The following is a 63,647-nucleotide window of genomic DNA, read 5'->3' on the forward strand; positions in this document are numbered from 1 at the left end:
GCAAATCTGCCATGGCTCACAACAAGAGTTTAAATGTTCTTAATGATGGAATTGAGAATCAGAAACTCACTGCCAAGCTACCTGACTGGCTTAGCTCCAGATGGAACCGAAAGGCTACTCAATATCAGCTGGAACACAGAAGATTCCCAAGCTTTGATTATTTTGTGACTTTCCTAAGCATGGAAGCTAGTATTGCATGTAACCCCATAACCTCTTACCATGCTTTACAGCAGAGTGACTCTGACAAATCAAAGGTTAAGACCCAAACCACAGGGGTTTACAAGAACAGAACTATTGGTGCAAAGATCCTCACGACTAACACTAGTGAGAAGAGCATAGCTACATGTGTGTTTTGTCAGAAAATAGGACACAGTTTATACAAGTGTAGAAGATTCATTGAAAGGCCAGTTGCTGATAGAGTAAAGTTTATTCAAGTAGAGAAACTGTGCTTTGGGTGCTTAAGTCCTGGCCATCAATCCAAAGGCTGCAATAAGCGAATGGTGTGTGACACCTGTTCAAAACGTCACCCCACATGTCTTCATGAAGATCGTCTAAAACAAGAAACAAAGAGAGAACATTCTGAAGACATAAGTAACACTAAGGAAAGAAAACCACAGTTGACACAGTCACAAAGTGTAACCAAAGAAATCACATCAAACAGAGTTGTACAAGACAGTAATAACAGCCAGACATCAACAATTATGCCTGTTTATGTGTCAGCTCCAAGTGATTCAAGCAAGGAAGTTCTTGTCTATGCTCTGCTCGATTCACAGAGTGATTCATCATTCATTCTCGAGGACGTAGCAGACGTTTTGGATATGGACACAGAGCAAGTGAAACTGAGACTCTCTACTATGACCTCAAAGAAAACTCTCGTAACCTGTAAAAGGCTGAAAGACCTACAGATAAGAGGACTATTCTCTTCTAAGAAGATCACAGTGCCAAAAACATACACTCGTGAATTCATTCCTGCTAATCGCACACACATTCCAACGCCAGAAACTGCCAAGGCATGGCCTCATCTGAAGCATTTAGCAGAGCACATCGCTCCACAAATGGAATGTGAGATTGGTTTACTTATCGGTTACAACTGCCCACAAGCTTTAATGCCCAGAGAAGTTGTAATTGGGGAAGAGAACCAACCCTTTGCTCAGAAAACTGATTTAGGTTGGAGCATAGTGAGTTATGGTGAACCAAATGAGAATGAAGGTGATGCAATTGGTGTAAGTCACCGCATCATTGTAAAACAGGTAACACCAGTACACAAGCCAACAGTTAAACTTAAGAGTGAAGTTCACTATGTCAGTAACACTCACATTAAAGAAGTGGTTACTCCAGATGATGTAATCAGGGTGCTGGAATCAGACTTCAGCGAACGAGTCGGAGAAGAAACAGTTATCTCTCAGGAAGATCTTCAGTTCTTGAACAAGCTGAAATGTGGAATCAAACACAAACAAGATGGTCATTATGAAATGCCCTTACCATTCAAACAAGACAAGCCAGACTTACCCAACAACATGTCATGTGCTGTTCAGCGTCTGAAGTGTCTGGAACGAAGGCTCAAGAGAGACAAACAATACTGTACAGATTACATTAACTTCATGCAAGACATCATCACACGTGGTGATGCAGAGAAAGTCCCAGAAGAGGAACTCAACAATCACCCAGCCTGGTATATCCCACACCACGGGGTATATCACCCTCAAAAGCCTGGGAAAATACGTGTAGTCTTTGATTGCTCAGCGAGGTTCCAAGACACATCGTTAAATGATCACCTTCTTACTGGACCAGATCTCACAAACAGCCTGGTGGGTGTTCTTTGCAGATTCCGCAAAGGCCCTGTTGCTGTCATATGCGATGTGGAAAGAATGTTTCATCAGTTCCATGTAAGGCCTGAGGATCAAGACTACTTGAGGTTCTTATGGTGGGAGAATGGTGATTTTGAGTCTCCGCCATCAGTTTTTAGGATGAGAGTTCATCTTTTTGGGGCAGCTTCCTCACCTGGCTGTGCCAATTTTGGTCTCAAACACATAGCTGTCGAAGGTCAAGGTCAGGTTAACCAAGACACTGTGAAGTTTGTACAACAGAATTTTTATGTAGATGATGGGCTCGTTAGTGTAATGTCTGACTCTGAAGCAATCCAGCTCGTCGAAGAAGCCAGAAAGCTCTGTAGTGTAGGCAAGTTGAGGCTACACAAGTTCATCTCCAACAGCGACAAAGTATTGAAAGCAATACCCAAGGAAGAGTGTGCACAAAGTGTGAAAGACCTGGATATGGCTTTGGGAGAGTCACTGATGGAACGTGCACTCGGCGTTCAGTGGTGCGTCTTCTCTGATGACTTTCAGTTCAGAGTTACTGTCAAGGAACGCCCACTAACCAGAAGAGGAGTGTTATCCACTGTAGCTTCTATCTATGACCCACTGGGGTTTGTCGCACCATTCATCCTCCGGGGAAAACTGCTTTTACAACAGATGTGTCGTGATAAAGTTGACTGGAATGAGCCACTCCCTGAAGAGCTCAGAACACAATGGGAGTTATGGCTACAAGATCTTCAGAACCTATCTAATGTAAAGATCAAGAGATGTTACATTCCAGAAAGGTTCACAGATGTTAAGAAGTACGAACTACATCACTTTTCAGACGCCAGCGTCACTGGTTATGGTGAGTGTAGTTATCTCAGAGCAGTCAGCGCTTGCAGAGAAGTCCATTGCTCGTTAGTGATGGGAAAAGCACGTGTTGCGCCGAGCAAGGTAACTACAATACCACGCCTTGAGCTGTCTGCAGCTGTGGTAGCAGCAAGAACTAGTGTCATGCTCAGAAAAGAACTTGAGATAGACGGTTTGCAAGAATATTTTTGGACAGACTCTAAGGTCGTTCTTGGATATTTAAACAATGATGCCAAGCGGTTTCATGTGTTTGTAGCAAACCGAATCCAAAGAATTAAGTCCACAACAGATCCTGATCAATGGCAGCATGTGAAATCTGAAGATAACCCAGCGGATCACGCTTCAAGGGGCCTGATGGCACATCAGCTCGTCAGTTCAAATTGGTTCACTGGGCCAGATTTCTTATGGGAACAGGACCTACCTGCAGGAAATGTTACGGTGGGAGAAGTCAGTGATGACGATCCAGAACTACGTAAAGCGCAGGTTCTTAACACCAAAGCAAAGGAAGAGAGGACTTTGCTAGATCGCCTTTCTAAGTTTTCCGACTGGAAAAGAGCTGTCAAAGCCATTGCTTTTCTCAAGCGCCATGTAAAGCAAAGAAAGGGTCTTAAATCTAAGACAAGTGAGACTACAAGTGTTGAGGAAAGACAAGAAGCAGAGCTTTTCATCATCAAACTGGTTCAAGGGGAAGCATTCAGCTGTGAGATCAAGATGTTAAAGCAATGCAAAGAAATTAAAGCTAAAGACAAAACAAACAAGCTACACAAGCTAAATCCATTCATTGATAAATGTGATGTACTCAGGGTTGGAGGACGTTTGGCAAGATCTAGTCTTCACCCACATGTCAAGCATCCTGCCATTCTGCCCAAGACAAGTCATGTGTCTTCTTTAATCATCAAGCATTACCACCAGAAGGTGCATCATCAAGGAAGAGGCATAACTGTAAATGAAATAAGGGCCAATGGAATATGGATCACAGGCTGTAGCAGTGCAGTTGCCTCACACATCTACAAGTGCATGATGTGCAGAAAGTACAGAAGAAGTACACAAGATCCAAAGATGGCGGATTTGCCAGAGGACAGGATGGAAAGTACGCCTCCATTTACATATTGTGGCATAGATTGCTTCGGACCATTCTATGTGAAGGAAGCAAGAAAGGAAATGAAAAAGTATGGTCTTCTTTTTACATGCATGTGTTCAAGAGCCGTACATATAGAAATGTTAGATGATCTCACCACTGATGCTTTCATAAATGCATTGCGCACATTCATAGCAATCCGTGGGAATGTAAGACAGCTGAGATGTGATCAAGGTACCAACTTTGTCGGTGCAAAAGGAGAGTTCATGAATGCAATGAAGGATCTGGACCATGAACAAATGAAGGAATATGGATGTGAGTTCATAATGAACACCCCATCATCGAGCCATATGGGAGGTGTGTGGGAAAGACAAATAAAAACAATCAGAAGTGTTCTCACAGCAATCCTAGATCAGTCTGCTAAAAGACTTGACACTGCTTCACTTCGCACGTTTTTGTATGAGGTGATGGCTATTATAAACAGCAGACCGTTGACAATCGAACACTTAAATGATCCCACAAGTCTGGAACCTCTGACTCCCAACCACATTCTCATGATGAAGTCCAGCATAATAGCTCCCCCTCCTGGTCAGTTTGTGAAGCAGGATCTGTATTTGCGCAAAAGGTGGCGACAGGTTCAGTTTCTATCAAATGACTTCTGGGCCAGGTGGAAGAAGGAATATCTCCTTAATCTTCAACAGAGACAAATCTGGCAAACAGATAAGAGAGATACAAAAGTTAATGACATAGTTATCATTTGTGATGACAGTTATCCACGAAGTCAGTGGAAATTAGCAAGAGTGACAGAAGTATATCCCAGTGCTGACGGTAAAGTCAGAAAGGTGAAACTATTAGTTAGTGACTCAACCTTAGACAAACAAGGGAAGCGTACTACTAAGCCAGTGTATCTTGATCGGCCTGTGCAAAAAACAGTTGTACTGCTTGAAGCAGAATAAGTGTACAGTAGTAGTTCACTTCAGAGATGTGAAGTTCAGTATGTAAGGTTGAAACAAAGATGTTAAATGAAAGTGTAAATTGAGATCACAATAACTGTGATCTGGTGGGAGTTTAACTGCCATAAATACCATTTATGTTGTGATTTTATTTTCATATAATATTTTCTTTAAAGTCTTAATTTTTTTTTATACATATTTAAGTTCTTTGTAATACATCAGCCTAAAGGAACTATTTATTTTGTTTGTTTAATAATGGACTTGGTTGATGTGGCACTTAAGTCCACGGAAGTATTTTGTTGTTACACTAAACAAGACGAAGAAGAAAAAGAAGCTTGGCCTCATGGTGGACTAAAGTCATTCCCTCAGGGGTGCAGCCAGCGAGGTATTTAGTTTACTTATTGTGTTATGCATCCGTGTATGTGAAATATTTTATGTTAATTATGTGTTGTATGTATTTTAGTTCGACGATGCGAACGATGTGATGATGATGACGGTGGTGGTCGTGGTTGAATAAAGCATCTGTAAAAACCCAAGAGCTGTGTGGTCCGTGCCCTCCTGACGGGAGTGATACAGAGGCCTTATCAGCCGTAGCCAAGCCTTACTTCTCTACATGCTGAAGTGATGTCCATAGGACTCCCTTAAGAGCACTCCATGCCAAATCCAAGTATGTTTTCCCATAATAAGTATCCACTCAGGGTTATGTTACAGTGAATAACATTTCAATTGCATTTTTATTTAAAACAATACTGGAGCTAACAGGCTCAAGAACAAAGCTGCTCCTCACTCGTATGTCCTCCAGGCTGCATGGATCATCAGAGGATGCTGACTTCTTACCTGGACGTACAAAAGCCTCAGTCTCAGGTTTGGTCTCGATTGTGTGCACATTTAAGCCTCCTTTTCCAGGTTCTCACTTTAAATCAGCTTTAAAAAGTCAAGTATAGACAAAGCTTTGAACCAACAGAGTTATCATTAGATAATTAGCTAAGGCTAGCTAACTACATCTCATTTAATCTGCTTGTATTGGTCCTCGCTGCAGCTATCAAACTCAACAGGCTAGAACTGATAAGCCTGCTTTTGTTTACCTCTGTATCTAATCAAAGACCCGTTGTTTCTGCTAATTACTGCAAACCACGAGCGATAAATCGGCCACCATTAACTTGCAAATGTACCGAGGTAGCATGTAAAGCTCGGTGATCATCAGAGGGTGGTGCTTAGCAAACAGTCAATTCTCATTACTTTTAACAAATCTGCATACATGCAATGACTCATTTTGACCGAAAACACAACAAGCATGTAACTGCCTGGACGAGTTTATCTGTATGCAAGTTATTGATACTGAAATAAAAGAAGCAGCACAGAGGAAGGTAGAATAGCATGAACTAGACCTGACAGAACATTTAAACTAAAAAAAAAACAATATTTCAGACGTTTAATGTGAAGCGATCAGTTCCACTTCCCTTAAAACTATTATTGTCATGAAGTTTTAAGATACATGACAGTAACAGCCTCAGACACCTCATTAATCTCACTATCGTACCCACAGGGAAATCAACACCATCAGTACTGTATTCATAAATCTGACCTCTTTCCAAAATTCTTTAGAAGTTTTACTTTGCAGCGCTTTTTCTGGCAGGCATATCAGCCCTTACACCGCTCTCATTTCATGTAATGAAGTTGGGATCATATTTAAATCTTGCACTGGCTCATTTTTAAGCCTACAAAAGAGCTTTTACTTAAGTTTTCCAGCCTCAACCCACCGCTCAAAGGCCTCTCGTGTTGTCAGTTCCAGCCAGGATTAATATTAGATACTGTGTTTTTACATTTAGAATGGGCTCACCCACCAGATGCTTCACAGTAGTGTCACGGTAGCACTGCCAAGCAAGTCTGTGCGATTCAACAGTCGCTCAGCTTTCATAATGCAGGTATGGTCTCAGGATTAAAATCATAGGAGCAGGCAGATATCTATTGTAATCAGAGAAAAAGGCTGAATTACTGCGTGAAAGGTCCTCATGACATAAACACATCTCTCTTTTTCTGATTAGTGCTCTTTGTGGAATTTGCCTGCAATCTGGCACCTGATCATTATAACAAACAAGCAAGCAAAAAAAAAGAAAGACTGAACCATCCTCCCCGCCAATCCTGCAGAACATATCCTGTATGTCCTGCAGACAGCAAACAACCACATACTGTATTTAACACACAGTTAGTACATTTAGCATTTAATCCAGGCTAACAGCGAGTCTGTGTTCCTGTCTTTAATAAGACTTTGATAAGACTTTAATAAGACATACAGTGCTGTGCAAAGGTTTTAGGCAGGTGTGATAAAATACTGTAAACTAAGAAGAGAAATCTAAATCAAATCAATATTTGGTGTGACCACCCTTTGCCTTCAAAACAGCATCAGTTCTTCCAGGTTTACCTGCACAGTTTTTGAAGGAACTCGGCTGATGGATTGCTCCAAACATCTTGGAGAACTAACCACAGATCTTCTGTGGATGTGGGCTTCTTCAGATCCTTCTGTCTCTTCATGTAATCCCGGACAGACTCGATGATGTTGAGATCAGGGCTCTGTGGGGGCCACACAATCACTTCAGGGCTTCTTGTTCCTCTCTAAGCTGAAGATGGTTCTTAATGACATTGGCCTCATGTTTGGGGTCGTCGTCCTGCTGCAGAATACATTTGGGGCCAATCACACGCCATTGGACACCATTGATCTTGACCAAATCTCCAAATCCATCTGCAGCAAATGCAGCCCCAAGGAAGCTCCACCGAGCTTCACTGTTGCCTCAAGACACTCATTATTGTACCGCTCTCCAGCCCTTCGGCGAACAAACTGCCCTCTGCTACAAATATTACAAATTCTGACTCATCGGTCCAGAGCACTCGCCGCCATTTTTCTGCACCCCAGCTCCTGTGTTTTCGTGCACAGCTGAGTGGCTTGGTCTTGTTTCCATGGCGGAGGTATGGCTTTTTGGCTGCAACTCTTCCATGAAGACCAGGCTTCTCCGGACAGTAGATGTGTGCATGTTGCTCCCATGCATCTACTGTCCGTTTTTCATCTGCTGCACTGAGTTTCCTTGGCCGAACGCTGCGTCTACGATCCTCAATGTTGCCGGTTTCTTTGTACTTGTTCAAAAGAGCTTGAACATCTTTGTCTGGGAGAGACCTTGCTGATGCAGTGTAACTACCTTGTATGTTGTTGCTGTGCTCAGTCTCACCATGCTGTATGACCTGTGACAGAAACTGTCCTCCACAGCCTCAGCTGGGTAGCAGAGTTTGGCTGTTCCTCACCCGGTTTTACACCTCCTGCACAGCTGTTGCTGTGTCAGTTCATTAATGTGTTCAAACCTACCTGTGAAATTGATGATCATTAGCACGTGCGTGGTACAATTGGTTGATCATACACCTGACTATAATCCTACAAAATTCCTGACTGTGTGCAAGTATACCTGTAAGAATTGATACTGTTTTATTCTTTTGTTCGCTCACTTTGCATTTTGTAAATAAATACAAATAAACATTAATAAAATTTTTGAAAGCATTCTTAGTTTCTTAGTTTACAGCATTTTTCACACCTGCCTAATTGAGTCTTAAATTGACAAGAAAATCATACTTTTTTATGATTTAGGCACAAATATTTTCGTTTTTAGCAAAAAACTTCAGATTTGAAACAAAATTTTCGGGGCCTTGTAGACATTCATCCACAATCAAAATTAATAAAAACATAACTATCAACTTCCTGTTGATCTCAGGACCAATGCCCCAGCCAACAATCTCACATCATTAATTATTATTATTTTAATTGGTTCGAAATGTTGATACTCAAGTATTTGACCAAAGAGCCACTCATTCAGTAAACATGATGTTGCTTTGCTGACTGTGTCGAAAACACAAGATATCCCAGAAAGCTCTGCAGGCACAAGCGTCCGATACATGCAGGGGGTGTGCGTGTGCGTGTGTGTGTGGACTGGGTTGTTTTTGTTTTCAGCCGTTGAGATCTAACTAATTATACCACTTACTATGAGGCTAGACTAAAATGTGCTGCAATATCATGTTTTCCCCTGCATCCCTTTTTGATGGTATTCTCCTCTGAGCTGCTCGAGTGGCCTAATTGAAAGTATTCAATAGACAATTCATTGGCAGGATGACATTTGCTTACTGGCACACGTCAAAGTCACATTTGCCAGTTGGAGCCGACTGATGCGTTGAAACCAAAAGTGAGGTGAAAAACACGGCGCAGCACCCACTGAGGTGTTAATAGAAGACGCTGAGCAGCAGAATCAAGGTGAACAACACCCACAGACATCACACTGTCACAGCATCTCACATGAATGAGGATTTATAATGGAATTCAGAAACACAGATGAATGCAGCGCTGTGACTTGATGAACCTTTTAAAGCTCGTCCGCAGATGCAGAAGCTGATTTTGTTTGTGCTTCAGTTTGGTCCGCAATTGACCAATTAGCGCTAATTGCATGAAAAAGAGACAAGTCATAATTCATCCTTGTTTTCCTCCTTCTATCCCCCCCCCCCCCCCCCCCCCCACACACACACACACACACTTCATTAATTAAGCTATGTCTATGTTTTAAGAACACGGGAGGACATTAACATCAGAGTTATTACAGAATTCACAGAATGACAGAAATGTCACCATAAAGGGCGACTATATGGAAGCATCTTCTGTGCTGTTCTTTGCTGTTCTTGGACCATAAATTGAAGCTAATTGGGTGACAGCAGCAGCTGAGTCGGTGCAACGCTAATATGACTGAAGGATCATTGGTTTAAATCTCTACTTGGGGAAAATCCTGCTGGCGTGAATGTGAGGCATTCATCCTTCTTCAGGAAATGCCATTAGAGTCTAATGTGGTGCAATGCGCAGAACTTTGGATTGGCTTTCTCAAGCTGCCCAGCAGTCATCAGCTCAGCAGGCGTAGTTGGACTGGACCACCAGGACTGTGGTGCCCTGAGGTATGCATGCTCACAAATAACACTCCCTTACTGGGGGAACTGAAATATGACTTTAACGCCTTATTTGTAACAAAGCAAAGAGTCTGTGAGGCTGCACTGAGGCACAAAGGTGGTTTGAGCTATATTCTAACATCAGAATGCTGATTTTTAGCAGTGTCCACATGTTAGTTTAGCATGTTTGCATGCTAAGATTTGTTAGTTAAAGCAAATGGATGCCATTAGATTTGAAGGTATGCAGCCATGAACCAAAATTTTGTGCAATTTGAAATGTTGCTCAACGACTGCAGAGGGAGATTAGCTAGTAGGTAAATCTGGTACATCTCTTCCTCTACGATGCTACATGAAAAGTCAAGGGATTACCAAATGACAATGACAGTTTTCCAAGGGGGGCATTAATGCATGCACCAGATGTCATAGCAATTCATCCAAAAGCTGTTGGGATATTTAACTCAGGACCAAATAATGTCCCGTCATAGAGGAAAAGTCGGGATCACCAAAGTCACAAGGATTCGTCGTCTGGGGATCCCGAAAGTCTGCACCAAATGTCCTCAAAACTGAATATGTCAACCTCACGGTGGCATTAATTAATGTCATTAGGTTTAATCCTCTGGGGAACGTGATCACATGACCAATTCATGCAACAGTTTGGACTAAAGTGGTGGACTGACGGACCAGCGTCCCTTAGGCCGCACAGCTAGTTCGGCTAAACCGGCTAAAACAAACTCGCCAGAGTGGAAATGTAGCGGTTGCATAAACTCGCCAACCACTGGAAAGACTTCAGCTGTCCATCACTTCTTAACAGCAATTTATTCAAACGTCTCCCACCAGCTTGGATGTGTCAGTTTCTTCAAGGTCTTTGCAATGTAGCTGACATAAATTTAGGCTTTGGTAATGATATTCATTGAAATATTTGGAAGGCTTCTACGATCTTTCATATGGTAAGTTATTTGGCCTATTGTTCCATGGTGGATATGGAAATGCCTTTCTGAAGTAATATTCTCTGCATATTAGGGCCGACTGATTAAAGCAGATAACTGATGGAAACGTACAAGCTTCGAGTCCCACACGATTTTAGGCATTCTAGACGAGACGGTACAAGAGCGAAAGTTTTAATTTCCAATTTAGCGATTCATAAATGAAAGATAAACAAATCTTTAAATAAACCACTGGATGGGACAGCAATTTGTTTTCACAGCACTCAGAAGGCCTGATTGCTGCACTGATGCAACACACACACCTACACACACACAGAGAGATGCTCACAGAGGGATCAGTCCACACAAAGACTCGTCTTCATCATTCAGATGATTCATGCGCTGCCGCAGTGGAATTGTGCCTTTATTGTCTTGGCTGATCAGCTTGACAGACAGTAATGAAATGAATGACAGACGATATCCCGGCGCAGCGATCAGCCTCCACGCATAAATCCACAGTCCCTGTCCACAGGAAGTGAGGGAACGGAATTCATTAGCAACGAATTCATTAGTCTCGAGAGTCTCGCAGCGTTGTTGTTGCTTTGTGTTGTCGCTGCCACCGACACGTGGTCTTTCCACGGCGCCCGGCCTCGCTCGGAGCTTCGTAGGCTCCTCTTCTTCACCCCTACGATACAGCTTGCTTGACACTCGCTCTAATGTGTTGCACTACAGCTGTCGAGGCTGGGGATCTTCAGATCCTGTCCCGTCACTCAGAAATTCAGTTTTCAAGTGCATCCTGTCGGCCCCGCGGTCTTATCATCGCCATCGATCAATCTGCTGATAAACTGTTCGATTAATCGGTTCGTTTGGTCAATAAAATGTCACAAAATCGTTAAAAATCACCATGATCGTTTGATGTGATCAAATGTTTTGTCCAACCAACTGTCCAAAGCCCAAAATATTACATTTATAACGATAATGATAATGACTATGAGAATAATTGCTGATTAACTTCCAGCTGCTCAATTAGCTGCTAAATCGTTTCAGCTCGATCAAAGACGCCACAATCGACCCCGATTCCAAAAAAGTTTCAAACTAGAAACAGAGTGTGATAGTTTGCTAATTCTTTTTTTTCCCATAAACTCAACTGAAAACAGCACAAAGTCAATATATGTAATGTTCGACCTCATCGGCTTCATTGAACAAGTCGGGTTAGGAGCAACAAAAGACTGGGAAAGATGTGGAGCGCTCCAAAAACACCTGTTTGGATCATTCCACAGGTGAACAGGTTGATTGGTAACAGGTGATAGTGTCATGATTGAAAGGCTCAGTGGTTCACAGCGAGGATGGAGCGAGGTTCACCACTTTGTGAACACATGACTGGATAAAGGAGATTAATACTTGGACTCAGGATTATTTATGTTTTAACTTCTTTGGAATCTGGGTTGTTATTCGCTGTTCATATCTGACTTTGCTCTGAGGTGTTTAATGAAGACAGACAATACCATGAAAATGTCCCTAGCTTCCTAAAAGACCAACCCTCCATGCTGATGCCTAAAATGAAAAAAAAAAACTGTGCAAGGGTTTTTTTTTCTGCAAACTGAAGTATTACTGACCACACTGCGAGCTGTGTGGCCTCCAGGTGGCGTGCTGTGCCGTGAGATTGCCCCTCGCTTGTAATGAATACAATCTGGCTGAGACAGATCAGCTGTGAGTCATGGCCGTGGCTGCGATGGATTTTTCAAGCCGTCCGGGTTGCCTCTCCTGGCATTTAAGCTAACACGCAGAGACAGTGAGCAAACACAATTTTTCACTGTAGCAGCGGCGCAGGAAGTGATGAAGTGTGCACGAACTCTTTGTGGGAGACGTCGGCTGCCGGCACACCCTGCACCCACTGCTGAACTTTATTGTGAAAGTAGAGGCAGGCGTGATCAAACGGTGGTAGCGTGCCTCACTTTGTGCCCAAATCATGAGCTCTGAGTGAAGCATGACACTTCATTTAAAAAGCTTCCTCCAGTTATTCCCCTGCATGTTTCTATCATTTCCTCTACATCTCATTTCTAATTCTCCTTCAGGAGCCATGACGCCAGCATGTTTGATGTATCTCTCAGATATTTACAGTCCAATAAACTCAAAGAGCTCATCTGGACACTAGTTTGATTTCACAGTGGAATTACTGGGCAGACAGAGACACCCTCTGGTCTGTTTCTGCACTTACTGCTGCAGCCTGAACGTCACATGACTCTGCTTCATTTCCAGACACAAATTCAGATTGTGCTCCTGTCATATTTTCGCCTAATTAGTCAAACTCCTACAGCTGTAATGGAAGGAAAACACAGATCAATAAGTCGTCACATTCTGGCAGACTGCATCCAAGCATATTAGACAATGTAGTGATAGCATGCTAATAATGTTGACGGCAGCTGCACAGCTGATAAATATCCACATCTGTATCGTTAGAGAGGAAGCAGGGGAGCGAGAGGACTGATAGAAATGAACAGATAAAGAGATAGAGGGGGGGGGGGGGGGGGGGGGGGGGGCGAGAGTAAACAAGGCCATCAGGGAAATAAGTCCAGTCATTTCCACGTGTGCGCCTCTGAGCCGGGCTTTAACAAGCTGTGCATAAAGACGAGCCTGCGTGGGTGGAGCTCCTCTTAATCATAGCTCTGAACGTTCTGCAGGAAACCTTCCGGGAGGAGAAAACTTGTTAATTGAGATCTTGATCCTCCAGAGGTGTCTGCTGTAACTTCCAGCTCCCCGTTTCTCTTTTTCAGATATTTTATTAGCTCACGCGGGCCACACTCGAGGGCACAATTTAATGAGGTCTGTGCATTGTTGATATTTGGGCGAGCCACCAAGCATCCGGCGCGTTTTGAGAATGATCGGGAAAATACGAAGCAGCAAAATCCAGATTTCACCTCAATTCATTATTATAATCGTTTACTTTAGGGGCACTTGTTTTGATTCATGGATTGATTTGCTGAATTGCTGCAACAGTAATTGTGCTCATAAAATATCCATATTTTTAATCTATCTGACACCTGTATGGTTTTTCTCCACTCTCTATCGTGCACACACATCTGTCGTTCCTGCATCAGATCATATTGCAACAGTCTTCTCCTATCACAAACCTTATTTTATGGACCAAACTGCTTGAATGCTGTATTTTGTTGCTGCCTCTTGCTTTGTGTCTGACATTTGCATCACATTGCTACTACACATAAATGTCTAAATAAACTTCTTGGTTGTTGTTTTCCTATATTTACCTCTATGCTATACCATTTTCAGAATTATTTTTTGTCAGTTGTTTTATTTGAAACTCATTTTAAAGCGTTTTATTTATCTTTTTCTCCATTAATGTGTGTTTTAATGTTTTACTCGTGCTGATAAATCACTAACATTCACGAGCTGTATGTATTAACATTATGTGTAGGATCCAGGTCCTGATCGTTTCCCATCTAACGTGCGCACAGGAAGTGGTTTCCCACCGTTTACCTTTAAAGACACCTGTGATGTGCGGACTCCTCCAATCATCACTTTATCTCAGCCCTGTGGGGTTTTTTGTTTACTGGGTGATAATCTGTCACAGTCTGAGCTGTGTGGGGAAAACCTGCAGGAAGTGAACTGCTGATTTGTTTGCACACTTTCAGGTACAGGTGATCTTCTTCTTCTTCTTGAAATTAGTGTCTGAAATAAGTCACATTATTCAATATTTCACAAATAACATAAGGAGAAAAAACTACGGATTTGTGCAACAGAACTTTGTATTTTTTACTTCCTGTCTCATTAATCATCTCATGACCCCTCAGATTTATCTCGCGACCCCTCGGAGGGGCCTGACCCTTAGGTTAGGAACCTCTGGGCTAAAACACCCACCTGTGTGTAAAGTGTTTAAAACGATATGATCTCTGTGAATCATACCTCAAGCTAGAAATAATACAAATTTACAGTTAATAACAATATAAAGGTAGGAAAATCATGTTAGTGATAGTGTGTATTACTATTAACATTATTACACTGTAGCAGCACTTTGTGCAGGGTGTTAAATACAGAAATAATCATATTTTATGTGCTGAGGATTTTGTTTTCTTTTTAACGTTTCATCAAAAAATCGTCGAGTGTCTGTTTTTATACTTGTATTGTTTAAAATTCTCACGGCGTGGCATTAATGTAAAGTCATAAAAAGTTGCTCCACTTCACATTGACAAGTTTATTAATACATAATAACATCAAGAGTGGTTTCTTTCTGCAGAACAAGTACTGTTGAGACTTTAAAGACATTTTTATGGGAGTAGAATTTCTTATTTGTAATGGAGTATTTCTACATTGTGGTATTGGTGCTTTTAAGTAAAGCATTTGAATTCTTCTTCCACCGCTGTTGAAAATCAGTGTCTTGATACAGACCGAAATCTTTCTTCAACGTGTCTGAGCAGATTATCAGTTTGACTTCAATTCTGCTTCATAACAAAAGAGCAGACTTGTTTGTCTCAGTCTCTCAGTCTGAGATCTGTCAAGCCTCTAAACATCTTTCTCAGCTCCGTTTCTGAGAGTTTTCATTTTCAAAAACAAAAAAACCACGTGGATCAGTAACAGATGGGACGAATTTAATCAACCTGACTCGACGTGGAAACACCACAAAACTCTGAATTAAGGTCAAGACTTTCACATTTCAGTCGTTAAAGAAGAGAGAGCTCAGCGCACACACGTGTCAAAGAGACATTTAGTAAATTCCATCCGACCCAGAGGGCAGTCGGGCAGCTGTCAATGTCCATTTCACCGCTCAGCTTTCTTCTGCCTCCAGGTTAATGTTGTCACCAAACTTGGCATAGAGCTGGATCTTCAGATCACCCAACGTTTGCTGTATCGCTGACACTCGTTCCTCAAGGCCTCTGACCTCCTGCTCCAGCGCTTCCTGATTACAGAACATGGAAACTCCAATTACATGACAGCTCTACGATTTCCCAACAAGGCTAGCAACAAAGTGGTTTTAATGCATTGCTCCTGCTAGTTGACTCAGTCACAGCACATTCTGATTGCTGGACGAAATAAACACGTAAAATTAGCATGTATAGAAAATTGCACTCAACTATAAGAGTCTAAGGTGAGCTGTTCAACATATTTGTCATTCGGTGTGTGGAGCCTTCTGCTGCACAATCAATCGCTGGGTGCTTTGTTGTGTGATGAAACGGCAGCAAACACAGGGACAAACAGGAAGATCCTGGATCCTTTAGCTGCTGTGAAGGCCTGATTCTGCCCAGCTCTTCTCCCAAAGGGCCACCAAGGAGGATCTCAAGCTCCCCTTTGTGGCAAAATGCTATCTGGCTAACCAAAGCGGGCTGACACAGCCGCCTGAGCCAGGCGGAGGGAGTGGTGTCGCCGTTTGTTTTGTTGATGTTGACCAACTATCGATGCACATTCATTTAAAGGAAGAGTTCTACATTTTGTGAAATACGCTTCGACATCACTCTGGCATCAGGAGTCCAGTTGCCATGGAGACTCCATGAAGTCATTACATCTGGAGGAGAGATAGTCCAGCACACAACCCTCTGTCGAAAAAGCATCTTTTTATATTTAGTTTTTCGGATAATTAAACAAATAAGATAGAACATGTGAATTAGTGAGCTTCAGGGGTGCTGGTGGACAGAGCCAGGATGACTGACCGCCCCTCCAGCTGCTGAACGCCTCCTTAAAAATTTACATCTGCATCTGACATGGAGCCAATTTGGGCTCAAAACCTTCCCTAAAGTAATAAAATTTAAATTTCGACAGTGTTCTGCGTCCTTGGCATAAATTACACTGGCAGGTTTTTGGACTGAGCACCAGGATGAGGGAGATTATTATTTTTTATCTGGCAATGGAAGAAATGCTACAATAAGATGGATTCGTGACATGGAAGCATATGTACTGAGCTGTGAACTCATTACAAAACTGCACAAATATGTAATTCAATCCATGAAGATGAAAATTGAGAAAGTGTGTAAAAACATTTTCTCATTTGTGATGCTTTTATTCGTCAAAATCGCGATTTCCAAATATGAATACATTTTTGGAACTGATTGCATTTGATTGTACTGAGAAAAAAAAATGTGTTTTTCAGTTGCTGACATTTACAAAATCTATTACATGTTTTCATTCAACACACTGCAGCATGTTTTCCTGCAGGAAAAGTAAATGCAACAACAACAACTCACGGCCTCTGTGATTTACAGCAGCGAGTCTAAATGAAGGGGCAGGGAGCAGAATCTGTCCTGGCACCAAAACCAATTATCAGCTACACTACATCCACATCTGTCAATGGGCGAGTTTGGACAGGTCGAGTTTTTTGTGCATTTTAACCATTTTATTTCCAACTTATTTTGGACCACTATGACGGCTCCCTCTATCAAAGCCAAAGCAGGCCACATAGATTTTAATATGGCGTTTGAACGGGCGCATGAAGCATGTGGAAATCTTTACTTTCAGAATCTTCTTTTCTGAACAAACTGATTTTTAATGGAATCCATTTCTTCTGCTTTAAAATAAATGTGACAGGGACAAATTTATTTAATTTAAACACGATTCTGCTGCAAGAACAAAACATGAATATTTATTGATAACGCTAAAGGCTTCACTTACACTGAGACATGACTTGTTTTACAACCGAGATGTTATTATAATGTTTCTAATCAGCAGCTACTTACTGATCTCAAACACAGTCTAATGGGGCAAACATAGAGGCTTTCAAAATGTGAGTAAATCCCATTTTTGAAGACAGGAAGCTCAAAGGATAGTCAAACAGGTCTGTGTGTTTCACTGATAAATGAGAGCCACAAACCCTGTTTTCTATCAGGTTTCATGTGCTCACTAACTTCATGGAAAGCTTTTGGTCTGGCCCTTTTTTTCAATCCAACTCTGTTAGGAAATGAGCATTATTTACATGTTTATCAAGTACAGCTTGTTGTTAAAAAAATAATAGACTAAAATGTTTACAACAAGGCAATGCTTCGTTTTTCATTCCATGTCAGTAATACATATACAAACTGTCCTGGTCAGGATGGGACAGAAAACAGTTTGTGATCTCACATTTTGTTGTTTTCAATAAGTGTAAACTTTTTTTTTTAATAAGAACAAAGCAGGTATTTTCCCACAGGGCTAACTGCTCATCAAATTACCTTCTATATCTGCCAATATATGTTAAATTCTCCTCCATAGTCTTTTACCTTGATGACTCTGGATTAATGAGGGTCTTTCACAGGTGATTGGAAGTCTGAAGAGTATGAAAAGGGATGACGAAAACCTACCTTTGCACTTTGCAGCATCTCTTGTGTTTCTTCCTGGGTGTGACTGACGAAGACGTCGCCAATTTGATAAGGGATCAATAGAGAGTCGTCGTCCAACATCATGAGGTCATCGCTGGCATCCTGTAAGTTCTGCAGCGATTTCTGCACGGAGACAATGACAATTACAGAGTCTCAATTGGGGCAATTAACAAATCAGCATGAGAGCAATCAAGCAGCTGGAGTTTCAGTGGAATCAGTAAGGGCTGATTCAAGTATACAGTCATCTCCTGGCTCCAAGGAACTGTATCATGATCAACTAAGAGGTGAAAGTAGGTGGGTGTAACTAAATATTAGAAACACCTCCTTATACTACATGACAATCAAACGCACCACAAAATTCAGCCTGCAAAATTACGATGAAATCAACATCTCTTAAAAAACAGTTAAACAAAAGCAGAACAATCCTCACGAAGGTGACGGACTGTATATGTGATATTTGTGATTTGGCTGTATTCACAACACACAGCGCTTACTTTCTTTGCTTCGATTTCCTTTTTTAGCTCCGTCATCCGACTCGTGTTCCTGGCGAATTTATTGATCTTCAGCTGGTCTTCAAACGTGACGTTCACGTCTTCAACCGCCTGCAAACAAGAGGAAATCAGTTAAAGCTAAACTGGGCAGTGCACACCTTGTTAGCTCATTAACTATGAATGGTCCAGTTAGCTAACGCTAGCTAGCAAGCTAGAGGCGACTGTTTGAGTGATTAATGTCATGTCACACGTTGTTAACGATCACGGCTCTCGTTTAGTTAATTGTCATAATTATCACTACTATCGTCATTGGGCAGATAGACTCTCTGCCACAGAATCGCTGCTAAATGCCTTAGCTAGCTAGCTCATGCTTCACTTTAGCTAACGTTAGCTAGCTGCTATCATTGAAGCTACACGAGGGTGTGACCAAGATTATAAATATCACAGACGCCGGTAATTGTGGGGTTTTGTTTCCACAAGCGTCTCAGCTGATTTCATTTGCAACTCCAGATGAAACGGCAACAGAGTGTCTCAAAAAACCAAATCGAATTTCTTTTAATTTAAACTTACTACAGGTCCCTTCATGGTGGCTGCCATCTTGGCTTCCTCGACTGCACAAAGACAGCGGGACTCAACACAGCAATATAACTATACCGCCACCTAGTGGGACGGCAATCATAGACAGTGAAAGACGACTGTAAAATGCTTAATTTTGTCACTTTTGACCATTTCATATCAGATTCCGGTGGTTCCTCGATCACTCACCTGCTTTTAAAGCAAACCAGGTAATGAAATGTGGCATCAAACATGGCCCTTAACTGGACCCTTCACTTCTACACTGAGCCAACATATTTTATCAATTTCACTATAAGTGCAAATTAAGCCAGATTAATTAAATATCTCAAGAAATGTGCAGACTTGCTTACAATATGTCAAACAAGTTATTATATAAATCCGGATCTGCTGCTCCGTAAATATTTCTACAGCAAACAGTACTGCACCCAAGTTCAAATATTTACAGAATTCATCTGCAAAGCTCTAACACTATTAATCCAATGCAGGCTTACTGCAGAACACATACACATGTACCACATCAAAGATAAAGTGGCTAAGTACTGTTGCACAGTATTAACAAGTGGACAGGGCCTTCAAAAATCTAATTGTTTTGACCTGAGTTAAATAACTCTTGATTGTCATTTCTTCCAGCTGGTCTTAAAGTCAGCGGCCTGTTTGTAAGGGTTGTAATAAAAGCGGTGGGTTTCCATGCGTTGGTGCATCATAAAGAGTTTGCTTGAGGTCGCTCAGCTGCAGGCCTTGCATGAAGTCAGAAGTGCACAATCCGAACAGGGGAATCCAACTCCCACCTCAATGTGCAGGCTATAGGCTACAATTGGGACATTGTGTTCATGGATTCCAAGCCTTGTTATGATAAATTCAATAAATACTGCACATTTGAAGTTTCTGAACACATTCAGATACTTTGTGCTTTGGTTGATTTGCATAAAGAGGCTTGAATTCCTGGCGGTTGCAAAGAACAAAAGAAAGTAAGCGTTAATGAGCTTTTGTCAGTATGGTCACATTCACACACAAAAGCACCAAATTAAAGGGAATAATAAAAGATGATGAAGTGAGGTCAGTTTGTCTTTGATCCCTGAACGTCTCTCAGATAGGCACGTTTGTATTCCTGCATTGACAGGCCCTCAAAGACATTCAAACATGACTGTGGAAGTCTTTAACGACAGATGATTTCATTACAGAGTTCTTTGTGTGTCTTGATAAAATGTGATGATAAAGCAGATGTTTGTTTTTTGCAACTCAAAAAAGTTCATATTTCAAGGTGCATCAGCTAGACTTTTTTTTAATTTTGTTATTATCAATAAACTCTGAATCTGACAGTCCCATTATAACATTATAATAGCATGATGCCTTCATAGTTCCTAAGCTATGCTGGTGGTGTGTTAGCTCCCTCTCAGTGGTTCCTCTCTTTCATTTACCCTCGAGAATCAAGTGCAACGTAACTTTGGGAATTTCTGTTGTTTCTGGTCTGAGCACGTGTCTAATCCAGGTCCACAGACAGCATTAAATGTTATATTTATTTTGTCTGAGAAGGTTGTTGTTGGAGATGAAGTTTGCATGACTTTCTGCAGGTTTGATGTTTGGAAGATGGATAATTTATGGGTGTCCTGCTCAGGTCTGCTCCACACAGTTGTGTTGACATTACACAGCTTTGGTTTCTTCTGGTCTCAGAGCTGGTTGGTTGATTGGTTAAATTTACAGATTTTTAGTCTGGTGCATGTGCTTTATTTATCCTTTTGCGAATGTCTTGGCTGGTACCCCCTATTGTGCACTTCCTGGGTACAATCTTTTAAAGAATCACAATGAAAATGAGCTTTGACACATTTTGTGGCTTCAGATAAAAGCGTCAGCTCTATAAATGTCATGTAATGCTTCAAGTTTTTCCAGGTTAATATGGCTTTAAGTGCAGACATACGTATTTTTGTTTTGACAGTGTGGGAGTTTGCCACGCCAACATCCTCCACGCATCCTGGTGCTTCCCAGCTACGTCTGTCAACAGAAGAGCGCCACATTGTCTTATCACAGTGTGATTGAGTGTGATCTCGCTCTGATGTCGTCGGGCATGTTCAGAGATTTCAAAGAAAGATTACGCTGAGCTAATCATGCGCCTTTATTAAAGAGCGGCAGCACTGCTGGGCATGGCAGGCTTTTCACTGGAGGAAATCCAATTGATAACTCAGAAACAGCCCCACCCATTTTAAAGCACACATAAAATAGCCTGTCAACAACAGCTTGTACATGCAGTTGGGCCGGACCATCAGACCCATCTCTCAGACACAGTCTCTGACACTTTCTGTATTTTTGATTCAGGAGGATATCACTCGCTTGACCTGCAGAGGTGTGACGAGGTAAGATGTTTGAATGATGCTGAAGTTGAGATTTATAATACTTTAAAGAAGTTAGTCATTATCTGCAGAGTAACTTTGTCAATTTAATGTAATTAAAACCCAACAATGTTTCTGTTTCTATTTGATTTCTTTTAGTTGAATCTGAGCCTAAAAGCTTGTGTCTGTTGGTCCCGAAAACTGGGAAAAATGGGAAACGAGCACTCCAAGAACAAAGAGCTAACCCAGGTAAAATGAAACAAACTGCACCCTGTCATGTCACACCTGTAGAATCTATACCTGCAGTGTCTGAGTCGGTGATGAGACGCACACAGAAAAGTCGCTGTTATTTGCTTCGTGGAGTTCTGGATTGTTCAGGCGTCTGTTTGCAGTCAAAACCCACATTTCTGTCGAGATATAACCCACTTGTGAACTCTGGAGCCAACACAGACAAATACTATTTTATACATTATCTCTTATAGAATCGGAAAATTCCGGAGAAGCATGAGAATGGATCAGTGAACGGCGTCTCTGTAAATATCACGTCGAGTGGACTGGAGATTGAAGGTGAGTGAGATTTTTTTCATGAATTCCTGTGGGGATAAATACCAGAGAGCCGACACATGATCATGTTAACTAAAGTCTGGACTCTCTGAGCTTTGACCACCGTTCTTTATTTAGTTTCATCGTATGTTTCTTTGTGGTGGAGTACAGTTTATCAGTGTCTGACAGACAAAACCAGCTGATCTTTACATGTCTATGTTGGAACAGTCCTTTGGACTCTATAAAGCTCTGTAAACACACTGTCTCCCAGCTGGACTATGTCTCGACTCTTCCAATGTAAACCATAGGCGTAGTCTCAGACACAAGAAGCAACAATTTAACCTGTCATGGTTTGTTTCTCTGCAGTCATGTTGGTCATGTAGTAGGTGTCTAGTTAAGTTTGTTTAAGTGCTAATGTTGAAACCGGAGATAGCATCATTTTCACGCATTCACTAGCCTGTGTGTACTTCATGGAGCATTGCACAAGTAGATATCATGCATCAACTACGTTAGCTCATGCTAGTTACAAGCATTAAGGGATTAAGGGAGCCAGTAGACAAATCTGAGTAAGTTATAATATCTGATTAAGATAATTAAGGACATTAAAGAAGTTCTAACATTAAACCTGTCTGATATATTAAACAACAAGCACATATTGCCTTGATTTAAGATGTTTTATACATGAGTATAAATGAAAACCTGGCAATTCATCGTTGTGTCTCATGCTAGTTTGTTGTCTGTCAGTTTGGTGATGGCACATTTCAGTCTTATATTCAGATTTTCTTTCTCTTTTTTCCAGTTAATCGTGACACTGCAGTCCAGCAAAATGGAGGGACCCACTCTTCAAACCTTACAGAATCAACTGAGCCTGACTTTGTGGTGGTCGAATCAGACTGTGAGCATGCTGATACTCCGGTTATTTCCGAAACCCTGGAAGCCCCCATCCAGAAGGACGAGGCCAAGAAAAACAAAGAGGAGAAAGTTCACATTTTTGGCAAAATGTTCAAAAAGAAGGCCGAACCTCCAGCTGATGTCAAGAGTGTTCAAGAAAACGAAGATCGAACGGATGTAAGTCTCCCTGCCGCTGATCCACAGCCGGTGAGTGAAAACAATGATATATGTTTTGATAATATATAATATAATAACTTATGTATAATGTCGAATATAATAATTTTTACATATATGGAGCAGAAAACACCTACAAGATAATAGATTCCAGTACAACACCACAAGCTACAGCCTGCATAACTAACACAGAGTTGTCAGCACCTCTGCAACACAGTCTCAACACCTATTAAAACCTAAGTATTAACTGTAGGACTGTGTATTATATTGCATTACAATGTTTATTTTTCTGCTGAATCAGCCACTGTGTGATCGAGCGCGTGGTTGTCATGTGTGTCCTGGAAACATGTTTTAATCTAAACATGAATGTTGATTTTCCTGATCAAGGAGTCAGGAGGAGACGAAGCTGCCGCCAAGATCATCGCTGAGCACAAAGAGGACTTTGAATGTCTGCACCAAAAAGCTGAGACGTCAACGCAAACAGACAGGAAAACCGAAGCAGATATTTCAACGCAAACCGGTGCAGACGACGATGATGATTATACGACCACAAAGACTGAGGGCCCAGTGGAGGAGGTGATCACGATGGAGACCGCAAGAACCGGAGAAGCTGAGGAAACTGCTGATGAGACTGCACATCAGGAACCCTTTGACAACCAGACGGCTGGGATGATCATTGAAGAAAGGGTCATCATTGGGAACAATGAGTATGAGAATATAGTGTTCAGAGCGGAGCAGGTGGAGGTAACCGACAATTTTGAAGTCAACCACATCAAAAACTGTGATCCTGAGGAGGAGAGTGTGAATGAAACTGAGCCAGAAGCTGCTGCAGAATCAGAATCTACCCCGAACAAAGACGTTATTGAAGGTGAAACGGTTGCGGAGGAAAACAATGCTGAGGAAACCGTGCCATTGGAGATCTCTTCCAGCCTTCCGAAAGTGGTGGCAGATTGTATTGAGGTGGTTTTTGCTGATGTTTCTGAAGACACCGAAGTTGCTGCTGCAAACACACCAGAGCCAGATGTAGAAGAAGCAATTACTGAAGACAATGGTGAAGGAGCCAGAGACATACCGGCTGATGCAGAGCTGATTGAAACCGTTGAACCTGAGTCTAATGCTGTCGCTCCTGAGGCCGAGGAAATAAATGGCGTCTCCTCCCCAGACGAAGAGCCAGTGAACACGGTGATGGAAACAATCTTGGAGGTTGTTTGCGAGAAGCCAGAAGCTGCGCCTGAAAACCAACATGTACCTGCAGAAGAACTGCCCGTCCCTCTTTTGACAGAAATTCTAGTTAAGGTGGAATCTGCCCTTGAAGAGGTCACCGCTGATGATGCCGTTGCAGTCACGGATGCACCGGGAATAAGTGAAGAATTTATCACTGTGGAGGTTCCTTCCAACGAGCTTACCACCATTGAAGAACTTCCTGAAGAGGCTTTAAATTCTCCTGAAGATGAAGTCAACCTTGAATCTATTCCTGAAGTTATTACCACAAATGAGAGTGCTGAGGTTACTGAAGATCTGATAGCTGATGTGGCACCAGAAGCGGTTGCAGAAGAAAACAGTGTTGAGGAAACTGTGCCATTGGAGAGCTTCTTCGGACTTCCGAAAGTGGTGGCAGATTGTGTAGAGGCCGTTCTCGCTGCTGTTCCTCCCTTAGACGAAGAGCCAGTGACTACAGTGATAGAAACTGAGTGTGAGGAGCCGAATCCTGTACTTGCAAACCAAGGCATGTCTGCGGAAGAACTTTCTGTCCCTGTTAAAATGGAATCTGCACATGAAGAGGCCACTGCTGATGATGCTGTTGCAGTCAAGGATATGGGACCAGAAAGAGCTGAGGAAGCAGAACCAAGTCCTGTAACTGTCGAAGACGATGCTGAGGTGATACCAGATGCAGCAATTGATGCCCTCTCTCTTGAATTTGAACTCCGTCCCATCAGTCCTCCTGAGCCAGCAATGGATAATGGCATCCCCGCGGAAGAAGAGGTCATCTCTGCAACAGCTTTTGTGCTTCCTTCAGGAGAACAGGAAGCAAACCTTCCCATTCCAGAAGAGCCAAGCAAGAGAGCTGCTGAGGATGAGGATGAAGAAGCTATGGAGGCTTTGTCAAATGAATGTGAAGCAGTGCCAGAAAGAGTTGAGGAAGACGCCACTGTTCAAGAGTCATCTACTGGAGGACAAGTCACCGGGGATGCCAGTTCTGAAGAACCTGTAGAAGAGAGTCCAAACCCATGTGATGAAGATGAAACCACTGAGATGTTGGAGAACACACTTGAATCAGTTGTTGAAGCTGTTTTAGAGAAGCTTGAGGTGATTGAAAACATAGAGAAACCTGCAGATGTGCCGCTGATGGACACCTTAGAAGAGCCTGAGCCTTGTCTTTCAGTCCAAGAGGAACTCATTGAGGAGGACATTGCCCCATCTGTGGTTGCTGCAGATGAACCAACCGATTCCAGTCCCGTCGTCTCCGAGGAGGCTGTGGAGATGGCGAGAAGTCTTGAGACACAAGTGTCGACTGTAATCCTCGAGGCAACTGAAGACGAGGTTCCAGATGAGAGAGCACATGAAACAGGTGATTGTGGGGATGTTTTAGCCGTCATTGACGAGCAGCCCGAAGATTCTCACATCGCCGCCTCAGACGAGGCTCCAGCAGAGTGTGTCGAGGCTGTTCTTGAGACCCCTGCAGCAGAAGTCATTACAGAAGATGTTGCCACTGAGTGTGATCTCGTGACTTGTGAGGAGGTAGCACCAGACACAGAGTCAACACAAAGTGCAGAAATGATTGTAGATACCTCTGTCACAACCACAGACATGGAAGCTTTCCTTGTTAGGCTGCAGTCAGCTTGTACATCAACTGTTGAAGAATCAGCATTTAGGCTTGAGGGTTTAAAGATGTCCTCAGTGGGATACAGTATTACTGTTACCATTGATGTGACTCCAAAGGAAGAACAGCAATAAATTATGAAGGACTGAACATTGTTTTTGTTTCTACAAATATTAGTCTACCTCTTTAGGATATCATGTGTTTAATGATATTTGGTAAGAAGCTGGATTGTAAAATGATGTGGTTTTTAATAACTCAAAGTGCCTGTGCTTGTATATATCATCAACACAATAATCACACTGTAAAGTACTGAAACATTTTCCAATAAAATGAAAACACTGAATTTAAGAGCTTGAAAGATGTCATTCATGATTTTGGTCATAATTTATTTGCACTCTTATGGTCAGTGTTTAGTGGCAAATAATACAACCCTGATTAATCTCCCTTATCCAATCATGTGTTGACAAAGTGTTGAACCTCGCTCCATCCTCGCTCTGAACCACGGAGCCTTTCAATCATGATGCTATCACCTGTTACCAGTCAACCTGTTCACCTGTGGAATGATCCAAACAGGTGTGTTTGGAGTATTCCACTATTTCCCCAGTCTTTAGTTGCTCCTGTCCCAACTTGTTTTAAATGTGTTGCTGCATCAAATTCAGAATAAGCAGATATTTACAACAATCAATGAAGCCGATGAGCTCAAACATTAAATATATTGTCTTTGGACTGTTCTCCATTGAGTATGTGGAAAAAATACAAGTTATCACATTCTGTGTTATTTATATTTTACACAGCATCCCAACTTTTTTGAAATCAGGATTGTGCATTATTTTAGAAAAGGATGAGAATAGGAGTGACTTGCTTTAAAAAGGAACATGAAACTTTAATCAGGCCACGCTGAATGAAAATCAAACAGATTCACTAAAATGATCTTAAAATGAGGGTTGGTCAGTTTAAAGATAACCACCATCAGGACACAGCAAGGTATTTGAGTTTCCTGACATTTCTCAGGGCATAACTCTCACACATTGTTGAATATCAATGAGTGAGGGGTGGGACACACACATTAATAAAAGGGTGATTGTTGACAATGCCCCGAGTAGGCAGAGGCATGGTTGGAATTGTGCGCTCCCCTCTCAATGCTGCGATTAAGACACTCGCTGCTTGCATATCAGCTCTGCTGCTCTAACATCTTTTTCTCAAAGGCTAATTCTTTGTGATGGTGTATAGGAGACAGCTAACCTAAAGCAAGAGTCAGAACCATTAAGGGAGACCAAGACTGCGACTCCAGACCCGAGGCCAGAGGAAGAAAAAGCTCCGGAAACTGACAACGGAAACAGTCAACCAGTGGAAAACCAAGAGGACAGCAACCCAGAAGAGAATCCAGTTATGAACTTCTTCAAAACACTAGTAAGTGACACAATTTGAGAAACTAAATGTGGTCGACGTGCACTTGATATTTCTAATCGCTCCTCTTGTGAAATTAGGCTGCTTGGGTAAAATTAATTGAAGAATTGTTGTAATTAAAAGTGGCAGAAACCAGTTAATGTGCTCTCATTTTTACTCAAAGCCTCACTGAAGCCAAGACATTTGATAATTTGCCAGAACAAATGAAAGATATTGTGTTTAAATTTGATTTTTGTGATTACTCTTATTCTACGTTGAGGCTCGTAGAAAGGCAGTTTTATGGCAGTAACGGTATCCATAACCTAAATCTGCCATTATGACAGAGCCTGATGGAAAACCTACAACAAGCAGCTATTGTATTTCCTCTTCATCGTGCTGTCTTTTGGATTCATGCCGTTTTAAAGAGTTACCATTGCCCTAGCTCCATGCTAATCAAGTCTTTGAACATGCGGGAATGTGGTGGCCTATTGTTCAACCCATAGTGTGAGCTCACAAGGGAGGCCTGTGCAGTTGGAAGTTGAGATTTGTGAAGATAGAGCGAGGGCAGGCCTACGCCATCTCCGGAGCACAATGGCTGTCACAATGACAGCGCATGTACTGTATGTGCTCTGTCAGGGACCTCAGTGTGCACTCTGTGCCACCGATAGCTCACCATAAAGGCCTATGTCTGCACTCATGAAAGGCTTCTGTTTTAGCGAAATAATTCATTTTCTGTTGCTGTTACATCAGCTTCTGATCGTGTTACACTGCCCCATCATTGCCAGCTACGTGACATAACATCATGCATTTAACATCTGAGGGGCAGGCGTTTTGTTTTTCCTCTTGATGAAGAAAAGTGAATTTTCCTTCCCTTGTTGCGCAGGTGACTTCCACTAAAACAGCCAAAAAGGAAACAGCTACTCCCGATGCCACAAAAGATCAGGTGAACAGATGTCCATGAAGCATGACATCATATTTAACTGAAGATTAACTGACTGTGACAGTATCACTGTGGGGTTATTTTTTAAAGGTTTTCATGCTCTTGTTTGATTTTCTATTATGCGTACAGTCGCATCAGACAACTCAGCAATGTTAGGGGGACGATTATTTCACCAGGCAATTATTACATACTGAAGTCCAGGGTCACCGGTTCAGTGGTGGAATGTAACTCACTACATTTACTCATCATACTTAAGTACAAATCTAAGGTATTTGTACTTGCTACTTGCTCATTCTACTTTCTAGTCTTACTCCAGGACATTTCAGAGGGAAATATTGTACTTTTTAACTCTAGTTAAAGTTATTTGACAGCCTATTACTTAACAAATTATTAAATTCAATTATAAAATGTGCTTCATGATAAATTAAACAACTGTACCAACATGTACAAGTACAGCAGATAAAATAACTTATTATTTTCATGCTTTGCTGCTTCTCCTCATAATTATTTTAATAATTGTATTTTTTTATGAGTTTCAGTTTTGGACTATTAGTTGGACAAACGTTGTGAAAGTTTCACTATTTTCTGACATTTTACAAACCAAACAATTAAATCTGTCACTGAAGAAAATAATCAGGAGATTGATTCATAAGGAAAATAATTACTGTAATAAACAGTAAAATGCTGCATGAGTAAGAATAATCTAATGAAATCAAACATAATAGTATAACTGGATTGAGTACTTTTACTATAAATACTTTAAGAACATTTTTCTGATTATACTTACATACTTTTACTACAGTGACATTTTCAATGCAATACTTTTTACAGCGTGTTACAGCGTTTCTCCAAAGCATTTATAGGACATGCACTCAAGTTTTTTGCAGTCATTTGTTTGCTTCAGTTTAACTTTATTTCTCTAACTGCTTCCTTTTTCTGTTGCCAAATAGTCCCAGAAGGAGAGCCAACCAGCGGCAACCACTACTGTGAGCACATTGCCCATAAAGTCTTTTAATTTGTACAACACGTCTTGCACTTCCTGTTCAGTTAACTTTCGAAATACCATTCAATGCTAATGTTGAATTTCACAAACTAATTCCATTTTAATAGTTTATGTTCCCTTGGTGTTATCATACCTCACCTCATATTGTCATTGAGTGTCTTAAAATGTATTTGCTGTTGAAGAAGACAGTGTGGACAGTTTCCTCTGGTTTTCCATAGCAACGCATTATTTTAACACAAGCTCTTTTGAATAGGTTGCACAAGTATGTGAGCCGCCTGCGGCACCCAAAGGAATGTCTATCCCGCCGCCACCTCCTCCAGAGCCACCGAAAATGGAAATGAAAGGAGAGCCAGCTGCCAAACCTGCAAAACCCACACCAAAAGAAGAACCAAAAGCTGCTGCCAAGGAACCCGAGTCCTCAAAAGGAAAATCAGCCAAAGATACTCTGAGCAAGTTCTTCCGTCCAAAGGTAACTAAAGAGGGAGCCGGAGATTGCAAGATGAGATAATTATTTTCAGGGATGGTTATTCATGTAGTCTTTCAGTGAGTGCATGTTCCAAAGTGTGTCAGATTATATAACGTACTGTGAAACGTACTGTATGTGAATTTGAGGCACTGCTAGGTGTCAAGGCATCCAAAGGCAAGGGCGCTTCAGCAAGTGGAGCCAGTGCCCCGGCCAAAGCTGCAGCAGTGGTACAGTAGATTATCATATTCTCAGACCGACCGTCCCTCATCCTGTTACTAACTGAACAAGAGCTGCTTTGTCTGGAGGTGGCAGAAACTGCACAATTTGCTGTTTCCGAAGTGGAACCTGCAGCACTGTGTGAGGCTTAATTCACACGGTTCAGAATCAGGTTTTTGTAGTACTCTTTAAAAAATGTGACTCCTCAGTTAGACAAGCAATAATAGTCAGACTTTGGCTTTTAAAGGGGTTCCCTGGAAAAGCACCACTGTTTCTACCGCAGTCCATATTTCCATGATACATAATTGCTTTCGTGACTCATTTAATCAAAAACCCCTAAATGCTTTCTGCACGTTCATGTATGCACTCATGCACACACAACAGGCATTGTCATTAGGACGGGGGACTGTTAATTCAGCACTTCAACTACCGAGCACGTTTTTCAACCATAGACTGTGTAAAACATGGACGTAGTCTCCGTGAAAGGATTGAAAGACTCAATGTGAAGCTCAGTGACGGTGGCTGCAGCTGTCGCCATCTTGGCAGCGTCTGACTCCACCAAACTCCCAGCTAATCCAAAAATGGGCAATGAGGTGGAGAGTGGGTGGAGCTGAGGTGGGCTTAATGAAGCCTGTTAGCTGAAACCCAGCAGCTAGCTTTCACTCAAAGCGGGCATGACCATAATTATGCATAATCTTAAGCCTTAAAATGTTTTAAACGAGTGAACCATATAAAAATTCACCTTCCTACAGTTGTCACGAACGGGGAAATTAGCTATAAAGAACAAAACTGATTTGCACCAGGCTGTGTTTCTGCTGTGAAGTTGTGCATTTTAATATGGGGGTCTATGGGAATTGACCCACTTTCGGAGCCAGCCTCGTGTGGTCATTTGAGGAACTGCACTCACATTGGCTTAAATTCTCAGCCCTGGAGGTTGTTGCATGCTTTCAACACCAGCGATGGCATGAATGCAGCATTTTCATTGCCCTGGACTTTATGTAGGAAGGAGTGAGCCTCCTGGAGCCTCCTTTAGCAAAGACGAACTTTCTCTGGCAGCTAATCATTAGCATGCTGATAACGAGTGGGACATAACACGATAAACATCTATGTGAGCACTAAAAACATGTATCATATTCTCATTATTATTTTAAGTGTGGTGAAAACCAGGACTTTTTAGTGTTTTATAGATGTTTGTCAGGATTCGGGACACACATCTTGAAACCGGGACGATCCTGGAAAAACCGGGACATCTGGTCACCCTATTCTGGGAAATACACATTTTTTATACCTTGCCAGTCTTGTGTGTGTGTGCTATGAAGCTAGAGCCAGGAGACAATTAGCTTAGCTTAGCATAAAGACGAGGGCAAAACAGCAAGCCTGGTTCTGTTCATAACATACAAATATACCTACAGTATCACCACCCCTACGTCTGGCAATTAACACCAGGCTAGCTGTTCCCCCTGCTTCCAGTCTTTATGCTAAGCTAAGCTAATCACCTCCGGAACTTTTGCTCAATGCTATTGATCTTCTCATCTAACTCTCCCCAAGACAAATGTCAAGCTATCCCTTTATCCAGCTCATATTAGTCAGCACTCATTACCATGCTAACCTTTTCCTCTGTTTTTGAGGACTTTTCTGTCTGTCTTGCTGGCTTTTAACTAACAACAAAAATTCCTTCACTGTCCTGCAGACAATCAAGGAGGCACCACAGCCAGCAGTAGAAGTAGAGGTACAACCAGTTGTAGAAGTGCAGGTAAACTGGAGAATGTGCTCAGTATTCTCAGTTGTATGCAGGCTGATGTTATATTAATGTATTCTGAGGATGCTCATAACAGACATGTCCATCTCACTGTGCATCTCTTCAGAATAACAAAGTAGTTTTGCTCTGCAGGAGACACCAGCGGAGGTGCCAAAGCCAGTTGTAGAAGTCCAGGTAAATCACGGGACAGCTCTAACTTGTGGGGTTTTGTCTTTTCCAGGGAGTGGAAAACTCTTCTTCCTTTGATTGTGTCACATCTCCACTCTCTACATCGCATAGGTTTATTTCACATGTTCTGACTCATTTGCATCTGCACAGAGAGAAAATAATGAACCTTATGAGACAGCAGAGGACGTGGCACAGCTAGTTGTAGAAGGCCAGGTAAATCAGCAGGAAGCGCTTGGGAATATTAATTCTTGATTTCCTTTACTCTACAGGTGCCTCTGACATGATGCTGTACCAGATGTACCAATTATTATACCGAACCAAATATAATCTTTCATTCATGTCAGTTAACACACATGCAATGTGGCATTTGCATCTTAAAAAAACATTTTTTTCCCATGTTTTGATTATTTAATTCACACTGTATCACCAATATATGTTTGCTGTAAACTTCCATCATGTTAAATGAGTAAGCCCACATTTCATTGCTTTTTATTCAGCATTTAAAATGATGGGAAAAAATAGTTTTTCCTTCCCTGCAGGTGGTGGAAAAGGCAGAGCCAGTGGTAGAAGCTGAGGTAAATTAAAGGAGTTTGACTTGTTGGGAAATACGCCTAGTTACAGTACATATTTACAGTAGATTAGAAAATTGATACCGCTCTCATATCTGTCTGTTAAAGGACTAGAGTGCAGGATTTACACACTGGTCCTTATGAGGCAACAGCAAGAAGCTAGTTAGCTTAACATAAATACTGGAAACAGCTGGCCTGGCTCTGTCTGAAGGTAATAAAATCCTCCTACTAGCCCCTCTAAAGCTCACTAATTAACACGTCATCGCATTGTCTTTGGATTGAACAAATGAGATATAACATGTAAGATTTCATTACCTTTGGAAAGAGCCAGGCTAGTTGTATCCATCCTTTATGCTAAGTTAACCATTTCCTGCATCATCTCTAACAGCTATGAAACTGTACCAGTCCTCTCATCTCTTGGCAAGAGAGTAAATCAGTATATTTCCCAAGGTGTCGAATTACTCCTCTGAAAGAGTTCACTCTCATCTTCAGTGGAGAAATGCTCCTTTTCCTATTTTCTGTCTTCTTTCTTTTGCAGCCAATAACATTCTCTACTTTTGTGCATGGCGGTGTGGGCTTCTTTATTCTTACAGGGACCGGTTCTTATCAGATTTTTCTGCCCCTTTTTTCCCCCTTCCTTCACTTCACAGGTGGCAGCTCCTGCCCACACCCTGTCAGCCTCGATGATGGCCATGCATTTTAATTCGTAAATAGCTCATGCCGCGTATTTTCTTCTCTGCTTTTTTTAAAAGAAGGTGGATCCCTCAAAAACCGGAACCTTGGAGGCCGCTCCAAAGACAGAACCAGCACCACCTGTTCAAGAAGAGAAGAAAACCGCCTCAAAGTCGCCCTTCCTGTCTTTGTTCAAGCCTAAAGTAAGGATCTATTCACATAAGACTTTCAAATATCTGAGAATCGTGTGAATTGTGGTGGAATTACTAAACAGAAGGTAACAGATTACTGTGAATTTGAGGTACTGTTAGACCACATGACAACAAAAGTCCAGGCAGCCTCCACAAGTGGAGTTCGGCTCCTCAGGAGAACAGCTGGAGTGGTAAATACAGACAAACTCCCCCTCGAGAATAGACGCATTATTAATTTCATCAGTTACATCTGGTATTAAAACCTGCTCTCAAACAGCTTTCTGTATTTTGCATTTTGTGTATCTGTTATTAAGTTTGAAAGTCATAACGGTGCTTCTATAACCACCTCTCATACTGTTGCAGTCACACTGGAGTCTAACAACCGGTGCATCTTAATGTCGCTTCAAATGTTACATCTGATGTCACCTCAAAGTCCATTTGTGCTTAATGAGCAGAGCACTTAAGATGTTATATAAGACACTGGATCCACGGCGGCTGTCCGAGTAATTCAGTCTTTCATGATGCACCGCGACGCTTTCAGGCTGCTGATCCCAAGAAGGCCACCCCTGCCCCAGCTGCAGCAGCAGAGGCAGCACAGACGGCTAAAGCCAAGGAGGAACCGAAAGCGGCAGCCAAGTCGTCAGAGGCGGCTGTAGATAGCAAGCCAGCTTCAGCGGCCTCCCAAGCTGGAGATGATGCAGCCAGCGTGCCCAGGAAACTGGAGAAGAGGAACTCCATCCAGATGTTCTTTAAAATTCTGGTGAGGAGAGTTTTGAAAGGCTCTGCTGCAGGACGCAGGTGTAGCTTCATCTCCACTAGATGGCAGCAGCTGCTCAGCTGCCACAGTGTGGCCCCTGTTTCACAGTGCAGTGCACATTATCTTACACATGCTGCGGGTTGTTTTGCACGGTTTGGTTTAAATAACTTACAGTTAATAAATCTGAATCAGAGGACACGTTCCATGCAGTTTACTGATATGATACAAGTGAGAAAATCTGGAGGAAGTTGGGAAACTGCTGCCCACAACCAGCATCAAGAACTTTTAGGAGATAAATATCTAATGGGTTAGATAAGATTGTCGCAGATCTTGAAAGACAAAACTGTAAAGAACAAACATTTAAGTTTTTCTCTCTTTAAATTTCAGGGTCAGAAACGTAACTCTACAGACGCCGGAGTCCAGACAGAGCCGGTCACTGTTGCTCCAGCAGCCGAGAAGGCCAAATGAAACCAAAACCAGCACTAAAGTTTCCCTGCTGTACAGACCCCCTCTCTCTTACTCAGCCTCTATCTCCCTCCCTCTCTCTCATCTCCCTTTCAACCCCCATTGAATTACTTAAACTCCATTTTTTTGGTTTTTGTTCCTGTTTCGAAGTTGCGATAGCACAGGAAAAGTGAGTGGGAGGATAAAAGCAAGTGAGCAGCGGCGAGAAAGATGAACAGTGGGGCAGGTAGATGAATGAGTTGTGCTTTGAAATGGTCAAAGGAGGTTGTTGAGATATATATATTTAATATATATATATATTTGGTCATATAAATGTCTTGACAAGTACAGCAATGTGAGTGTGAAAACTTTTCTACAGACATTTAATGTGACTTCACTCTGTTCCTGCAGCCTGACGTACTGGGCTTATGCAATAGACAGTAGCTTGCTTCGCTTTAAGCATCATCATTCGTCAAATGCATTTACAAACATAAACATACAGTTTCTATTTTTACAGTTCACACCAGAGAAATCATGCAGTTGTGGCAATGCAGGCTAACTGATAGCTGAAGCTGAAAAGAGGAGCATGTTCATGTAACAAACGGCACTTACAGATATTTTAACTTTATGTAAGCTATATGTAGACTAAAGCACATAACACTCATGTATTGGGCCATATGGGAAAATCACAATCTTTACTGTTCTGTGGGGAGCTGATTGTAAGAGTTCATGATAACAAACGCATCTGAGGTGGAAAAATGGCGTCAGTGTGCAAATGTGTCCTTGTGGTGCGTTTTGCAATAGTCATAAATCACACTTGATTAGCTTTTAATTTGATTGCACCACTTCGTGTCGTGCAATCTAATCCAAGTCTTGTGATGTTAGTCATTTCTGTTTGGCATGTGTGCAATTAATATCATGCTTTTGTTTGCCTATATGTACGTATGCATGTATGTGTAACTTCAGCAATCTTGAAGACAATAAACATGTTCACTATTTGTTTGTTCTCCATCAGCGTGAACTACAGTGGCGCTGAGAAATCAAGAATAACTGGGTGCTGCAACGACTGCAGAAATATGTGACTCAGCAAGTTTGACAAAAACTAAATATAATTAGATTAGATCAGATTCATTTAGCAGAACATAGAGCACAAGTACTGAGACAAAGAGATGCAGTTTGGCATCTAACTAGAGGTTTAAGTGCAGTAATGTGCATACCAGTATATACAGAAGGGGTAGATATATACAATAAAGTACACACAGAGTAGTATGAGTATGAGTCATGGCTCTAGTAAGGCATTATATCCAGATATAAACAGCCATGAGGACGACATTCGTGACATTCCTACATCCAAATCATTTTAATGTGCACAACTTAAAGATCATTTGTGAGCCAGCGGCTGTAACGTAGGTGTGACACATGAGTCACACCTTGCTATGTTGGGTGCAGAGGCAAATCCTGTGACTCCTCCCGTACTCCTCCATTGACTCCTTTGTGTTTATTTGTGCCGCTGACGGACAAGTGACAGCTATCTGACAGACGTGGTCGCAGAGAAGAAAAGCGACCGCAGCACGGGCCGTCGTTTGTAACTGTGACTGACAGAGGGATGACTGCGGGACATCGCTATTGAATACTAATTCATGCATTTTTTAGAGTCTGTGAGACACCTTAGAGATAAAAGATGTAGAACAAGATCTAAGGAATTGCATATTTCAGGTAAAGGAAGCCCTCAAATCTTCTTTTACCTTTTATGATGTAATTTCTGTGATGGATAGCAGAGTGTGAAGTCTTTGGAAGGATGTGTTTTAGATAGTAATGTCTGAGACCCACCATTCACCCACCATTAAGTGATGAGTCGCGGCCCCTGCAGGCATAACTCATACTGCTCCTTTGTTATCAATGAGACACACTCCTTGTGCGTTACCCTCTGTAATAGGTGTGATCATTTTAAATTGTGCATCAAAGTAATTGCCGTGGCACTGAAGGAGAAAAAGTGAGGTGGTTCCTGCGCTGGTCCATTGTCTGTCCTTTCCCTTTGAGGATTTTTTCAAATTAAGATGCAGTGTGACGTTTTTTGCCAACAATACCGCGCGAAGAGCTCATGTTCATTACCAAACATAAAATCATGCACTTGATCTTAAAATGAGAAACTTTTAATTTAACTGAACCTCGCCACCAGTTCCTGATGTCTTCACTTTCATTCTTATTAAGAAATTCACTCAGCCTTTCATGCACCCGGGTGTCCTGGAAAAGAGAAGGCGCAGGCGAAGATAGCAGCTGCATGTCTCTACACGCAGAAATGCCACAATTGGGAGCTTTTAAAGGGATGGCATTTCTGCACGATCATGAAAGCGGTCACATTTCATGCGGGCTGGTCAAGCCCTGCTGCACAGTCACAGGCAAAAATGAACTGACTGGTTTATTAAAGTAAAAACGGTTGTAGTGCAAAAAGATTGTACACTGCACAAGAGCTGCTTGACCACCATGTTGCTGCAGTTCATCCCAGGACAATGCATGTGACTGTGTGAATGCACTGAGCTCAGAGGGGGTGGAACAAGGGAACAGTGGGCAGGGAGGCCTGACAGGAGGCCTTCTGTCAGCACTAATGTGCATCACAGCACCGCTCGGCAGTAACAGGTCTGTTCTGCGGGGAAACGTTCGGGAGAAACAATTCAAGGTGATCGCTAATTCTGATCTGATAATAAATCATCAGATCTCGCCTCTGCAGGACAGTCTCATTCACTTCAGTCAGGGGTGAATCAGCAGGTCCCGCAGATGTGTGTTAGGGAGGCTTTCTGATGCAGATGCTCTCAGGGGGTTTTTAGGGTTGTTTGCTGGGGAATGTGACATCCTGCTGGACGGACAAAAGGCCAGAAATCCTATAAATGACTTATGTGAAACCCAAGTCAGTGATGTGATCATGTTTTAAGCTCAGCTGAAGGACAAGAGGGTCAGCTGTGTGCTGAGCAAAAATATTTCACAAAACTAAAATATGTTTAAGGCAGATTAAAAGCTTCAATTTCTTTTTCTGTACTTGTTTGGGTTCCTGAAATGTTTGTTGCAAGTAAAGACTGCAAATTGAACTGGGGAGATACAAGGCAGAAATGCATGGAAAGCATGAAACAGTGGTGCCAGTAACAAGATATGAACGTGACAATACTAGATATAAGTCAAAATGGATTTGTATGAATCCAAAATGCTTGAAATTTTCGGCCGACCTCAGACTCATGGATGCACATCTTTAGACACGATGTGTTGCTGTCATGACAGACTGTTTTTTAGCTGTGTGTGCAGAGGAAATCTGTCTAAAGTCTGTCTAAAGAGGGGGGTGGTACTCCTCATCTGCCAATTTCAAACATGAGATATTTACATGACTATGTTCTGAGACTGTGTAGTTTACGTCTGACAGGAGATTAAGGTCAGGAGCGTCATTAAACCCACTTCAGTTTCTCCTGGTTATGATAATAAGAGAAATACACTATTTAAATGGTACTGTTGGTTTAATCCAAGCACTATTATACATGGAGGATTATATAACAGAAGCATCAAAGAGTTATGTTTAAATAATAATGGCTTCTTACAATATGTTCTTTCTTTCTTTTCTTTTTGTGTGTAACTGCGTCCATTTTGGTTTTGTAGAATAAAGGAAAGTCTTCGTTTTCTCATTTTGTCCTCAGACAAAAGCAAAAATATTTCAAACATGTGCAGAAAAGAAGGGAATTCTTTTGCTGACTGATGAAATTTCTCTGACGATCAGCATCACAACAGCTGTTTGCACCCGCATCAACACGACGGGCTCGGGGTGAGAAAGGAGATTATATATTATCAGTGTCTTTCAGGAGCGACACCGGGATTATGAAAGAAGCCAGGCTGTGAATCTGCAGGAGAACAATGCAGTCAGCTGCTCCTGACACGTCAAGACAAAAAGAAGCCACCGCAGCCTTTCCCCATTCGCTGATCCAGCTCCTATCAGGGCGTCTGTCTCCTGAATACATCATTATTCAGCGAAGCATTCGGTTTTTCAGAGATGCTACTTTATCTTTAATTAGAATTTACTGAATGCATACATGTACGCTTCTTTTGGAAAGAATCGGAGACAATGAGTTTGCAGGATGTTGGAAGGAAGAATTACATTTGCATAAAGTCAAACAATAGGACAACATTTAATTAAATTAGTTTAGTTAAAAGTAAGCAATGTTTGTCCACTTGTTGCTGTCATTACCACCACAGAGCACGAATGTTAATGAAGTAACTGCAGTAGAATCGACATTAGAAATAAAGATCTGAACTACTACCACCTCCACATAGACAATAATGGAAAGTAGCTAAGTACATTTACTCATTTACTCACTGAGTACAATTATGAGGTATTTTTACTCCATTACATGCATGTGACAGCTGGAGTTACAGTAGAAACATATGATTAATTTATAGATTATGATACTGCAATCATGTTAAAGCATAAGTAATAATAATAATAATAGTCTAATTATATGCAAGTACATTTACTTTAATACTTTAAATGCATTTACCTTTTAATACTTTTGTATTTTTACTTGCAAGAGAGTATCTTTGCAAGCAGTTTTGCTGCTTTTACTTAAGTAAAAGGATCCGATTGCTTGCACCACTACACAGATCGCATTTTTCATGACATCTCTTGGCAATTTCACCATCCTGAGGCATCATACTGCTTCTCCAGATTGATAGCCTTTCACAGAGCCTTTGTGGTCACAGAACAATAGGAAATGAGCGGGAGGCCTCGACGTGTCACATGTGGTGCCTTTGATTAACATACTAGACTTGTTTGTGTAACAGGATCTCGGGGTGAGGCAAGAATACCAAAAACTGAATCAGAGTGTTGCAGGGGGTGCAAAAATGGTTTAATTTAGGGCGGCACATGCGAGTGATTGAGTCTTACTAATGCAAAACACACAAAGGACATTTTAATTTGCCCCGTAGGTGCTTGGAGAACATGCGGCCTCTTTAACCCAGAGTTTGACAAGATTTAATCAGATAAAACAAACATGAAAAAATGCTTTCAGTATGTGTACAACATTAGCTGCTCTGTCTAACACGTGACAGGCACATGATCTCGTCATTTGCATTTGACACATACAGAATGATCAGTTTCAGTACAGCAGAGAGCCACTTTGATGAAGTCTGCTGGGCAAAAATGCAGACTGAGCATTGCATTCTCCGCATTTATCTGACCTGTTTGCTAACAACAACAACAACTATTTCTATAATATCAACCGGTTTAATAGAACGTACAAGAGGGAGGATAAGGCAGAAACCAAATGTGATGGCAAAATCCAGTCTTTGTTTGCTGTTCCTCGGCTGGCAGTGGTGACTGGTAAAGTTTTTCTTTTTTCTCCGAGACATTGCTGCCACTCGGGATGAGTGTATGTGTGTGTTGTGTGTGTGTGTGTCAATACAGTGCACACTGAAGTCTGCTGAATATCTTCACTGATAGTGTGATGCATGGCTTTAAGCAACCATCAGTGCCTGGTGTTTCTTTGGAAGGGTTGAAGGGTGGAGGAGGGGTTGTTGTTTAACTTCACATTAGCCAGTGGGTGCTACTGTAGGTGATGGTGTTCATCTGTTATTCCGGTCGGGTTTTTGTGTCTATGCAACCCAATAGTGACTTGATCTCTGTCATAATGTAGTATTATCATAATAATTATTGTGATATAGTATTGAGTTACTATACTATATTGAGATATAGTATAGTAAGTTTTTTCTTCTACAGTTCCTACAAAAAGCCTCCACACACACATTTGCATGAAGGCTTTATGTTTAGGTGACAGCAAATCGAATTGGGCATAAATCTGACCACGTTTCATTACGTGAAACAGGAGGAAGCTGAAATTTCTCATGAGTCAACCGAACTGCTTCTGCAAAAAAAAAAAAAAAAAAACCCTCACCTTACTGTGAAAAGTTTGCAGCACCCCTCCCCCACATCCACATGGTGGCTGATGCGTGACGTGAGAGCGTGGAAGAAGGGCCGCATTACATATCAAACGCAATGCAGTCTGTTGCCCCCCCACCCCCCCTCCATCAGCGCGGGGGCCGTGGCAGCTTATATATATTAAAGTAGCTTTAGACGCGTTATTAACAGGAAGTCAGGCTGGAAGTCAGCAAGAAAACTTCACATCACCTTCACTATAGGAACCATGGAATTGTAACCTTGGTGACTTAAAAAAATCAAGCCCACATGACAGCGATTAAATGCCCAAGACGGTCATACCTGTCCGAGCAGCTGCTAAGTAGGCTAGTTAGGACTTAGCATGGTGTCTTAAAAAAAAAGCATATTAGCCAGATAAAGCTTTTATTGACGCGCACTCGTGAAGAGTATGCGCTCTAATCCCTTTCTGTTATTCGCGCGACCACGTGACCGGCCCCCACGGGCTTTTTGAGGTTGCCGTGCACGCGCGCTCCATCTTCCCTCTCGGCGGCGGAGCGGGGGAGCGCGCGCGCCCTCGGACGCTCAACAGCTGCACGGCGAGGACTCGCTAAGTAGAACAAATATGATTCACGTTCAGACAATCGAGTAGGTGAGCTGTCCACCAGCCCCCCCAGCGCTGAGAAATGAAGAAGCGGCTCACACTGCTGCTCAGGATTCAGCCGCTCGTAGTGTCTGTGTCATTAATAAGCCGGAAATTCACGGTTGGTAGGTATTTGTTTGGTGAGTTTCTACAGTTGGGTCGAAGTCGAGGTAGCAACTTAAAGTTTGCTAACGTCCGTGTCGCTGGGATGGGAACGACCCCGCTAGCGTGTCGTTAAAGTTTGTTTATCGTTAAGTTTTCCGAACAAACACAAATCAGTAAGCAGCAACGTAAGTACACATGGTATGGTGAGTTTTTGGTTTTTTTTTTCTTGTATTCGCAGCGGTGTGGTGGCACGAAAGCAACTTTATCGTGTTTGTTGTCGAGTTAGCCAAATTCAGCTTCTTGTGATTTGAAGCAAGCGGCAGCAATAACGTTAACGCGACTGATAATCGATCCGTGTGCTCTTAACTCCCCCCTCGCTGGGCTTATTATGCACACATAGAGGTGTAATAGCCTCCCCGTTCACTGGCCACCGCCGTGAAGTTGACGTTGGGTGAATTTGTGCTGTAAACTGCGTCTTCGGAGCATCTTTAATGGCAACGCGGAGGGCTCGAACGAGCCCGGCTCAGGCGAATAACGAGGCGGCTAACGTCAACGTCGCCTCGCGCAAAGCGTGCGGGTGGAAATTCACCCAGCCCACAGTTGCCTGGGCTCACCTGGATTAACAAAAAGTTCAGCCAGGTAAAGTCATCATGGCAGGCTGAACAATGCGGAGTAAACTCGATAGGTTATGATCACAACACAGAGTTGCATTTTTGATCAGAATGGGGGTGATTCATTGGAAAATTACCAGCAATTTACAGTTTCGATATCCCCCTTTATCAAGTAGCTACATCGACTAGTCCTAACACCACGTTGATGACGTAATGTCGATTGATCAGGTGGAATTAAAAAAACAAAAACTTATGCAGATGAGATGTTACAGTGGGCTGCTGTTTGCTGTTGTCAAAGAGCCTTTGATCCAGAGCTTAATCGATTAGTTATTAAACGATTCTGTTTTGTTAATTGGTTAATCAGTTTGAGAAAGTTTTTAAGGGGGTGGAAAAGCCGATTCCAGCTTCTTAAATGTGAATATTTTCTCATTCTTTACTCCTCCGTGAGAGTGAACTGAATACCTTTTGGTTGCATGCACATTAAGACATTTGAGAAGGCCATATTGGGCTTTGATTGAATCTTTTCACCATTTTCTGACATTTTACAGCCAAAACAACTAATTGAGAAATAATCCACAAATTAATTGACAATGAAAATAATTAGTTAGTTATTTGCAGCCCTATTTTGAACCTGCTGGTCGAGTCACTCCACTCTTGTGATCACTAAGAGTGTGATCAGTTTCTTAAACTTCTTTTCTCTTTGTGTAAGCAGTCCATTATACCTGCTGAAAGAGCTATGGCAAAACCACAAGGAGGTAGTCCCAGTGGTCACAAAGCTAAAGGAAAACACAACACACACCTGGAGCATACCATTGTAAACCTGCACTGTGTGAGTCAGCAAGGCAGCCAAGGATTGTAGGCTAGAAAACCAAAAGCGAGTTTTTATATCTCTGCTGTTAGATGATAATCAAACTTTGTCCACATCACATTTTTCAGTTCTGATTTTTGGGTGTGATCAAGAAACACAGTTGTAAAATGAGAAGTTAAAGCTGTTTTTTATGCTAAATGTTATTTTAATGGTTTAATGTAGTGGTATTTGAATACATTTTTTATTCAACCTCAGTATCTTGTGTAATACTGAATAGTGACTTATCATTTACTCTCATTCTGAAACAAGGTGGTTTCGAAATTAGCTTAAGCGACACATTTAAATGTGAGCTGGAACGACAGAATTATGAACCCACACATTAATATTAACACTTTTTAGTTAGTGTGATGTCAAGTATCAAAATCTGTAGCTGAAGGCTCACAAACTGAGATGAATATACACACTGAGGTATACGTCTTTTATCAGTGGCCAGAGGAAATGAGTTGGCTGTTCAGTTGATTGCTAAAAAGATGCATTTCCTGTTTCACTATAACGGGAGGCAGTTCTCTCCATGTGGTGTATTTTAAACTGATTTTATCTTTAGGTAGGTGGTATCTAGCTAATTCTGTGTTGATATTAAGCACTGCCTAAAGACACTCTCCCCATTGTTTACAGGTCCCTAATAATCTGGACAGTGTGCACAGCAGAGGACAATGCCAACTCACTCCTTGCTGCCGTGTGTGGAGAGCCCAGATGGACTTGCTCAAGATATTGTTGTTAGTAATAATGCAAGCATCCCAGGGCCTGGCTCGAGCATGACACCACACGCCACCTACTCAGAAAAGGCTGTGTTGCAATCTGGAGGAAGTGTGCCATTATCTTGTATGTTCTGTGATCAGACTTTCATTCATCAGGATGAGCTAGGACCCCACGTGTTAACACAGCACCCCACCACTTTCTTTGAGCCAGCTGTGCTTCGAGTCGAAGCAGAATTCAGGATCCCAGGAGAGAGACCCCGGCCTAAATCGAGCAGCCTCCCTGCTGAAAAAGAGGAGGTTCACAGCTGTATAGTGTGTGGTCAGGTTTCACAAGATGCCAGTGAGCTGGAGACCCACATGAGGAAGCACAAGGACTACTTTACTTACTGCTGCAGTGTGTGCGGACGGCGATTTAGAGAGCCGTGGTTCCTCAAAAATCACATGAAGATGCATGTCAAACCAGGAGCAAAGAGCAAGGCCCAGCAAGACCAGGAGACCCCGGTCACAGTCAACGGCGTCGTCCAAGACCCTGTTCCAGAGCCTGTAGTCACAGTTTACAAAATGTGCATGGTTTGTGGGTTTTTCTTCCCTGACCATGACTGCTTGGTTGAGCATAGTAGAGTACATAATCGAGAGGTGGAGCCTGGCAAAGATAAAGACAAGGAGAACATGGATTGCACTACTGAATCTGTTACCAAACAAGCATTTCTTCACAGTCTACAACTTCTGCCTCGGTCGACAGGAAATAGTTTGCAACACGAGAGGTCATCAAAATGGATTCCCCAGCTAGATCCCTTCAACACATATCAGGCCTGGCAACTTGCTACAAAGGGCAAGATAGCGGTTGGTCCAAATACTAGTAAAGATATTGGCCAGGAAGCCAGCACAGACAATGAAGAATGCGGCTCTGATAAGGAGGAGTCAAGTAATATTTGGCCTGAGGGACAAGGAGACAAAGCTACGAAAGAGGTCCATGGGAGAGCGCTCTGGTCTCAGCAGCAGAGAGTAGGAGGAAACTCTGAACCACAGCGGAGGTCTCTAATGCAAAAAGATAAGGACAAAGAAAGGCCAACCAAATGTGAGGAATGTCAGAGAACCTTCCGAACATACCACCAGTTAGTTCTCCACTCAAGGGTCCACAAACGAGAGAGAGGGGGCGAAGAGAGTCCGACTTCTGTTGATGGGAAGATGTCAAGAGGAGGCTCACTGGAGCAGGCAGAGGAGGGCTCTGAGGAGGGCTTCGAGGAAGCAGCACTGACAGAAAACCTGGTTCCAGGTAACTGTAGGAGCTCATTACACACTCACACTACACTCTTTTTGTCTTAATTGTGATTTAGGAGTTGTCTGACACAAAGAACCGTGTTACCAAGGGCTCCCTCTGCTGATGGGAGGGATCATTACACATGGTGTTTATGATTTTACAACCCAGATACTAAAAAAGTTGGGATGCTGTATTAAACATAAATAAAACAGAATGTGATAACCTGCTAATCATTTTTGACATGTGCTCAACTGAAAACAGCACAAAGACAAATTTAATGTTTGGACTCATCAGCTTCATTGATTTTTGTAAATTTCTGCTTATTCTGAATTGGATGCAACAACACAAGTTGTGACAGGGGCAACTAAAGACTGGGAAAGTTGTGGAACGCTCCAAAAACCCCTGTTTGGAACATTCCACAGGTAAACAGGTTGATTGGTAACAGCTGATAGTATCATGATTGGGTATGAAAGGGGCATTCTGTAAAGTGAGGATCACAAGTGAGGATGGAGCGAGGTTCACCACTTTGTGAACACCTGATTGTATAAAGGATGTTACTACATGGGCTCAGGAACACTTCAGAAAACTGTTTATATCTAATATTGTTTATTTTTGGTCCTTTTTCTTTCTATGTATTCATGCACTTGTCTGTTTTCAAAGGTGAAGATGGTTTTGATCGATCAAAGGTCAGATCAAAAGAATGCAGCTACTGTGGCAAATCATTTCGATCAAGCTATTACCTCACAGTTCACCTGAGGACTCACACAGGTATATTCAGCACATTTAATTTGTATGAGATTGCGTCCATTAACTCAGTTGTATGCAACAGGTCTGACTGTAGCTCATATTTGAAACTGTCTTTATACTTAATTGTCTGTCTGTTTCAGGTGAAAAACCGTTCAAGTGTGCTTACTGCGACTACGCTGCAGCCCAGAAGACTTCACTGAAGTATCACCTGGATCGGCGTCACAAGGACAGAGCTTATGTGGACATTCCCAGCAGACCTACACCTTTAGCGCCCTCTCCTAATGATGGAAAACACGGAAATGACAGTGAAAATCCTGCTCCAAGTAGATCCAAACTTTGGGTTCCTGGAGCGCGATCATGCACCAGTGGAACACCAGAGGACAGTTTAGATAGCATAGATAACAACCTCAGCAAACTGCTTGTCCAGAAGAGTGCTGAGTACGAGAAGTTAATTGTTAAGTCTGCATACTCCCCGACTGACAATGCTGTGAAATGCCCCCTACCTGTCAACCTGAAGGTGGAAAGGGAGGAGACGAAAGACGAGAACTCTGAGACCCCATTAAATCTGTCCTTAAAAGTGTCTCTCTCCATCCCTGCCAGTGCAGAACCCAGACCTGCATTAACTCCATTTGCTTGTTCGTTTTGTCCGTATAAGACCATGTACCCAGAGGTTCTGATAATGCACAAGAAGCTGAGCCATAAGGACAAGTCAGACAATACAAAAAAGAACGGATTCGGAGGCAGTTTGAAACAAAAACGTTTGACAGGTTGCCCCCCAGCGCTCGATGGCAAAGATGTCACCCCGCTTCCGATGATTGACCGGCGCCACCCTCGTCGGACCAAGTCTCCACCTCCTCAGCCAGCAAAACCACAAGAAAAAACACCCGTTCACCCACCTAATGGTCCAAAACGGTCCCCTATCCACGCACCCCTCCATGATGTGGTCCAGGAGACCCAGCGTCACAGACTTAACACTGATACACATCCAAATCAGGAGTCCTCCAGATATAAAGAGCTCTTGAAGAAATCCAACACAGGACGCAAGTATGTCTTGGACCGACCAGGCCCCCCGGACAGAATGGGAGTTGGTGAGAGGAGTTTCCCGGCGAGAGGTGGTGTCATGTGGAACTCGGATGCTGCCAGGTTGTGCCTGTCGAGCCGGTTTGGGAGCCTCCCCCAGATGGATTTTGGTGAAACCTCCAGCAAGAGATTAAAGTATATGGTACCCACAGGCAGGGAAGCTGACACCGGTGAGAAGCCGGGCTTTAGAGGACCGGCAGGGGATGGATCCGGCAGGCTGCTTGCATCTGTGAGATGTGTGAAAACTGCATCACAAGGGTCGGGTCCATCCACAGCTTCTGAGAACTTGGGTCCTTTGAAGGCTGCATCTACAGCTATAGGTGGAGGTTTGGACACTGAGTGGAGCATGATGAACCTTCTGCACTCCTACACGCCCAACAACCTGGCATCTCTCTATCACAGCACGCCAGCCAACCCCAGTTATGGAGGACTGGCCAACCCAAGAGCAGGTACGCCTTAGGCTAGCTGGTTCAGGAGAGGTACATATCGTAGAGTTTTTCACTGAAACTAGGCTATATTACAGAGTGTCTGCATATTCTAGCAGTTTGTAGAGTTAACATTAAAGGTTTTTTCTCAGGAGGCAGAACTGTGCTGTACCAACACTTACCCACTCTGCCCAACCTGCAGAGGAGAGACCCCTCAGGCCTTTTCCCTAATCAACGCTATGGGACCACTGACAAAAGTACCTAAAGTGGCACCAAGGTAAAAGGTTGAAAAACACTTTGAAGTACATTAAGTTGGATCTTCCTTTTTTTGATATTCTGACTCACATCTGGTGCTTTCTATAAATGAATCAATTCATGTTTTAAAACATAAAGTATTTTTTTCCCTTCTTTCTAGATTTGAACTGTGCTGCTACCTTATTTTGGAGAACGTCTTGTTTGTTGGAAAGTTTGTTTAATATAAGAGATGGTTTGTGCTCAAAAAGTGTCTAGGCACCCCTAATTTAATGGTTTTTTTTGTGTTTCGTAGACATTTCAGAGGCCTTTAGTGTACATTTGATTTTTTTTTTGAGCGGAAAAGTGCAGATCATCTCTCTTTGAAGATGTTTTTCCACTGGTGTGATATTTTTTTCCCACTCAAAACTGTTACTTAATCCATATTTGACCCACACTAATGTTCAGATATCTGTAAGTGTCTATGACATAACAGTATAATGTATATGTGGGATAACACAAATATATCTGTAAGCTTTCAGTACGTAAAAATTGTATTAAGTAAAAACTTAAATATAATTTGTGTGAAAAATTGCTGCTCTGGTTAATTAAGTGTTGATGTCCAGGCAGTAATTAAGCACTGTTCTATTTCTTTTTCCTTTTCCAAGGCACTGAAGGGTGTGGGTGTTTTCTGTGGAGTAACTTTATGGCTTCGGCCCTGTGGTTTACAAACAGGCCACAGTAGTGAGTCCTGTGTATGTGTAAGTGGTCTACCTCATTTTGTGCTCTAGATACTGTTATTTTTGTAAAGCTGCTGTAGCTTTCATGTCAGCTGAGCCTCTACACCCAGTCATTTGTCAACTAGAGACGGGTGTTTCGAGTCGTAGTGGAACTAGATGGACGTGCTTATCGGGCACCACATAAAACACTGACTCATCTGTGACAGGAGAGCTGCTGCAGAGGCCAAACCGACCTGTGGCGCATGATTAGCTGTAACACAATATGGGTTGTGGATTTCTTTGATACACTTTGTATTTACAAGCCCAGTTTTAAACACAGAACAGATTTCGGGGGTATTATTTGTCCTTTTGATCATCTGCTTTAGTGGTGCCTCAGATCCATAAGCTGTAAAATGTACCAAATTTCACCAGTTTCATCAGTTTCTGTTTGTATTAAGTGGTCGTGTTGTGTTCTTTGGACTGCGCATTTAATCACTATTCAAGAGTTTGTTTTTATTAGTCTTGAAAGTGTTACTGTGTTTCAAGTGGCAGCCGTCAGTCCCAGCTGGTCATCAAGCAAGCGTTTAGATGTGGTATGACTGTGCAGCTTGGAAAAAAAAAAACACCACAACACAACACAAAAGCAGCTATGTTGATTAATTGTTTGATTAATTACACAATGTGAACAAAAAGTCTCAGGTTAACTCACATTTACAAGCTGTTCAGTCTGTTGTGTTATCAAGTATTTTTGCCACTTTGAAAGGTATGCGTACTTATGTAAAAATGAAAATATTGTTTGAGAGTTGTACAACACATTTCAATAATAAAGTGAGAGGTGAAAGCTCTGGAATTACGTGTCACTTCACTGGTGAGCGCCTGGCGCTGCAGTTCGAGGGCTCGCATGCGACGAGACAGTAGTTGGTACTGTTTGGTTAGACCAACCTGTCTCTAATTTGGACATCTGCCAGGTGTAGATCACACATACCTGTAATACCTTCTGAGGTGTTTAACAACAGTTTTAGGCATTGTGACACACCTGCATATCTAATACATGTTGAGTCTAAGTGTTTGCCTCTTTAGACTGTTTATTGTGAGAGGATCACCATTAGGTTCTGCTCATGCAGCTGCTAGTCTTCTGTGGTCTAAGACAGGACCAGTACATTAAAGAAAAAAAATCAATTGACACTTTCAGTTTAACCCCAAAAAGGTTCACAGTACAGCATATTAGCTAAAATCTGTTTGTAGTTTGAGACTTTTTGGAAATCTATTTGATGTAGTTTGTAAAAGGTTCCAGTCTGAGGAAGCTGTGTAGACCACAGAGCCATGTTAATAACTGGAGGGGTCTGGCTTGTCCCTCCATATTATGTGCATGTGTTATTGTGTGTGAGACCAACAGAGAAGGAGGTTCAAAGTGAGACCCATTAGCCTGGTTTCCAGTTGCTACAAGGGGGACATCCTGCAATGGTGGCTTTAATTTTGCACTGCAGACTAGTCCAGATCTGGATCTGAAAAGCATGGGTTTGCATACATTCAGTGTTTTCACATACCCATCATTCACCTTTTCCACTAAAGTCATCTCATCAGTGGTTATATGTGTTATAGGCCTGCTATTGCATTAACATGGGGTTACCAGGGTTAGGGTTAGGGTTAGGAGCGTCTTCAGCTCCTAACAAGAAACAGTTGAGGCCACACGTATGAGCCTCATGCCTCCATTACAACATGAATGAAAATCTTCTGCACAAAGAAAGAATTTTTTAACAACGTTTTTTTTTTGTACCACTGGTAAAAATGTGTGTGGATTTACATTATATACCCTTTCCACATCAATGACTCAGATTGACCACTAGATGGCAGTATTTACAAAGTCTAGATTCCAGCCTTGTCAGATTGGGGCTTCAAAGCCTTCCATGTTCAGTTTGAACAGCAGACCTGTGTGGTGCAGTTAGTCCTGAACCGTCTGTACATTGTGGTCAGTTTGAGAATGAGATTACAGAACCACGGCGCAAAATACCTGAATGTTTATTAGCCTTGATACTGAGAAGACATCAAAACACACGTTTGTCTTCTTTTTAGAAAGCTCACCTGCTTTTACAGCCGCCTCTGCTTTGAATCTCACATTAATAATTCTGCTGTGCTTGGGGGGTCACACCCTAATTAGTCATGTCACACAGGTGTTGCCTATCAGGTGTCAAAGGCGACACACCTGGTAGGCCATGACATCACTGACAGTGGCGTGGTTGAAAGTTTCAAACAGAGCAGTGCAGCTTTAAAAAAAAAAAAAAAAAAATCCTCTGTGATTTCATGAGAATTTGCTCCAAAAAAATCTTCTCGAGAGGAGTTTGGTAATAGCTTCTACATCTGCGAGACACGAGGACACTATTGTTGAATTTCCACATATCTATAAACGGAGAAGACTGACAAAACCCATCACGGCGGCGCATTCTGCAAACAACAAATTGCAAGGGACAATCTTCAGCACACTGAACACTTTAAACTTTGATTCCCCCCCTCCACCGCCCTCCCCATCCTCTCTTTTTGAGTAGACCACATCTGTTTGCTGTCTGTTCCCCTGGGCCAACACTGTGTAATCTATTGCATTAGCTCACATTAGTGCATATCGCCCATGGGCCTTGGTAATCACAAATGCAAAATGAGCATTTCACTTAGCATCACCCTCATATTCCCCCACACTATGGCGAACTTAGTGCAGACGCATGGCGGAGAACGCAAGTCGACAACAGCTTATGACATGCGTCCCGTTAGTCCCAATCCCCGTGTCCAGAGCGCTGCGAGGGCTTTCGCGTCAAAAGTCCCTTTGATAGGCAACGATACGCTTCGGATTCTCGCCGTTTGCTTCCTGTTCTGTACGTTTTTGCCTGTAATTCGGGGGCCTCAAGAAAAGAAATGTTAAAATGTGAGCATTTCTGCCAGACTTGTCCTGACCCCTACCTACGCCTGTATTCCTCGCAGATGAACGGCACCGCGGGCCTTCCTGTCATTAAACTGCATCATTGCTGGGTTTAGAGAGGCCTGAAGTAATGTCTGATTTGACGCAGTAATGCAGCAGAAGAAAACACGCAGCGCCTCTCAAGCATTTCCTTTTCTTACAAGTTACAGAAAACAGATTTTATCGATGATTACGACTTTATTTACTTGATCACATCTTACATTTTTATTCCCAAACACCCTCGTCGGCAATCGTGTAGAGAAGGACAACCCAAGAAATTAGCCATGTTTCATGCAAATCCATTTGGGATTTCTTTTTGTGTGTGTGTGTGTGTGTCAAAACGCTTTGGCGTAAAACACCTGGGGTCTTCGCAGCTCCTTATCGAGCTGCTTTCATCACATTAGCTTTTGTGTGATAAGGATTCACGCAGCAGCCATTTTGGAGCACAATTCACTACACAAATGGCATTTTCTGCTTGCATCGCCATCCATTCATCTGTTCAGAGTGTTTGGTTTTAGAAGAGGTTATCAGTCGTGGATACATTCATCTGTGACTGGGGACGTGCTCGGCAGTCCCACCCTCTTTCTCTCCAGCAGTATGACTGTCACATCTCCTGCTTCCCTCCTTCCTCGTAAAGTAAACTTCATGTTTCTCTGCTTCCCCTTAAGTGCTCTCTCCTCTTATTTTCAGTCCTTTCATCACTCATAATTGTTGCCTCCAGATTGTCAACTTGCATGAATTAGCAATTGGGCCAACAAAGCGGACACGGTCAATTGTTGAATATCCTGTCAGAATTTGAGGCAGAGAGTCTGCTCTGGCTGTGATTGCTCATCATCGTCACCCCATTCCTCTGAGGAAGAGGAGCAATGTAATGGTTCCCACAAAAACAGCCCCTGGCCCGAGGAAAGGGATTTGAGTGTCTGGAGACAACAGGGGCCATATGGAGCGGGCTGAGATAGCAAGGCACATGTACAGAATAATGGATGACGTGTCATGTTTCATGTTGCTGAGGAGCCTTCGAGAGACTTGGTTTGGGGAAATCAGAAGGCTCACATCCAGCAAGAGCGACTGCTGGACCATTTAGCAGCTTTTGTTTATTTTTATGTTGGGAGAGCGCTGAACATCGATATCGTCTTGAGGAACGTGTTGCTCTGTTTTCAGTGCCTTTGGTCTGCTGAGGGTATTTGTATTAATTTATATATATATATATATATGGGCTAATATATGACATCACAGCAGGTGTCTTCAACAGCAAAACAAATGCAAGTTCAAAGGAAGAATGAGCTGAAGAGAAACTGAGCGGTGCATTAAAATAATACGAATATAACTTCATTAGCAAATGTTAGCATGCTAAAATAAGATGATGAACGTGGTGAACATATCTGCTAAACATCAGCATGCTAGCATTTAGCTCAAAGCACCGCCGGGCTTTAGCCGCTCGATTGGCTGCAGAATCTGTGGCTACGTTCCAGATCACATGCTTTTTCTTTCTACTTTGAATACGTACTGCAGTTGCCCGTACAAAGCATGTACTGCCGCATGCAGTATGCATATAATTGCGTACTTCTACTTTGCGGCATGAAATTTGACTGTATTGTGCGTGCATGCGTCGCAGTCTGTAGCGTGAAATTTGAAGCAGAGAGAAAAAGCGTGCTGTTTGGAGCAGGTGCCAAGGCTGGACGAACCCTCCTCTGAGTGGCCCGGTCGAGTGACGTGTCTTCCACGGTGCAGAGGATTGTGGGTCAGAGCGGCCAGAGAAGCTTGCATTCTAGCAAAATGTGACCGGATGCAGTCGCACATGTCGGTACTTTTGTCATACTGCATTTGACTTACTATGTATATGGACGTGTGTTTCTGGCATACTAAACAGTGTGATAACGCAGCATCAGTCTTGCAGTCTCAGCAAATGTAGAAATCATACAGTAACAAAATATATTGTAAATCCAGACTAGAAAAGGTGAACTGCTCTGCTGTGGCGGTAAAAACTGCTCTGTCCAGAGCTCTCCAGTCAGAGGGGCACTGTATACTTAGTCCCTCCCCCCCTCCTATCTGCTGTACCTGCATGTGGAATAAGCCGAGCACCTCACTACTGTTTTTCTCCCAGTGTCAGAACTACACTTAAGTGCTGTTTCCGATACCCATGAGTAAGCCCCATAAAAGCTGCCCCATCGCCGCAGCGTTATTGTTTCTTGCGGATGATTGATTGATGGATGAGGGCTGACACTTCAATGAAGCCATTTTCGCTGGCATCTCTATCCGATGATGTGCAGCGTATATTTTCCATCCACGCCTCATTGCTCGCCTGTGTCATTCCTGGAACTTCATTTACACCATGTTCCCTGAAGGACCTTTTTTAGCCCCATCTCCCTTTTTCTCTCCCTGGCTCCTCTTTTTATCTCCTCTTTTTTTTTTCCGTGCCATAAAATAATGCTATTTCTTGTCGACTCTGGAGGGGCCAGGAATCATTTGCAGGGAATGATAAAACCAAAGGCATGGAGGGGTTATTTACAGGAAGTGTAACACTGACAGGGTCCCACTGTTCTGCTTTTTTCACTGTCAGATGCCAAGTCCATGCTGAGACAGGGCAGAGCTATGATACACATTTCAAACGCACTCGACCTACACCGCATGCACGCACAATCATTTACTGTTATCTCCAGGAGCCGAATAGGGACTTCCAGCGTTGCAGATTCTTCCAAGATGTTGTCCAAACACACCGGAAAAACATGTTAAAGTATATTAGTTCAATGACAGCGTGATTGAGGTGCCTTCTCTGAGACAATTGCCTGTTTTTGCTCATATGGGGAGCAGATGGTAAGCAGGCATCAGTGCGGCAGGCTTTCTGGGATGACAGCCATGAGATTCCCCCTCAGGTGCCATTGGAGCCCCTTTAGAAGGGGAGAGTGATTGGTAGGACATGGCACCTCCTAAGCAACTGTTTTCTCTGCATCTTACAGTTCTCATCAACAAGCTACAGTGCAGTAAATATACGTACAATGTCACCTAATTATCTACCCGCTTTGGATCATACACGGAATAAATTACACTTCTAACTTATGATAAGATGCTTTCCAAGACATGTTCACCATCCATTAGACTGTCAATAAGAAAGAGTTGTTTAAATATTAAGGATTTATGTGTGTTTGTGCTGCACGCTGTTTACCAACCCTCTATTTTAACCCAACACAACTAACACTATGTACTGCAGTTAAGCAGATATGAGGACATTTATACGTGTTCATTAATGTATTTGTTGTAATCATATATCCTGTAGTATTGTTGTAGTATCCTCAGTATGATAAATTGTGAGATTAACCCTAATGAAGGATTTGTACATGTGCCTAATCCCTTAGCAAACTTTTGATAATTATGATAAAGTTGTGGTAAGCCATTATCGGATGTCTTGAATTTGAATATTAATGTCTACGAACACTACAAACCTTAATCGAACATGTGCATCCATCCATCCTTCTTTATTTAGGGAAGCAAAATGTTCTTCTTCTCCTCCTGCGACGATGAATTACCACAATTCACACAATGTGCACTGATGATAAACTCGGTGTGTAATTTCTGCTGATCGTAGCTGTGAGCGGTGACGTTCACTGAGTTATCTGGATAACTTCGCAGAGTAGAACCGAAGAACTCAGTGAAATATGATGGAAACGTTTCCATCCCATTATTTTAGTACATTTAGCAGTTAATGCTTTTTAATGTTGTATAAACATGGCATTTATTATGAAAAGGAAGAGTTAATTAAACAAAATTTTAATGAATTCATGAATAACATAAGTAAATCTCAACATTAAGTCAGAAAAATTTTACATTGTGCAAAAATAAGCTTTCTGTGCAATCACTCAAAGATAAGACTGTTTATAGATGATGGATGTTTAAAAGCTCGAAACATTTTTATCATACGTATATATATATTATACATTTAGATATGATTACAACTATGTCATACTCTGTTAACAAACATTCATTAACTGTTTAATGCCTCATACAGTAGAATGAGCAGATGCATTCATAAACACTTTAAAATGACCTTATATTTGTTTACAACTACATTAAAGTGTCTAGAAGCCATTAATTGCATATAGACAGCCAATAAATCCTAAGCAGGGGGAGTTAATTCACTCTCCAGTCCATAGATGTGATTACAGAGACAAACAGTGAAGTTCCAGGTTTAAACAGAGCCGCCTGTAGGCTGCATTAAACCATGTTAATGTGATATTTCCAGACACCACTTCTGTGTTTCAATCGAAGCACCTTGAGATCGAAGCGCACCCTGTTGTGGACTAAAGGGGGAAATGAGAGGACATAATGCACAGTTGAACACATGATGCATTTACTGTAGCTCTGTGTGTGTGTGTGTGTGTGTGTGTGTGTGGGCTCGGTGTACTTGACCTTGGCTGCTGTAGGACATTTTGGTTCATCAGGAAAGATGATTGTTTCCTTTAAAAGATATTAGGAGGACTGTGTCTAAAGGAAACTGACATGGCTCCCTGCATCCCTGATGGTTTCCACTCCGTTTCTTTTATAGTCACTCAATAGGTATGGGAATAGTGTCCCACCACAGTATTTATACATTAAGGCCTCCCTCTCCAGAAACAAGAGAGGAGCAGTGATTGGCCCCAGAGTATAATTTCTCCCGTGTCTACATTGGCGTGCCATCCTTTATCAATAATCACCTTGGAGGGAGCGCCGCTCTTGTTCGAGGGAGATTGACCTCTGCGGTGATGAGGGTACGTGGACGGTGGTCATCCGTTACCACAACCCATACTCGACCCTGTGTAATATCCCCAGATGGGGAGTCTGGCAGGAGCCCCCTTATAGCCCATGATGGGATGAGAGTGGGACCACATACAGTAGTTCCCCTCCTGGCCCTGTCACCACTCCAGTAAACCCATCTCAGATCTGTCACTTCCACCACATGCCCGTGAGAAGGAAGACAAACAGCGTCCCTTCGGAAAGAAGGGATGAAAAAAGCGAAAGTGGGGACGCTCTGGCCTGCATTTCCCTTTTAAATACATCCCTTAAAGCCATTATCTGATTGCAGTACATTTACATTTGATCACTTTGTTCTACGTGGTGGTGGAACGCAAAAAAACAAAACAAGACAAAAACGACAACATGCGAATGAATGAGCAGCTAGATCTGGGAGAGGAGGAGCGAGGAAGTTACACATCCATTCCACAAAGCAATAGCCGTGCTCTGCTAATGCAATGTGACACTGAATACTACACACAGAGAAACAAGTAACCTCAAATTGGGTTATTCTTCCTACCTGCCAGTAATCCAGTTGATAAGCACTATACATGTAGATTTCTAGGGAGCAGAGAAATCAGATTACCCTGAGCTGAACTGGGATTTTCAGTCTAAATTGGCTGTTGTTCCTCGGGTCTCTCATTCTATCAGGATGAATGAGGGGAAATAAATGATTTGACTTTGCACCAGATAAATTGTCTGCACAGGAGCACACATAAAGAAAACACTGCGAGGGTTATTTGGCATGCAGAGATGCACTGCATGTATACATTTAATGAAAAATGTAAATCCACAAAATAGTTGGATTATTCATGTAAAGTTGTCTCCATTATGTTTAAAAGAGCAATGTGTAAGAATTTTAATTATTAATTAAAAATTAACTAAAATCATCAACAGAATTCAAAGAAATAACAGTTTTTGGTGTACAGTCTTTCAGTGATATCTACTGATGTTAGCATGCTAGCCAGCTAGCCCCAACCCATCCTGTCTTGCAATACCACTCTGAACCTCATGAGGCGATAGTGAGTCACAGTAGTGCCCAGTTTGCCCTCCGTCCAACAACATCATGGTGGTTTTGTTGCTGGGTTTGGCTCCTGGCACCCTGAAGCTAACCCTGCCGTAACCCCTGCTCAGGCCTCCAGAGGCCTGACCTCCCTCTCGCTCCTGTCCCTCCTCACGCCCCTCCTGTCCGAGTCTGAACCCATCCTGTCTTCGTCTTGCTATAAATCACCTCCGTACTGTAGACCTAATCCCTCTTGTTGCAGAGTGAGCTAATAGGATAGCTGCACGGCTAACTGAGCAAATTAACAATTAGCTACAGTTAGCGGTTACTCTGGTCAGTAAGCAGCTAGGCATCAACTGGAAAAACGTAGTAGACCTTGATTTAGACCTTTACTGAACAACAAAGACTAAGTTGTTATCACAACTACCTGAGAGGTGTTTCATAAAGGTAAGCTGTAGTTAGACATGTTGAGCTAAATGCCAATGTTAGCACTGTAAAATGCTCACACTGACAATGTTAACATGCTAATGTTATTTAGAAGTTTTTAGAGGTGTAATCTTTTGTCAAATTCACCTCCTCAATTTAACATGCTAGCATGCTAACATTTGCTAGTTAGCACTTAACAGAATATACAACTCCAAATGATGGGGATGGCACAGTGAGGCTGTAGTTAAACATGCCATTGATTGAGCTAAATGCTAATGTCAACATTGCAACATGCTCATACTGACAATGTTAACATGCTAATGTTAAAAGTTTAATGTTTCAGCAAATTCACCATCTCAACTTGGCTGCAGCAGTTTGTTTTCAGCTAAAAAGCTACAGATATTTCCTTGAGTAATTGGTAGAGACCATAAACAGAGCTTAATGAAAGAGAATATTGTTCAGGGTTGAGTTCAGATGACTGGACTCCAAATGCAGGACACAGATTCAGATGGTTTTGATTAAGAAAAGGGTTTTATTGTCACAAAAGGGGTAACTGATCACTGGGAGATGATCTGTGCAGATCCAGGAAGGAACAGCCTGGCAGGTGAGGTGAGTCAGAAGGATTTCAGCTGGGGGACTGGAGCCGGGCAGACTTGGCAGGTTGATACGTGAAGGGGATGATCATGAGACACACGGAGAACAGTTTAGCCACTGGGAACAAGGCATGAGGCGAACTAAATGGCCAAGACATGTTACCAGGCTAGTGAGCACAACAATCTGGCAAAGACCAGTGAGGAGATCTGGGGTTTTATCCTGTAGCTGGTGATTTGTACATTGGCTGCAGCTGCAGTGGCTGATCGGCACGAGGATCAGGTGTAGGTGAGCGATGATTGAGGAGGAACCGCCCAGTCCAGACACACACACACACACACACAAGGATAGACATACAAGGAGAGGACTCACAAGGGATGGTGGTGAAAAACACAGGGAAACACGAGGAAAGGGAGGAGGAGGCATCCTGACACACATTGGACTTATTAGAAATGCAACTCTAAATAAATGTTGCTCTGCATGAATCAGAAGCTGTTTGCTAACAAGTTAGCCACATCAACTTTACAGGTAATATGTCAGTGCTGTGTTTACAGCTTGTTTCTGCTGCCCCCAAGTGGCCAAACCCCCCCCCCCAAACAAATAGTTATTTCAGGTAACTGCAGGTTAGTGGGGATACTTTCAAGCATCAAGGACAAATGAAAATATCAGCCTCCATAAGGCAACAGACAATAGATTATGTGTGTTTCTTCAATTTGGGACGAACGGTCAAGTTGTTGTTTAGCTTGATTTTAACTGCAGTGAGTTTAAATATTTGTTGACTGGAGTCCTGCGTGTATACTCAGACTAAAAAAAGATGCAGGACAAGATTTTAAGTACACCATAAAAATTTGCAAAATGGTTCATGTTCACAATGCAAAAACAGTTGAGGAACATTTGAGGAAATGTGCTCGAGTCCAGCTAAGCTGCCCAGAACCAGGCTAGTCTTGAGCAATAAGTGTCCAAAACTGATCGGATTTTATAAAAGAGATTCCCTTGAAACTAAACCTGGATTACTGAAGTAAGCCTGTCTTGATTAGCAATCTTGCTGAATGACGAAGGCAATCTGCATTGAACATATTTATTTCCCATTAATAAATACCACCACTACACTTTACATGCATCAACACATGCAATATATGTTTTTTAGGGATGATACACCTAAAAATGCATGACTCAAATGTAGATAGAGATTAAATTCTAACCTTCACCTATGTGGTTTTTGTTAGTAATGGTGCATTTAATGCTCTGAGAACACCAGAAGACATTAGAATTCAAGCATTTCTACAGCTCCCGCGTCCCAGCATGATTCATGTCCTAAACGGCATTTTCTTGCATTGCAAATAGCGAGAGCCTCAGCCTCTGCTCTCCTGTTTTTGTATTTTCTAACATGACACATGAATCCCCGGTGGCCCTGGAAATCAGACAACCCAGGTGCAACACTAATATCCTCCCAGTATCCAAACATTTCCTTTAAAAGTAACTGGCACATTGGGGCCCATAAATTAGAGCTGAACGCTGCTCAAGATGTCTGGCTTCCAATAAGACCGTACCCAGAGCAATAAACTTTGACATTGCTGCTTGAAAAATGCCTGCCCTTTTTCATTGTCAAGTGTTACAAATTGATGAAATGAGTTCATCGATGTTCCCTGGTCATTATCTCTCCAGTGGCACTTTGTTTTACAGACAGTGGGAAAAGGGACAGTGCAGATTAGAGGCCCAGGCACAGTTTATCAAACAAAATCTAATATCATCCATAAGAGAGGAATCTGGAAATCAATACTTCATTACTAAATTGTTAGTGGGGATGAAGAGTAATTGTGTGAGTTCAGAGATGTGTCTCGGCGGCCGGGGCATAGGAAGTTCAATGTCACCCGGGAAGTGATAAGTAAAGGCACTGATGGGAAGAAACATTTCTGTAATGGGGGGTGCTGGAGGAGGGCAGTGGCCTGAGCACAGAACAGACAATAGACACTGGTTTGCCATTGATTGGCTCGGCTATAAAGATGGAATGGTTTAAAGAGCCAGAGAGGGAAAGAGGGGGAGACAGAATTAGAGGAGGGGAAAACGGGCACCACCTCCTGAATTTACCCTTGTCTCGTCACCGGTTTTCGTGCGTTGCGTGAAGTCTTCTTCTGTGGTCACCGCGATCAATCGTCCGGTGCATTTGCATCCTGACAGAGATAAGTGCAATGATAAAACAGTTCCTCTGCAAAAATGGAGGACCGCCTGATGACACGGCCATTACCGTTGGCCGAGGGTTTGTCTTTGCGTTAATGAACGTTAATAAATAACTTTGATGATTAATCCTGGTGGACGCCGCTCGCTCTGTGGTGTTTACAGTCCTGTACATCCAGCGGTCTGATAGGTGTGTGATCTTAGCAGAGCCCCCCCAGCTCCTCTTTTGTTCACGCTGTGTGTGAGGTCACATCAGTGCAATGAGCACATCACCTCGGTGCAGCCTGGCACAGCCTCATCCCTCTAAAAGCTCGTGTCTGGAGTCCCTCTGACCCGTTCCCCTGCCTCGCCATGTTCAGCCATGCAAATCAGAGTGCCTTCAACTTGAACATTCATGAGCCGAACCTGCAGCTCGTGTCTGGAGCCGGTGGGAGCTCGGAGGGGGCGCGGTGCAGCCTGACGTGGAAGCGGCGACTTTTACATTTCGGTGAAAGGACAAAAGTGAGGCAAAGGTGGAAGAAGGTTTGTACTGTGCCAAAGCAAATGGGGAATGTTTTTATCACTTTGGGTTTTTTTAGTCATCTTTGGTAAAGTGCAACATTATGCAAAACCAATTAGGGCTGGAGCGAATGATAATTATGTTTAATTAACCTGTTAATTTTTTTAAATTAATTGTTTAGTCCACAAAACATCGCAAAATAGCAATAATAGCCATTACAACCTGCAAGAGCCCTCAGTGACATATTTAAATGGGTTGTTTTATCATACAAACAATCCAAAATGTAAATATGTTTCATTTACAATCAAATAAAACTGAAAATAGCAGCAAATATTCACATTTTAGAAGCTGGAACCTGCTGATGTTTGTCACTTTTGCCAGAGTTTTCTGAAGCGTGAGAAATGAACCCTGATGATGTCATCAGGGTTCATTTGAGTTGGCTCTGAAACATTATGGATTATTTATAGGCTTTATGGGAGCTAATGCAGTGTTTCTGGAGCTCGACTCAAACTAGAGATTAAAAATCAGGATGTCTTGGTGTCTCTAACTTTAAGAAGTGCAACAATAAAACCACCACAGTGCCCCTTTAACTTGAATTTAATTTGTCCACTAATCGTTTAATTAATAACCAATATATGTGTGTTATTCTATCTAAGTACTGCATACGTAAGTCATTTTGTACAATATACAATCTCTCATGAATTCATGAGTTTGATGTGGATGAAGTGGAGGACATGAGGATTCTTTAAATGTGCATTAGCTGATGTTTTTTGCCGCCTTCCGGCAACACTGACATGAAATTTGAACTTGAAATGACGAACAGCAGACACGGAGCGATGTTTTCCTTCATTTGGAGTCACGTTTGTGACCATCTGATGAATTTAAGCCCAATATTCACCCTCTTTTAGCTCCGATTTTGGTCTCCACCACTTCCTGCGGCAAACATCTGGCTCTGCTGCATGTCCACCAGATAGTTGCTAGTTTTATCTGCCGCGTGGCGCCGAGCAGGCGGTGAGCGGTGGCTGGAAATGACGCTGATGGGATCGTTGATTGTGAACCAAAGCTGTGAGCTGAAAGATGATGAAACTCGTGTAAATGTGGCGCTCGAGTGCTAATTCTCTGCCGGTTCGTCTCTACATCTTCAGATACACTCGGCCACTCGATCCATTCTCAAGATGAAAATATTGATTACAGCAGCTTTAAATCTTCCGACCACCAAAAGTGGGATTATGAGGGAGTGCGAGGCGGTAAATCTCAATATTTGGACGATAGGCTTGCAGCGTCTTCTTCCACCTTTCATCTGAGGTGCGTGCAAATATCCACCACTGCAAGTTCTACAGATGGAGTGTTTTTCTAATTAGCAAAAACACCACCTCGCTTACACATCAAAACCTGGTGGCGGGAGTGATATAACAAGCTGCTTGAGTCCAGATCCTCTCATTTCATAGCATGTTTGAATGTTCAGCAAGTATACTGTTCCATTTAAAAAGAGCCTTTCGTTGCTGTTGACAGAGATAAACATTTTTTTATCGCGCCGCTTTGACGTCGGTGAAGTGAAGCTGACAGTCCGGTAACAGGGGCCGTTTGCTAATGATTTTTGAGCAGCCCCCAACTGAGTCCTAAATGTCTGCAATATCCATAAACAACTCTATACTGTCCAATTAGGCAGACAGAGATGTACTGGGCTGTCAGACAGATTTGCATGGCTAAGCACCTGAGATCCAGAGGATGATGAGGGGGATGGTTCACCGGCCAGGGAGAGAATGTGCACAATGGATGACTTTCATTACAGCATTACCGCTTTACATACACACTCATCCAATTACCGCCTGGATTAATTGATCATCGTACCTTTCTTTTCCCAGCACCGGAGCTGGAGCCGGCGCGTTTCTCTCCCTCCTGTAGCAACTACACGACCCGCTGCTTTCATTCCTTCTGCTCTATAGCTCCTGTCCCAGGTTTACAGCCAGGGCTCTTCATAAAAACTCTGAGGGGACATTTTGAGAAGGGAGGGTGGGGGGGTTTTGTTAGAGGGAGCCGTCGCCGGCCACCACTGCGAGGACGGCCATTTGCAGGATCGCATACATTGGGAATAATTAGAATTTATGTGCGCTCGTCAATCCCGCCTCATCCTCTTCTCTGCTGTAGACCCATCAGTGGTCAGAAGGGTTCACCGGAGCATGACTCATCCCTGAGTGCGTTTGATCAGAGTGAATTATGCCCTTTAGATTCATTATGGCACTTTATTTCCCCTCTCTGTCCTCCTCCCTTGTCCGTTCAGCACCGGGAATGAAATGTACAAGACAGGGTACATATTTTATTGTATGCATGCTGTCATGCACGCACAGTTAGGGATGAGAGGTAGGCAGCGGCGGTTCGGCCGAGCGACCCGATATAATACACTTCACCAAACACTTCTTATGAGAGGCAAAGTGTTTCGGAGAAAACAAAGCAGAGATATTCCAGAATATTTGCGATGCACAGGCCTGAAACCTCGCGGCGCGGCGTGGCCGGAGATCCGCCGGCGGCATCTCGCCGATCTTTTGAAAAAAAAAAAGCCACAACTGGAAGGCTTCAAATGTGGCGTCGTGAAACCACTTTAATATGACAAAAATCTAATTGAACTCACGCTGTTTAGTGTACAGGACTATGACAAGTGCTAATGGGATCATTTAAGATCATTTAAAATACAAACGAGTCTTCGCTTGCTGTTCATTAATTACTGCTAATTATGCGAACAGCTAGCCTCGTCGGCGCCGTGCATTTGGCTGTCTGAGTTGTGAACATCAGGTCCGGAGAGGACGTCCCATTCCCCTCCTGGATGACTGGCTGAGGACGACTAAACGTCACTGTGCTGGAAACTGATGGCGCTCACATGTTTATGCTTTTATTTTCTCTATTCGCCTTTTTTTTTTTTTTTGCAACTTTGTAAATGCTGTATGAATAAAGTTTTTTTTTTTTATTATTAATTGAGTCAGTTGCACCAAAGAAGTAAGATATTTGGACATGTGAATGCTGCTTGAAATGTGAGATCCTGCCTTTCAGGTATCTGTATCTGTCCGTTCTCTAAACGCAGTCCATGCAGAAGAAGTCCACAGCATCATTTAGAGAGAGCAGATTGCATCAACTAATTTCTGTATTTTTAATTGTTTTTTTTTCTTCTCTCCCTGCATGGCCTCATTCCCCTCCAGGGAAAGAGCCCAGTCGAACAGAAAGGTTCGTAATCTCTGATGCAAGCAAGCTGCTAGATTTCAAATCGTGTCAAGTCTTTCCGTGTTAGCGTTTTCAGCCTGGTTAATAATGTAGTTACCTATCCTCGCTCGTTTGTGCATGCTAACGCCACCTATTCAGATTTAAAAAGGGAAAAAAAATAAAAGTGATATCTGAAATAATTACCACTTCCAAGTGGTCAATCTTTCTTTTTTTTTTAACTGTTGTTTTCAGCCTCTGTTCAGAGCCTCATCAGTAATCAAGGGTTAATTTCACACCTCACTGGATTGCCTGCCTTAATCTCTATTCAGTGTAATTAAATCTGTCCAATAAAGTGAGCTCTTTTCCTCTTTGTTCTCTCCCATCTCCTACCCCCCCCTTTTTTTTTATTGTTTTACACCCATCACATCTCATCGTCTGAACTACAGGCCATCCAGCCCCGCATGACAGGCAGAATCTATCCCTAAA

At 42.4% G+C, this 63,647-nt stretch overlaps 3 protein-coding genes across 13 annotated transcripts; 2 read left to right on the plus strand and 1 right to left on the minus strand.

Annotated features, from left to right (window-relative positions):
* Window positions 1-14,780: 14,780 nt before the first annotated feature.
* On the minus strand, window positions 14,781-18,983 carry pfdn4 (prefoldin subunit 4). Its single transcript, XM_041946059.1, has 4 exons — window positions 18,945-18,983; window positions 18,378-18,485; window positions 17,866-18,006; window positions 14,781-15,497 (listed from the first exon to the last, which is right to left on the minus strand). Exons 1-4 carry the CDS (start codon window positions 18,969-18,971, stop codon window positions 15,366-15,368), a joined length of 408 nt encoding a protein of 135 aa, XP_041801993.1. The 5' UTR covers window positions 18,972-18,983; the 3' UTR covers window positions 14,781-15,365.
* A 2,049-nt stretch (window positions 18,984-21,032) lies between these two features.
* On the plus strand, window positions 21,033-35,272 carry bcas1 (brain enriched myelin associated protein 1). Of its 7 annotated transcripts, XM_041946136.1 has the most exons (15): window positions 21,075-21,298; window positions 21,434-21,523; window positions 21,757-21,841; window positions 22,617-22,915; window positions 26,934-27,113; window positions 27,973-28,032; window positions 28,980-29,015; window positions 29,286-29,501; window positions 31,405-31,467; window positions 31,606-31,647; window positions 31,792-31,854; window positions 32,181-32,216; window positions 32,963-33,085; window positions 33,615-33,833; window positions 34,218-35,272. In XM_041946136.1, exons 2-15 carry the CDS (start codon window positions 21,485-21,487, stop codon window positions 34,296-34,298), a joined length of 1,542 nt encoding a protein of 513 aa, XP_041802070.1. In that variant the 5' UTR covers window positions 21,075-21,298; window positions 21,434-21,484; the 3' UTR covers window positions 34,299-35,272. The 7 variants fall into 7 exon arrangements, with proteins under 7 accessions (XP_041802069.1, XP_041802070.1, XP_041802072.1 ...); XM_041946138.1 differs by lacking the exon at window positions 31,792-31,854 and having other exon boundaries at window positions 21,077-21,298; window positions 32,966-33,085; XM_041946137.1 differs by lacking the exon at window positions 31,792-31,854 and having other exon boundaries at window positions 21,078-21,298.
* A 5,502-nt stretch (window positions 35,273-40,774) lies between these two features.
* On the plus strand, window positions 40,775-48,236 carry znf217 (zinc finger protein 217). 5 transcript variants are annotated; one of them, XM_041945785.1, is made up of 6 exons: window positions 40,789-40,944; window positions 43,019-44,377; window positions 45,023-45,130; window positions 45,250-46,638; window positions 46,767-46,891; window positions 47,030-48,236. In XM_041945785.1, exons 2-5 carry the CDS (start codon window positions 43,057-43,059, stop codon window positions 46,877-46,879), a joined length of 2,931 nt encoding a protein of 976 aa, XP_041801719.1. In that variant the 5' UTR covers window positions 40,789-40,944; window positions 43,019-43,056; the 3' UTR covers window positions 46,880-46,891; window positions 47,030-48,236. The 5 variants fall into 5 exon arrangements, with proteins under 5 accessions (XP_041801722.1, XP_041801719.1, XP_041801720.1 ...); XM_041945788.1 differs by having other exon boundaries at window positions 40,775-40,828; window positions 46,767-48,236; XM_041945786.1 differs by having other exon boundaries at window positions 40,789-40,959; window positions 46,767-48,236.
* The last annotated feature ends 15,411 nt before the right edge of the window (window positions 48,237-63,647 follow it).

Source organism: Chelmon rostratus, chromosome 10 (genome assembly GCF_017976325.1).
Source record: "Chelmon rostratus isolate fCheRos1 chromosome 10, fCheRos1.pri, whole genome shotgun sequence".
Taxonomy (NCBI): domain Eukaryota; kingdom Metazoa; phylum Chordata; class Actinopteri; order Chaetodontiformes; family Chaetodontidae; genus Chelmon; species Chelmon rostratus.

Excerpts from the sequence above, each read along its gene's own strand:
- pfdn4 (XM_041946059.1), bottom strand. The coding sequence starts at position 18,971 with ATGGCAGCCACCATGAAGGGACCTGTA. Across the intron at positions 18,007-18,377 it reads AGGAAATCGAAGCAAAGAAA|AAATCGCTGCAGAACTTACA; the intron begins GTAAGCGCTGTG and ends GTCTCCGTGCAG. Across the intron at positions 15,498-17,865 it reads AGATGCTGCAAAGTGCAAAG|GAAGCGCTGGAGCAGGAGGT; the intron begins GTAGGTTTTCGT and ends TTCTGTAATCAG.
- bcas1 (XM_041946135.1), top strand. The coding sequence starts at position 21,485 with ATGGGAAACGAGCACTCCAAGAACAAAGAGCTAACCCAG. Across the intron at positions 21,524-21,756 it reads AGAACAAAGAGCTAACCCAG|AATCGGAAAATTCCGGAGAA; the intron begins GTAAAATGAAAC and ends TATCTCTTATAG. Across the intron at positions 22,916-23,269 it reads CTGCCGCTGATCCACAGCCG|GAGTCAGGAGGAGACGAAGC; the intron begins GTGAGTGAAAAC and ends TTCCTGATCAAG.
- znf217 (XM_041945788.1), top strand. The coding sequence starts at position 43,057 with ATGCCAACTCACTCCTTGCTGCCGTGTGTGGAGAGCCCAGATGGACTT. Across the intron at positions 44,378-45,022 it reads GACAGAAAACCTGGTTCCAG|GTGAAGATGGTTTTGATCGA; the intron begins GTAACTGTAGGA and ends CTGTTTTCAAAG. Across the intron at positions 46,639-46,766 it reads ACTGGCCAACCCAAGAGCAG|GAGGCAGAACTGTGCTGTAC; the intron begins GTACGCCTTAGG and ends GTTTTTTCTCAG.